Source organism: Hippoglossus hippoglossus, chromosome 19, assembly GCF_009819705.1.
Source record: "Hippoglossus hippoglossus isolate fHipHip1 chromosome 19, fHipHip1.pri, whole genome shotgun sequence".
In the NCBI taxonomy this organism is placed as follows: Eukaryota; Metazoa; Chordata; class Actinopteri; order Pleuronectiformes; family Pleuronectidae; genus Hippoglossus; species Hippoglossus hippoglossus.
The window spans coordinates 3016080-3077417 of record NC_047169.1 but is presented as its reverse complement, the minus strand read 5'-3'; the positions used below and the strand labels follow the sequence as shown (position 1 = coordinate 3077417).

At 45.6% G+C, this 61338-nt stretch overlaps 2 protein-coding genes across 5 annotated transcripts; one reads left to right on the top strand and one right to left on the bottom strand.

Annotated features, from left to right (window-relative positions):
• Positions 1-1614: 1614 nt before the first annotated feature.
• dhx8 (DEAH (Asp-Glu-Ala-His) box polypeptide 8) lies at positions 1615-19512 on the top strand. Of its 4 annotated transcripts, none has more exons than XM_034570717.1 (23): positions 1615-1812; positions 11656-11741; positions 11840-11906; positions 11994-12073; positions 12491-12597; positions 12712-13077; positions 13265-13409; positions 13717-13908; positions 13993-14080; positions 14168-14265; positions 14675-14822; positions 15328-15509; positions 15651-15845; positions 15937-16122; positions 16288-16498; positions 16630-16811; positions 16976-17116; positions 17264-17419; positions 17517-17654; positions 17840-17968; positions 18094-18290; positions 18442-18621; positions 18997-19512. In XM_034570717.1, exons 1-23 carry the CDS (start codon positions 1704-1706, stop codon positions 19214-19216), a joined length of 3603 nt encoding a protein of 1200 aa, XP_034426608.1. In that variant the 5' UTR covers positions 1615-1703; the 3' UTR covers positions 19217-19512. The 4 variants fall into 4 exon arrangements, with proteins under 4 accessions (XP_034426608.1, XP_034426607.1, XP_034426606.1 ...); XM_034570716.1 differs by lacking the exons at positions 11656-11741; positions 11840-11906; positions 11994-12073; ... (17 more) ...; positions 18442-18621; positions 18997-19512 and adding exons at positions 2009-2094; positions 2198-2270; positions 2541-2632; ... (17 more) ...; positions 9486-9665; positions 9750-10467 and having other exon boundaries at positions 1616-1812; XM_034570715.1 differs by lacking the exons at positions 11656-11741; positions 11840-11906; positions 11994-12073; ... (17 more) ...; positions 18442-18621; positions 18997-19512 and adding exons at positions 2009-2094; positions 2198-2270; positions 2541-2632; ... (17 more) ...; positions 9486-9665; positions 9750-10467 and having other exon boundaries at positions 1617-1812.
• Positions 19513-19760: 248 nt separating this feature from the next.
• Positions 19761-49666, bottom strand: etv4 (ETS variant transcription factor 4). The gene is made up of 12 exons (XM_034570719.1): positions 49458-49666; positions 48737-48827; positions 48540-48587; positions 43270-43323; positions 29152-29281; positions 28490-28672; positions 27696-28075; positions 24920-24988; positions 24334-24381; positions 23208-23380; positions 21057-21158; positions 19761-20259 (listed from the first exon to the last, which is right to left on the bottom strand). Exons 1-12 carry the CDS (start codon positions 49512-49514, stop codon positions 20032-20034), a joined length of 1563 nt encoding a protein of 520 aa, XP_034426610.1. The 5' UTR covers positions 49515-49666; the 3' UTR covers positions 19761-20031.
• Between the last annotated feature and the right edge of the window lie 11672 nt (positions 49667-61338).

The following is a 61338-nucleotide window of genomic DNA, read 5'->3' as shown; positions in this document are numbered from 1 at the left end:
GAACCGAACTGCAGCCTCTGTATGTGGGGCACCTGCGCTACCAGACCAACCAGACCAACCAGACCTGTGCCCTAGATTTCTGAGTATTTTACCTTTGTGTGTGTTTCTTTTTTATCATCTTGTTCTTAAAATGCTGCAGCACCTGCTTCCATTCTTGCAGAAAAAGTCCGTCCACTGTCAATAAGCTGTCAAAAGAATAATATTGATATTTTTTGTTCCCCAAACCTGCACATGTCCACATATTCACTTTATTCCACATCTGAGCACAACTGGAGCGAGCAACATACTTTTTTTATACGTCTAAAACCCATCAGAGTTCATGCATTATTTATCGCGCTGTAACAAATTATTTAGGCAACAAGGCAAGTGTGGACATAATGTACTTCTTGCTGTGCATCCCTGGGGCCATAGTTAGATCTGCACTGTGGGCCCACAGAACATAAAGCATAAAGCATTAAATTAAACTTCTCTCTGTACGCTGCAAAAAAATGTGCAGTGAATGTTTAAACAAAGCCTCGTTCAGTTCATAAAACAAGGAGCCTAACAAGGAGAGACGTATGGGGGGGGGGTGTACGTTTTCACTGTGTGGTAAACTGATATCAGGTGAGCTCAGGTAAAGTGGGACAGCGACTGTAAGAGTGTGTCCAGTCCAACTAAAGTGATTCTCATCAACATGCCAACGGGGAAATCAATATCAAAACAAGCTCCGTTTACATGAACTCCATCTGTGACCCTCTTCTGAAGAAGCGGATCTTTGTGTGTTTTTTACGGGAACTCGTAGTTTTGATTTAAAACCGGTGATGTGATAAAAGAATATTTATGTCTCTACATTCTTCTGCTTCCCTCAAGGTGAATAATATAAATTATGAACTACCGTCATACATTTGTGCAAAGTTATATGTGTATGTAACTTACTGTCAAACAAAAGTCTTTGCTGTTTAGCTTTTTTTTATTGTTTTTATGCTTGAAAGTGCCACACGATCTTAAAATCCTGGCCCACGTTAACAGTCTGTGTAATGCATTACATCCAAGTATCATTTACTTAGGGGAGTATGTACAGTTTTTAGTACATTTAATGTGTATTGCAATATATCAATCAATCAATCAATCAATCAATCAATCAATCAATCTATCTATCTATCTATCTATCTATCTATCTATCTATCTTTCTATCTATCTAATTGCCTTAAAATCTGCATACAAAACTAATTAAAGTGTTTTGGTGCATTTTACGACATTGATTGACTAAAGTAATAATTAGTTTATGGTTTAGTAATTATTTTAAAACAAGTCTCATCAGTTCTGGGTGAGGGGATTTGAACCGTGACCCTAACGACCCCGACTTTGACCTTCCACTCATCAAACCCTGAGTTTATTGGTGTTTTAAATATATTCTAACCCATTTAAACTTGTGCATTTCTTCTCCCACAGTCAAAACAAGTTGATATTTGACAGTAAACATCACAGACTGAGTTTCCTCTTCCTCCAGTTTGTGGTAAACACGCAAACACGTGGACAAACACTGAGGCCACGCTGAAACAGTAACGTTTTAGCGCCATCGTGCGGTGGGGAGGGGCAAAAGAAAACAAAACCCACAGGCCACCCTGACGCACTTCCGTCTAATTTGCGGAAGTGGACGCTCGCCGCATCCAACATGTCTGTCGTCGTTTAGCCGCGCTGAACGACAACAAGCCGCGTGGAGGATGGCGGACGGATCCGTGGACGAGCTCTCGCAGCTCGAGTATTTGTCTCTGGTGTCCAAAGTGTGCACGGAGCTCGACAACCATCTTGGAATCAGCGACAAAGACTTAGGTTCGTGTCCAAGCGAGAAATCTCTAGCTAACTAGCTAGCCCGTGCTAACTAGCCTCCGCTGCTAGCTAGCTTAAAAATCTGTTTATCTGTGTTTTCTCAACAAACCTCGTAACTTCTCAGTCGTTGTTTCCGGTTGTTTTTCCTCAACCTTCAATCTGAACCACTTGTTTAACCCGCGTCCTTCTCTCTTCGCAGCTGAATTTGTCATCAGCCTCGCGGAGAAAGAGCCGAGCTTCGATGGATTCAAAGCTATTCTGCTCCAAAACGGAGCCGAGTTCATGGTAAGTGTGAATATGCACCTTATGTTAGCCAACAGCTAGTATCCGGCTAACTCCACCTGGTAACTAAACCCTGCATCTGCCTCTTCTGATTTGTTTATCTCAGGATTCTCTCATCGGCAACTTGCTCAGGCTCATTCAGACAATGCGACCTCCGACCAAGGCGCCGGCCAGTAAAGGTGAGTTAAAGCTACAGCTGAGTAGAGTTCATGTAGTTCACTATTAAACCTGTTATCAAGGGAAAGAGTCAAAAGTCCCTCTGCTAATTAGAGATGCACTTTATTAAACTGTGATTGAAATGGGTCACGACTTATTTCCACCAAGATACTGAGTAATATCTCTGTTGTTGTTGTTAATCCCATTGCTTCACATCTGTCTTTCTTCTGTTAAATGTTGAGCTGTTGCTTCCTCGTCTAAACTCCTAATTGTGAATTTTCATCCATCTTTAGTCTCTGAGGCGTCGGTCAAGCCGAATACAGAAAAGGATCGAATGAAGGAGTTGTTTCCTGCACTTTGTCGAGCGAACGATCCGGGGCCGAAGGTACGTGGCTCAAGCTCGGCATTTATATGTTATTAATAAGGCACAAACATGTATAAACATGTATGTATTTAAAAAGAGACACTGACTGTTCCCTTGTTGCAAACTTGTGCTGCAGTATATTAATTATAAAACACTTTATTTCATGGCCCCTTTTCAAAACACCCAAGGACACTTACAGTTCATCATATTTAAAGACGAGAATAAGTAAAGTAAAACCAAACGCCAGCATCAATTCAGAGTCACAGACGTCTTACATTACTTTGTATCTTCAGAAAACAATAGATCAATATTCATCTTATATAAACATGTGTGAATTGGCACAAGGGATCCCTACCCCTCCTGTACCAGTGTCATCTTCTCTTGGGTAAAGCTTCTTCAGACTCGTTCTACTCAACTGTCAGAATCTCCCTCAGGTAAGACAACGGGAAGATGGTGGATGAAAGCTGCTTTGTTCCTGATGTTTGTTCTTACTCCTTCAGAAGATTGGAGATGAAGATGATGTGAAAGTGGCAGCTGATGCCATGAAAGAGCTGGAGATGTTTATGCCCAGTGTCAGCGGGGAAGACTCAAAAAGCAGCAAGAGCCGGTAAGATGACTGAAGACATGTGTCATGTCTATATTTTCCAACCCAACCAATATATCCTCTGCCCTTAAGATAATTGTAAGTTCAACAGTTTTCTTTTATGTACTTTGCTCACTTGTTCCATTAGGTCCGAGAAGAGCAGACGCCACAGCCGGAGTCGCAGCAGAGACAGAGACCGACACAGAGATAGGGACAGAGACCGAGATCGGGATAGAGACAGAGACAGAGACAGGAAGAGAAGACATCGTTCTCGATCAAGTTCCAGGTCCAGGTCTCAGTCCAGAGATCACGATCGTCACAGAGAGAGAGACAGGGATAGAGATCAAGGTAAAAGAAAAGACAAATCCACCCGCTGGACTGAGCGTTCACCGAGTCCCAAGAAAGACCAAGACTCTGATCGCTGGAAAGACAAGCACGTGGACCGCCCTCCACCTGAAGAGCCTTCAGTCGGGGACATTTACAACGGCAAAATCACCAGCATCATGCAGTTTGGATGCTTTGTTCAGCTCGAGGGTTTAAGGTCAGTATAATACAACTTTAACCAAACTTCAGTGTTACACCACTGTTATTTTATATATTGTTTTTCTTTGTACAAACAAAAACTTCAGTTCTGGTCTGCGTCATGTCACATTTCCTTGACTATGATTGTAAGGCCGGCACATGGAGCTTTTAAGTAACAGGAGTCTGTTTAATTTGTGATGACGTCAACTGTGTTGTGTGCTTCTCGTGTAGGAAACGATGGGAGGGATTGGTCCACATCTCAGAGCTGCGTCGAGAGGGACGTGTGGCCAACGTGGCTGATGTCGTCAGCAAAGGCCAACGAGTTAAAATCAAGGTGCTCTCGTTCACTGGCTCCAAGACCAGCCTCAGTATGAAGGTAAGAAAAAACATTCAGTAATAATATACAAAGAGAGTTATTCCTTCCATGGTGAGCGTTCCAATTTACTCAATATTTCCTCCTTTCTTTGTCAGGATGTGGATCAGGAGACAGGAGAAGACCTGAACCCCAACAGGAGAAGGAACGTGGGACCAGACGGAAGTGACGAGATCTCCATGAGGAACCCAGACCGGCCGGTCAACGTGAACTTGGGCCACGTCCCTGAACTGGAGCAGGACGACACCCTGGAGCGCAAGAGGCTCACTAAAATCTCTGACCCAGAGAAGTGGGAAATCAAACAGGTCGGGCATCAAACTGTATAGATCTCAGTTAAGAAGCTGCTTAGTTCTTGGTGAAAAACGTTGACTCATCCTCGTTGTCTGCTCTCAGATGATCGCTGCCAATGTGCTGTCCAAAGAAGAGTTCCCTGATTTTGACGACGAGACAGGGATCCTTCCTAAAGTTGATGATGAGGAGGGTAAGAGACGATTATTGAAACATGAATTCAGATGAACTGCGACTGAGTGGGCCGCGTACTGATTAGTTGTGATTGCTCTCATTCAGACGAAGACTTGGAAATTGAGCTGGTTGAAGAAGAACCTCCATTCCTGCGGGGACACACCAAACAAAGCATGGACATGAGCCCAGTCAAGATCGTCAAGGTATATTTCACATCCATGTAGTGTGAATATCAACATATGCTGTGTGTTGCTAAATAAACAAATGATTTATTGAACATTTTAGTGTTTCAACCTTTGGCAAATTAGTCAGTGTTTACTTTATAATTTGAGCAGATGGACATAGTGAGCAACATAACCTGGATGCGGCACAAACACAGAATGACATAAAAAGCATTTATGTAATACTTAATATTTATATTTATTTATGATGTGTTGAAACACGCTCTCAAAGTGACCCCCGTCCTTTTCCTCCGCTGTCCACAGAATCCAGATGGCTCTCTGTCCCAGGCCGCCATGATGCAGAGCGCTCTGGCTAAGGAAAGACGAGAGCTGAAGCAGGCTGCGCGTGAGGCAGAGATGGACTCCATCCCCATGGGGCTGAATAAACACTGGGTGGACCCACTGCCAGACGGTGAGAAATCCATTAGATGTGCACATTAAGTCATTTCTGAGTCACAGATGTTGATGCTGTGGAAAGAACGATAAATCAAACCAATGTTTAGCCCTAAAATCATCTGCTGGCTTGAAATTAGCATGTTAATTATCAGATCTTTTTATCTAAATATCTAGAGTTTTATCTTTGCTTTTGACACTTGAGCGTCGAGTATCAGATTTAATTTAGTCAAGCACCCTCTGTAGGAGGTCTCCTTAATTAAAACCACAGCCCAGTCTGAGTCATGATGCTTCCTCCATGATGGGAGACAATGCCCCTCAGGCTCGCTGGTACTGGAGATGGTTATCTGGCTTCCTGCAGCCTGCTATCTGGCCGGATGGTGAAGTTTTGCCATGGATCAGTGTGCTTGTACGCCCCCCCCTTGGCCCCAGGTGGTCTAAACCAAGGGTGGGCAATATCCTGCCATAACCACGCAGAAATGGCCGTGAGTTTTTAGGTAGAGTTGTAAATATAAGCAGAGTTTTCTCATTATCAAGATCTCTTTTACTCCTCTTCACAGTCGACGGTAGGCAGATTGCAGCCAACATGAGAGGCATCGGCATGATGCCCAACGACATCCCAGAGTGGAAGAAACACGCCTTTGGGGGCAACAAGGCCTCTTATGGAAAGAAGACCGCACTCTCCATCCTGGAGCAGAGGGAAAGTCTGCCCATCTACAAGCTGAAGGAGCAGCTCATTCAGGTTCGTCACCGTTTAGAAACAGAAACCAAATGGAGACATTCGGATGTTATTTTAGTGATTCTGTTCCAGCTCTACCTTTAACCATCTCACTTTTATTCCAGTGTAAACAAAGATAAAACCGTTCTAGTACCATTTTGTAACTTCCTGTCTTCCTGTAAATCTGTTCAGGCTGTTCATGACAACCAGATCCTGATTGTGATCGGAGAGACGGGATCCGGTAAGACCACACAGATCACCCAGTACCTGGCAGAGGCCGGTTACACCACCCGCGGGAAGATTGGCTGCACGCAGCCCCGTCGTGTGGCCGCCATGTCGGTGGCAAAGAGAGTCTCAGAGGAATATGGTTGTTGTCTTGGACAAGAGGTGAGTGACCCACCCCCTGAGACCTTGTTCTTTCTATTGTTAATGTCATTTAAAGACAATCTGTGAATTCAAACAACACGATGCTGTGAACATGTGTTAAACCTTTCCATCTTGTTTTTCTAGGTGGGTTACACCATCCGGTTTGAGGACTGCACCAGCCCTGAGACGGTGATCAAGTACATGACGGACGGTATGCTGTTGAGAGAGTGTTTGATCGACTCCGAACTGGGGCAGTACGCCATTATCATGTTGGATGAAGCTCACGAGAGGACGATCCACACTGATGTTCTCTTCGGCCTCCTGAAGAAGGTGAGCAAGAAGAGCACAAGCTCACACATTCACCTTCTGAGGGAAACTGTGAGGAGATGCTGAGTGTCCTCGTTCTGTTTTCAGACTGTACAGAAACGCACGGACATGAAGCTGATCGTTACGTCAGCTACACTGGACGCTGTGAAGTTCTCTCAGTATTTCTATGAAGCTCCAATCTTCACCATCCCAGGCAGAACGTATCCAGTGGAGGTGCTTTACACCAAAGAGCCGGAGACAGACTACCTGGATGCCAGTCTCATCACCGTCATGCAGATCCATCTGACTGAACCTCCAGGTATGAATCTAAAATCTTGAAAGCACACAAATCTCTCTCTCTTTCTCTGTTGTGTTCTTACATCATCATCCTCTGTCTCCTTCGTCTGCGTCCAGGTGACGTCCTGGTGTTTCTGACGGGACAGGAGGAGATCGACACGGCCTGTGAGATCCTGTACGAGCGGATGAAGTCGCTGGGGCCGGATGTGCCTGAGCTGATTATTCTGCCCGTTTACTCGGCCCTGCCCAGCGAGATGCAGACCAGGATCTTTGACCCGGCACCACCAGGCAGCAGAAAGGTTCCTTCATTCAATGCTTCTTTCAAACATATGGAAAATATATCCGATATGTTCCTGTTACAAATTTGTACTTCACATAAACTGGCACAATTCAGTATCTGCATTCAATTATGGTTTTGACGTTTGAAGCATGCTGGTTCAAAAACATACTGGGTTTAGATCTTATGTTATTCTCTGCTTTGTATTCAATCCATGTTCTTTGATTATGGTTTATCCTTTTATTGCATTAGATCTTCAGCTGACCTAAGATTTAATGTTTTTGGGGTCGTTGACTTTGCTTTTTCTTTAGTTTTTACAAAATCCACTTTATTCAGAACTACCTGGTCAAATGTAACAAGAGAAACTTCAGTCTGAGTTTGATCAGAATCAGAATCAGAAGTATTTATTGCCAAGTAGGTTTACACCTACCTGGAATTTGCCTTGGTATAGGTGATCGACAGTGATGTTGACACAGATGACATCTAACTTTGTGTATTTGTTTCACTTTACTTTCTGTAGGTGGTCATTGCCACAAACATCGCAGAGACGTCTCTGACCATCGATGGGATTTACTATGTGGTCGACCCCGGCTTTGTCAAGCAAAAAGTCTACAACTCCAAGACTGGTATCGACCAGCTTGTGGTGACTCCCATCTCACAGGTACAACATCTCAAAAGATGACCACGATACTGCAAATATTTAATATTAAACAATTAATACAATAAAGTAGCGAGGTCTGGTTGATTTATATTTGTTTTGTCTTGTCACCGTTAGGCCCAGGCCAAGCAGAGGGCGGGTCGAGCCGGCAGAACGGGCCCAGGGAAAACGTACAGGCTCTACACAGAGAGAGCCTACAGAGATGAGATGCTGACGACCAACGTGCCTGAGATCCAGAGAACCAACTTGGCCAGCACGGTGCTGTCTCTGAAGGTGAACCAACATGCTGGGCTCCTGTCTTATCCTGCACATAGTCAACATGATGCAACCTTTATACCCTTTTACCTTAAAATAGCAGCTTCAGAGATAGTTGAGCTTGAATGGTGATGTTTCAGAGACTGTGAACATGGAGGATGTTTCCTCTTTCACTCCCTGAACGTCTGTTCTCTGTAACTTTGGTGAGTGGGTTCGATCTCCTGTGAGAAGAACTGACAGAGTCACAGCTTCAACTGTCACAATCAGCTCCAGTGGGTTGAAGACTAAAGCTGAACTGTAGATCAGTCACAAAGAATTAGAAGTTATTAAAAACCAGAGTTTATCTCCAAGAATGAATCGCCTTGTGTGGCTGCAGGGGGCGCTGTTACTCTGTACAGGCAGTGTTGCTGTAAAAGGAAACAAGTGGTTAGTCTGTATTTGTAGATCACAGTGTTCACGACCACTTGGTGTCCTTCTGTCCCATATTTTAGAAAGATTCTACATGAGATGCATTTAAATGAAAGTGTATGTATTTAATGTTAAAGTTTATGTATTAGAAATATGCAACTTCCTAGACCTTGAAGGTAAATATCTTTAATTTAAATCCATTGGTATCTCCTCTGTTTGTGTCTCCTCCACCAGGCCATGGGCATCAATGACCTCCTGTCCTTCGACTTCATGGACGCTCCCCCCATGGAGACTCTGATCACAGCCATGGAGCAGCTCTACACTCTGGGAGCTCTGGACGATGAAGGTTTACTCACCAGACTCGGCAGAAGGGTGAGGAGTGAAATCATTAGTTTTTTCACCTCAGGATAAAATATGAAGTGGTTGATTTACATCAGATCACGTTTATAGTCAGTATGTGGTAATGTCTCGTCCTCTCACGTTACTCCAATTATATTTATGTCATTTTCTCCGCCTGTCCTCTAGATGGCTGAGTTTCCTCTGGAGCCGATGCTGTGTAAGATGTTGATCATGTCTGTGCATCTGGGCTGCAGTGAGGAGATGCTCACCATCGTGTCCATGCTGTCTGTGCAGAATGTCTTCTATCGGCCAAAGGTACGCTCAGCACTAAACTTAGAGATTTGAAATGACTGGATACAGATAGAGAACTAATTTAGGACCAGGTCAAAAATGTATGATTGATTTTTTTTTTTTTAAAGGACAAACAAGCCCTGGCCGACCAGAAGAAGGCAAAGTTCCACCAACCTGAGGGAGACCACCTGACTCTGCTCGCTGTCTACAACTCCTGGAAGAACAACAAGTTCTCCAACCCCTGGTGTTACGAGAACTTCATCCAGGCCCGCTCCCTGCGCCGAGCCCAGGACATCCGCAAACAGATGCTGGGTATCATGGACAGGTAGGATGGCGTCCTTATAGAACATAACAATTTGAATACAACCTTGTGGATTTCTCATGAACACGCTCTCCTCTCCTCAGGCATAAGCTTGATGTGGTGTCTTGTGGAAAAGCCACGGTCCGAGTCCAGAAAGCCATCTGCAGTGGTTTCTTCAGGAACGCGGCCAAAAAGGATCCTCAGGAGGGCTACAGAACGCTGATAGACCAGCAAGTCGTGTACATTCACCCCTCCAGTGCTCTGTTCAACCGCCAGCCTGAGTGGTACGACAGCACCTCACTGATATCAGTCTTTTCTTCTTATTGTGTAAAATAGGTCTTCTAACTTCCTCTCATTGTTCCCCGCAGGGTCGTCTACCACGAGTTGGTGTTGACCACCAAGGAGTACATGCGAGAGGTGACCACCATCGACCCCCGCTGGCTGGTGGAGTTCTCTCCGGCCTTCTTCAAAGTGTCCGACCCCACGCGCCTCAGCAAGCAGAAGAAACAGCAACGTCTGGAGCCGCTGTACAATCGCTACGAGGAGCCCAACGCCTGGAGGATCTCCCGCGCCTTCAGACGCCGTTGATGCGTTTGTGATGTCACGAATACTGACGACCTGTACTTTGTCCTGCGTCATGTGATCAGAGCCTGTAGATTGAAGTCTGCGTCATCACCACTTTAAACAGTGTAGTCACTCCTCCTTTTTGAATTTGTACAAACGGCGGTTTCTAACATGTCAGAGTTTGTGTCATTATCTTAGAAAAGCCATAGCTCTTTACTTGTTCTAGCTCTAATCTAGAAAAGCAGGAATACGGTGAATCTTCTTGGAGGAGATTCTCCCAAACAATGGACTATTTATTTTAACGCTGTACGTGATTGGACGTTAAGTATAAACCAGGACCTGATCAAATCTTAATGGGTCCTTAATGTTTCAGGACTGGAGTCAGACCAAAAGGACGGAACGTATATATTTGATAGATTTTGTTATTACAGGGACGACTGTCCACTCACTTGTCTGTGTATCAGAGATACTCACCAGTGAAACTGTGAACATGTGTCCTCATTAAACACCTTTTTTAAATCACTTGGATTGTCTTGTGAACTTTAATAAATGGAAATGTATTTACAGAAAGATTTCACTGTTTGATTTTTTTTTTTGGCTGTTATTTACCCAAACGTGTACTTACAAAAACACAGCTGCTCAGAATCCTCTTTATCTGGTGGTAATAGATTTGAAGGTCTTTGTGAACATAGTAAAATATTAAATGTGCCTTATTGGCCATAACAAATCAGAAATCTGAATCAGAAATACTTTATTGGTCCCAGGGGGAATTTGTGTTTGTTATAGTAGCTCCATGCAAGAGTAGAAATATAAGATTACAGAGATTTAAAAATTATAAATATATAAAATATGTGTAACGGAAACCTGTTAAACCTGTTTTACTCATGACTGGTCCAAAAGATGATGGAGGGAAAACCGGGACTTTGATTTTCACCAATTCAGTGAAATCATAACTTTTCCACTTGAACTTCACTCAATTCAATGACCCGCCGATTAAGTAAAAGTAATAATACAACGTTCTTAAACTACCATGTTGCTCATAAGAGCATCTAAGTTTTATAAAAGTACAGTAAAGAAGGTGCTAAAGTATCAAAACCAAAACATTTGAACATGTTCTTGTCACTTAAAGTCTCTTCTCTTGGTTGAATTACATTTGTACTTGTTTTTATTTTTATATTGTATGAAAGGTGCCATACAAAGTTTATTATTATTAGATTATAGAAAAGAGTGAAATAAAAAAACAGATTAATGTGAAGTTAAAGTTTTTTAAATGACAGTTTTGTTGTAATGTGTAAACTATCCCCTTGTTGTCTGCCTGTGGACCGGGAGGGGGCAGCAGCAGCAGCAGCAGCAATGAAACCCGTCGCTGTAAGCACAAACTTCAGAAGGAGAAGAAGAAGCGCTTCCGGTTGTAGTCAAAACAAGCAGGGAAAAAAAAAATGTCCGCTTCAGACGAAATCAAACGTCTGGAATATTTGTCTCTGGTGTCGAAGGTCTGCACGGAGCTGGAGAATCACCTGGAGATAAGCGAGAAGGATTTAGGTAAAGTTACGATGCGTGACACCGTTTGCCCCCCCCCCCCCCTCCCCCTCTGCTGCGCTAGCTAGCTCCCCGATGCTAACAGAAACAGGTGATGGGGGGGAGGTTAGCATCACCTGTGTGTAGCATTAGCTTTGTGTAAGCTGAGCACCAGTTGCTGTGTTTTCGCAGCTGAATTCGTCATCAGCCTCGCGGAGACGCACCCGACGTTCGAGGCGTTCAAAGCGGTTCTGACACAAAATGGAGCCGATTTCACGGTGAGTGTCCAACGAACCCCACGAGGACACGGTTTGTTGACATTGTGCACATGTTGTTGTTGTTGTTGTCCCCTTAACTCACGTGACGTCTCTTGCAGGACACACTCATTGGAAATGTCCTGCGACTTATCAACACTATGCGTCCCTCGCCTTCTACAAGCAAAGGTACAAACACCTTGTCACACGCTGGTAGTTAAAAGTGTGAGTTTGTCATGTGTTGATCTGCTGTGACATGATGTTCTCTGCCCCCAGACGTGAAGCCACCGAGTGAGCAGGACAAGCTGAAGGATAAATATCCTGCTTTGTGTCAACCTGATGATCCCATGTGGATGGTAAGGAAAGTTATTCTGCTCTGGTTCTCATGTGGATCTTTGTATCTCATAAAGTAAAGCAGTGTCAGGAGTGTTGGGGCCTTTGCATGTGTCTCTGTGGGTTTTCTCTCGGTGCTACTCCGTCCTTCCACAGGCCAAAGACGTGCAGATTGAGTTTTTGGTTAATTGGCCCCGTTCAGACCTGATATAGTAACATACCTTCAGGTCTGAATGCACTGAAATGCATCTGCAGTGTTTCCCTGAGATCCGATCAATCAAAACCACGTTCGCAGGGGGTCTGGGACGCTTGTGACCACGTTCGTTTCTCTGTGTGATTGAAATGCATCCTGAGTATGAATAGAATAGAGAGGCTACTGTAGTTTGTATTGTTTCTGTAAGTCATTGTGCTGCTGTCACTAACTTTCACTTTTCCACTAGCCCCCCACTGCTCACGTCCATAGAGATGATGAGCAGGTGGCCGCAGCAGCCATGAAGGAGCTGGAGATGCTTATGCCTAATGTTTGTGGGACGAGCTCTGACAGCAGGTAATTTAAACAAGAGACCAATTGATGATCTAGGTTATGTATTGTTTATAACCACTGTCAACATTTAGAATATAAACTGTTCCTTTTCTTTTCTCATTTGCCCTCCTGCGACAGAGGTCGAGATGCAGACAGAGAAAGCGGACGCAAGCGAAGTCGATCTCGCTCCAGATCAAGAGATCGTGTCGAAGAAACAAACCACAAGCGGAAAAGGAAACGTCCGTCTCGCTGGAGCGACCATCCGCCGACCCCGGAGAGAGACAAAGACAACAACAACACTAACAAGAAAGAAGTGGAGCAGCAGCAGCAGCAGCAGCAGCAGCAGCAGGAGAAGGAGGAGAAGGAGAAGGAGAAGGAGGAACGCTGGAACAATAGACCCGTGGACAAGCCTCTGTCAGACGAGCCTGTGGTGGGAGACATCTACAACGGCAAAATTAGCAGCCTGTTGCAGTTTGGTTGTTTTGTGCAGCTGGAGGGTCTCAGGTCAGTCGTGGCCTCTTCACAGAAAACCTTTCTTTTTTGTTCACTGTTCAGAATTATCACTTTTTCCTGACCCTTGTTGATTTAATTTAATCTTTATTTAAAATGTATTTCTGTGTGACACTGCTGTTAGACCACTCACGCCGAAGACGAATCCCCCTTATTGTACTGTCCCTTTTATCGTCTGCAGGAAACGCTGGGAGGGTCTCGTGCACATCTCAGAGTTGCGTAAAGAAGGACGTATTGCAAACGTGGCCGATGTGGTCACCAGAGCCCAAAAGGTGAAGGTGAAGGTTCTATCCTTCACAGGAAGCAAAACCAGCCTGAGCATGAAGGTGAGACCACTGCATCATCTTTTAATCTCCAACTAGCGACAAAGTTTCCAGTTGATTTTAAAGTTTAGAAGATGGTACTCATTTTCTGGAAAAAGGAAAATATATATATGTGTGTGTGTGTGTGTAGTTGTTTTAATTCATGCATTATACTTAGGTCACATTTTAATTCTCTGTAATTCAGCTAAAGACAACTTGTCTCACATTGTGTATATTTGTCTGATAAAACAACTTGTTCATCTTTTAAAAACCATTATGTCAAACAGATGCAAACATTTATTATAAGCTGTATCATGGTTATTGTGTCCAGGATGTTGACCAGGAGACGGGGGAGGACCTGAATCCCAACAGAAGACGGAACCTGGACACTGGAGTGAGTAACGAAACCATGAGGAATCCCGATCGCCCCACAGAGGCCAATCTGATCGAAATCGAGGACAAGCCAACGGAACACAAGCGGCTCGCCAAGATAACTGACCTGGAAAAGTGGGAGATTAAACAGGTGCTCATCAAACTCACTCAATACTTTTTTAATGGTGATATCTTCGGTTATTTAACCGTTTAGTAAATGTTCTCCTGTTCTCAGATGATTGCAGCCAATGTGCTTCCTAAAGAAGAGTTCCCAGAATTTGACGAGGAGACGGGAATCCTTCCCAAAATAGACGAGGATGAAGGTAAAATTCTACACTTTGTTCACAAGATTGTTCAAAATCAAAAGTTTCACTGCATAATAATAATAATAATAATGATTCCCATCACAGATCAAGATGTAGAGATCGACCTGGTTGAAGAGGAGCCACCGTTTCTAAAGGGACAGACAAAGTGGACCTTGAACATGAGCCCAGTCAAAATAGTGAAGGTAAATATCCAGACTCCGGGAAGTCGTGTGTGGTGTTGGTACATTTATGCTAATAATAATAATAATAATAAGACAGCTCTGCTCTCTTTTCTAACCTGACAACCATAACAATGCCACAATGATATCATCATTACTTCTATACATTGTTAGTAGCGTACAGCTGTTAAAATACATTTTATACGTTTTTATTTCTTTTAATGCGCTGGTATCAGTTTGGTGCTCGTTATTGGCAGATACACAAAGTCTGGGTACATTTCCATGATTTAGAGGTTTTGCATTAAACAAAGTAAAGTAAATTGGAAACCTGAAAGTATAATTGGACCTTTAAAGTCTTGCTGGAAATACTGATGCAGTTTGACAAATGTTTCTCTACATTCACACCAACATCTGGCCTCATTTTGTCCGTTAGAATCCGGACGGCTCCCTCTCCCAAGCAGCCATGATGCAGAGCGCTCTGTCTAAAGAGAGACGAGAGCTGAAGCAGGCGGCTCGAGCAGCCGAGATGGACTGTATCCCCACTGGTCTCCACAAGAACTGGATCGACCCCATGCCCGATTGTAAGAAACAAGACAACACGTTTTTTTTAAAGATCCAGCAGATACTGAAATAATCTGTAGATTTAAATATGACACGGACACTGACGGTGTGATTTCTTCAAACAGAAAATTATTATGAAACCAAATCAATCAATGTCGTGTCAGCGATTTTGAAATTGGAGGAACAAAATGAGTCTGTCCAGGCCCATTACACTGTTACACTGTTACCATGCCGCGGCTGGAGATGCTTATCTAGCTTCCCTATGAGTTTATTCTTGCACACTCACAGACCTAATGCACTGGGACTCTGTCTCCCATGAGCCTGAGGGGATATCGGAGGCTTTCCAAGTTCCTTCCAGCTGGTCACTTCTACCTCTGACTCATAGTTTAATACACAAAGATCCAGTTGGGAAGTTGATTATCGTGGCAGTTCATCTTAATTCAGCCAAATGGTAGATTGCAGGAGGTTGAGATGGATCTTGCCGGAACTCGACGTCTCCCGACTCACTGTTTCTCTCCTGTGAAGATGAAGGAAGGCAGATCGCCGCCAACATGAGGGGCATCGGCGTGATGCCTGTTGACGTCCCGGCGTGGAAACGATACGCCTGCGGGGGGAACCAGGTTTCTTACGGCAAGAAGACGGAGCTCTCCATCCTGCAGCAGAGAGAGAGTTTACCTATTTTCAAACTCAAGGAACAGCTCATTCAGGTGAGAGTGTATTCAGTGATTTATTTGGAGAATTTCAATTGGGAAATGATTGTGAAACCAATAAAAGTTATACATCTACCCAGTGGCACCATTATCAACAATACCTCTAACGCCTCATTCATTCATTCCTTCTCTTGACAGGCTGTCCACGACAACCAGATGTTGATTGTTGTTGGAGAAACTGGGTCCGGTAAGACCACACAGATCACCCAGTACCTGGCAGAGGTCGGCTACACCACTCGGGGGAAGATTGGTTGTACGCAGCCCCGTCGAGTAGCCGCCATGTCGGTGGCCAAGAGAGTCTCTGAGGAGTACGGCTGCCGTTTAGGCCAAGAGGTCCGTGATCGTAGACTTTATCCTCTGTAGCATCTGTTTCAAATTAGAGTTCAATCAGCTTGCCTCACATTTCTTTTTACCATCATGTTAGGTTGGTTACACCATTCGTTTCGAGGACTGCACCAGCACAGAGACGGTGATCAAGTACATGACCCACGGGATGCTGCAGAGGGAGTGTCTGGTGGACCCGGACATGAGCCAGTATTCCCTCATCATGCTTGACGAGGCCCACGAGAGAACAATCCACACCGACGTCTTATTTGGCCTCCTCAAGAAGGTGATTTACCACTGTTACAAACCATGTACTATATATTTATAAGGAGACATATACTTCTGCGGTATTGTGATGATTATGAGGCTAGTGAACATTGGAGCATTTTCAAGTAATAACCCAAATAAAAATCATAAACCTGAACGTCCTCTCTCTCTCTTTCTCTTCTAGACGATGCAGAAACGCAAAGACCTGAAGCTTATCGTCTCCTCTGCAACACTGGACGCCGTCAAATTCTCCCAGTATTTCTTTGAAGCTCCCATCTTCACCATCCCGGGAAGAGCTTTCCCAGTGGAGGTTCTCTACACCAAAGAGCCTGAGACCGACTACCTGGATGCCAGTCTCATCACCGTCATGCAGATCCATTTAACTGAGCCTCCAGGTGTGTTTGCTGAAAACTGGATTCCCTAAACCACGTTGAATTTAAGTTCACTGTTGTCCCGGAGACATATTTTGAGGTATTTGAACCATCGTGATGTTTAGAACAACCTTTCTTCCTCTTCTGTCGCTCAGGTGACGTCCTGGTGTTTCTGACGGGACAGGAGGAGATCGACACGGCCTGTGAGATCCTGTACGATCGGATGAAGTCGCTGGGGCCAAATGTTCCTGAGCTGATTATTCTGCCGGTTTATTCGGCCCTGCCCAGCGAGATGCAGACCAGAATCTTTGACCCGGCACCAGCAGGCAGCAGAAAGGTATCGGGCTGGATCAAATTCTTTAAATCCAGTTTATTAAGTGCTAAAATTACACTTATCTACTTTATATATAATAATAAGTGAGACTTATCACTACAACTTTCTTTTTTCAAATGTAGCTGACTAAAAACTCTCTCACTTGTATTTCTTTTGGCTACAACCAGGTCATCATTGCCACTAATATCGCCGAGACGTCTCTGACTATCGATGGAATCTACTACGTGGTGGATCCTGGTTTCGTCAAGCAGATCGTGTATAACTCAAAGACCGGCATCGACCAACTGCTGGTGACTCCCATATCACAGGTCATTGAATTTAACGCAGTCCTCATCGTTAGGAAGTTGAGCATTTCATACTTGGTAACCTTAGTGGTTTATATTCTACGCTGAACATCTGAAAAAGCAGCATTGGAAGTGAACCTGATGTGTGGATGAACTTTCTTCTTGTTCTAGGCCCAGGCCAAGCAGCGGGCGGGTCGAGCCGGCAGAACGGGCCCAGGGAAGTGTTACAGGCTCTACACAGAGAGAGCCTACAGAGATGAGATGCTGACGACCAACGTGCCTGAGATCCAGAGAACCAGTCTGGCCAGCACGGTGCTGTCTCTGAAGGTGATGTAGATTAGGTAACGCCGCCATGAATCAGTCTTTCACGAAGCTGCTAGAGAAATGTAATCATGTTTTCTTTCCTCCTCACTCACCGCCACAGGCCATGGGTATAAACGACCTTCTGGCCTTCGACTTCATGGACGCTCCCCCCATGGAGACTCTGATCATAGCCATGGAGCAGCTCTACACTCTGGGCGCTCTGGACGATGAAGGTTTACTCACCCGGCTCGGTAGAAGGGTGAGGAGTGATTTTTATTCTGTGGTTTCCTGCAGGAGGAAATATGAAGTGGATAAATATTTATCAGATGAAAAAACATGATTCAGGACTAAGGCGGACGCTGTGATTCTTCAACACTTCAAAAGGAAATATATGGTTTTGATTAAATGTTAAACGCGTCACACGCTCTTGTGTCTGTGCTTCAGATGGCCGAGTTCCCTCTGGAGCCGATGCTGTGTAAGATGTTGATCATGTCCGTGCATCTGGCGTGCAGCGAAGAGATGCTCACCATCGTGTCCATGCTGTCTGTTCAGAACATCTTCTACAGACCAAAGGTTTGTAGAATCAGTCCTCGTCACATCAGATTTACTTCTACAGCATTCATGTGCGTGTGGTTGTTTTATGACTCTGTTAAACAAACGTCAGACTCAAAAACTAAACTCCATCCTTCCGTCTGTAGGACAAACAGGCGCAGGCCGACCAGAGGAAGACGAAGTTCTTCCAGGCGGAGGGAGACCACCTCACGCTGCTGTCTGTCTACAACTCCTGGAAGAACAACAAGTTCTCCAACCCTTGGTGTTTCGAGAACTTCATCCAGGCCCGCTCTTTGAAGAGAGCTCAGGACATTCGGAAGCAGATGCTGAGCATCATGGACAGGTAGTGTAAATCCTTTAATTAGATTTACTCACTGTGTATTTCAGTGTTTGTTAAACTGACGTATTTTAACCTCAATCAAACATCCTCTGTGCATGAATTCTTATTTATATGTGTAGTTGAAAATGTGTAAATAAGATGAAATATTTCCCAGGCACATGCTGGACGTGGTGTCTTGTGGGAAAAGCACCATGCGGGTCCAGAAAGCTATTTGCAGTGGTTACTTCAGGAACTCGGCCCGGAAGCACCCGCAGGACGGCTACCGCACCCTGATTGACCAGCAGGTGGTGTACCTCCACCCCTCCAGCACTCTGTTCAACCGCCAACCCGAGTGGTGAGTCCTCGCTGGACACTGCACGGGACATTCTCATCTGACTCTGTTGAAATGTTGTCATTTTGGAAAATGATTTAAAACCTGTAAAACTTACATTTGCATGGTTTTATGTTTCTTTCATTATTATTAATTAATTAACTCACGAGTCTTCAGGCAAAAGTGTAAAATACTGTTATTTGCTGCAGTATAGGTCATAAACCCTCCTCCTCCTCCATGTTAGCAGATTGGAAACTAAAATGTCAAAGTGCACTTTGAATAAACTTATGTTGAAGATATATTTTTGTTAAGTTTGGTTTGAATTAATTAGTTGATGCTGTTAAAACCCGTCATGATTGATCTCTAACTGTATTTCTTGTCCTCTCTCTCTTTCCTCAGGCTGGTGTATCATGAGTTGGTGCTGACCACTAAGGAGTACATGCGGGAGGTGACCACCATCGACCCGCGCTGGCTGGTGGAGTTCGCCCCGGCGTTCTTCAGAGTCGCCGACCCAACGCGCCTCAGTCGACAGAAGCGGCTGCAAAAGCTGGAGCCTCTGTACAACCGCTACGAGGAGCCCAACGCCTGGAGGATCTCCCGCGCCTTCAGACGCCGCTGAGGACTGTCGGTCTAAGACCGGGCGGACGTGCTGTGAACAGACTGAGCCAGTTAAAGGCTGAAAAAGACACTTTAACTTCATGTTTTAATTTTGCTTTGTCGAGACTAAACCATGGTTATTGACTTGTATAATACTTTTTACAGTATGTGGTCCTAACTGTCTCATCATCGGGTGTTGACACGTGACCTGGTCGACATTTTCTACGTTGTTTTCTATTGATTTAATTTTCTTTTTATCAATTTGTAATCTCATGTAGGTTTCTCCATCATCACAGATAAACACTGGATGCACTTTTATCTGCTGCCACGTCTCATTTTACTCCGAGTTACTGAAAGGATTGTCATGAAGTTGTGTAGAGGGGGCGGGGCATCACACAGGGAAGAACTTGGCGGCGGTCAAAATGGATTCAATACGATTTACGGTAACTTAATTCTTAAAACAGCCTGAGCAGCTGATTCGTGTAATGATTGTGAAACGTAAACACATGTGACTCGCAGCAGAAACAGAAGAATAGTCCGGAGCTCCGTTTGGATATTATCATGGGTATTTATTAAGCAATCTCTTCGACCACAGTCATGTTTATGGATTGAATAGGCCTCAGATGTGAGAGGAATGCAGCTCTTTAAAAACAAAAACAAAACAAAAAAATCCCTAATGAGATTAATTTAAAACAAAAACACCATAGCCTTATATACAAGTGGATGGGGTGGGCATGTGCAAGAGGTGCATGGGGGTTTCGGGGTCGTGTATGATGATGGGTCGGTACAACAGGAAGATTTCTGAAGGCGGGGGGGACAAAGGAGAGGTGGCTGGCTTTAGTACATGTAGCCTTTGGAGTAGGGCTGGGCGCCCATGTTTTGGGGGGGTTGATCGGGGGTGTAGGGCACCGCCTCGTCCAGGTGGGACAGCGGCACCGTGTCCTCCTCGTTGACGTAGCGCTCGAACTCGGCCTTCAGGCTGGGCCGCTGATTGTCGGGGAAGGCCAGAGAGATGAGGGCCTCGGGCTCGCACACAAACTTGTAAACATAGCGCTCCCCCGCCACCTGGAGAGAGAGAGAGAGAGGAGGGGCGTGAGTCATAGAGGAATGCATATAAAAAATTACCCTTTTTGTTCAGGTGTGGAAAACACTGATCTGAGTGCCGGGTTCCAGTAACAGATCAGATCTGCGTCACTGAAGTAAAGTGACCCAGTTATCAGTTATCAGACTGGGAGCGTTTTATTTGACTCGCATGCTGAACGTCATCACACACAAATATGTATATAAGTATGGCCACTGTCCATCTGGTGAACTTCTCCTCATACAGATACTTTATACGTGGATATTAATGATGAAAATATCAGCAGACTCAAATAAGTATAACCTTTCTAAATAATCAACCCTAAATTCTGGGGATTTTAAGTTTGTACTTATTATAACTTTAATATATATATATTAACTGTAGGAAAAGTAGAACAGGTCCACTTATGTCACTTTCTAATACCTGTTTTACTCCAAAGTTATTGAGTAAAAAAAGGGGATTTTCCCATTGCAGACAAAATATTACTTAATAATTTCAAATATTTTCATGATCAGTTAGAATCCATTATAGGAAAATCTGTTTATCTTCCTTTGGTAAACTCAAGCATTTGTCTTTTAAAGTCAAGACTCCTCCAATGAGCCGGTCAACAAATAATTTTCTAGTAAAGTTACACAAAGCATCTGGATCTCTGTCCATTTATGTGCAGCTGAATAGAGACATTATTTAAAAGAAACTTGAGCAAACATTCAGGCTAGATTAGATCTATAAAATGAGGACAATGTGAAAATGACAAATATGAAAAGTGGTGTTTTCTTTGTACCTTCTGCATGATTCCCTTCTCGTAGTAATAGCGCAGAGAGCGACTGAGCTTGTCGTAGTTCATGGCCGGACGGTTCTTCTGCATGCCCCACAGCCGGGCGACCTGCGGAGAGGACACAAGAGGAGGAGGAAATGGCTGTGGTTAGATTTTTAGTTTTATTCCGTCCTCGGTGAGGTTCATGTGTAGGTGACTGGTTATTTGCATGATTTGAAAGGGCTGAGGAGTAAAGGCCTCTCTCACATGACACGTCAACAGTCGAGTTGTTTGCGTCAGCGTTTCTCCCCCCCCTTCAAGTTCATATTCCCAAAATAATTAGCACTTCACAGTTGTGTGTGTGATTCCCGGCTGCAAACACTAGGGGTCCTTGCTGACGAGTCAAAGTCCTCTGCTTTTCCAACATGGCCAAGAGCAGGGCGAGTCTCCACATGTGGATTCACTTCCTTTTTATGTAACCCATTACCACTTGAATGCAACCAGAGTCCCACAGTGTTCGCAGTGAAACGAGAGTCGAGCTCGTCAGAGGCTCGGCCGCGAAACGCAGCCCAGAAGTGAACCCTCGGCTGACGAGGGAGCGACAGCCGAAGATTAGTGTCTCACAACAACCCCACACAGGCAAAGGGAAGTAAATCAAATCCTTTTTTACAACAGGGAACCGTTTTAATGTTGACAAACACCTCGGACACTGGAGGAAAGTGTAAAGCTCGGTGTGGGGGGGGGGGGTTGGCGCTGAGATTCATGACTCAGGAGGAGACAGGTTGAATCCCACAGCGGCCATCCAGCCTGCAGCTCTGTCTGATCTCTGAGTGCGCTCTCAGCCCTAATTGCTCTTGTAAAACTCTTACCCCCCATCCATTTTTAATGTACAGTAAAAAGATAATGGAAAACGCAGCGCAGCCCCCCCCCTCCGTATTAGGATCCACCCTAAGTGGACGCTGTCTGATGCGTCCAATCAAATTGCAGACTTAAACATCGCAAAAAATGTCTGGACTAAAGAAACGTGAGGAGGGCGAATCGGGGGGGGGGGGGGGGGGGGGGGGGGGTGTTGGATGATTCTGTGATAGCGCTCGTCCTTCGTTTATCAATCCGACGTTTCATGTGCTGAATAATGAATGGGGAACTAATGGAGGATAGATCAGAGAAAAGACCTGCGAGGAGAAAAAGGCCTCGCGTCTAATCGCTCCGATCGAGGTAACGCCTTAAAAACCCTGCTAACGTAAATTCATTCCGAGAATAACTCCTCTGCCGTCTTTATCAGATTCACATCAACGTCGTGATCTCTATCAACACTTGTTGCCATAAAATAAACTAACAATAGCACTGATGCATTTTTAAATCAGGATATTGCCTCAGAGTTTATTCTGTTATACAAAAATATATTGTTTCGTATAAACACCATAAATGGCTGCTGGAGGTTTGCACCCCAAAAAAAATCTCAGTATGAAGATAGTGACTCTTATGGGGCAACTGCGACAGTCCACGAAATGTCCACTGAAAGATCTTTTCAAATAGTTTTTCTCTTTGCCAAGAGTCTGGCGTCTCGCTCTCAGGTCTCGTGGAACGTAGCAAAGACCCAGAATAACAATTAGAGCCTTTTATTGGTGGAAAGAAGCAGTTGAAGTGGACATTCCACGGACTGTCGCAGTTGCCCCATAAGATTACACTGTAGCCGCGCGGCTGCCAGCGGAGACAGTCTACTGGTTTTGCAGGTACCAATTTATTTACACGCCCACATTTATGTATAGAGAGCCCAGGTTGGAAAAATACAGGAATTCCCCCTTTAACAGGAGCTCATCAGTCTGGATCTGCTGGTTTCAATAAACACGCAGACGTTTGAGCAGCGAACACAAACATTCGGAGACGTGTCAAAGCCTCTGCATCATATGGTCGTTACATATTACTCATGATACACTGAAGCATCTGCTCAGGAAAGATTAGAAGAACCCGTAAAACTGGTGCAGATCAGGATCATCAGGCTGATCAAGGAAGTTTCCTTCACTTAATTTAAATTTGCGAGATTTTTCATGAATCTTTATGAAAAGCATCAGGCTCATTGAGGGAACTGATTTCTATGAGTGTGTGAAATTTGGTGCAGCTTGATTGATGTTAGGAGGAGTTATGGTAAAAGGTGAGTAGGTCTCAGATCCACTTTACCTCTTCGGGTTCAATGAGTTTGAACTCCATGCCGCGGCCGGTCCAGGCGATGAAGTGGGCATTGCCCGGGTCGTCCAGCAGGGCCACCAGGAACTGCCAGAGCTGCAAAGAGCCGCGGCGCTGGTAAGGCGTGCCCTCACGGAAAACACCGCCGCCCTCCTGCTTCACTTCACCTGCAACGAGGAGAGAAAACGACCAGAGATCAGCACATTCATGGGCTCTGACTTTAGAAAGGGGGCCGTGCATCACAGAAAAACTACTGAACAGCTCAGGATGCAATTCAAACACGGAGCCGCTCGGTGGTTTAGAAAAGTTCATTTGATATTGGATATATTTTCGGCACATTAATCTACACCAGACTAAGATTCAATCGTTACATCAAGGTCTAAAATCTTATGTTACATGTGAAAAGACGAGTTTGACTCACACCAGCTGCAGTGCATCTGAATCATAGAGTCATCGGCAGGTCATCTAATCTGGATGTTTCATGTTTGCACACTGACGTAAACTGAGCAAAGTGCTTACTAACAAGGGCTTATCACTAACAAGGCCGCGGCGTGCAGAGCTGGGACGGAAAGAACGGACCAAGATCAACAAGAGCAGCTCGAGGAACTAAGAACAATCGTGGGTGAAGGAACGTGTCGGTAAACAGACCCTGATTCGTGTTTGCCTCTGTGTTGTTTACCGGTTACTGGATATGTCGTACACAAGTGTGGGAACACGAGAGGCTCGGCTAAGTTACTGCCGTTCCCTCGCAGAGAACCTGCCCACTTCAGTGGTTCAACCAGTGCTGGCAGCCGTGGGCTCTCCACTCAATCTCCTTTAGTGTCAATCAGCGACTAACACCAGGGGAGAGCGGCCGTCTCTGTTCCCACAGTGACAGGGGAGCCCTGCACCCTGTGTGCGGAGAAACCGAACCCACTCAGCGAGTTAGTGAGCGCACAAAGACCCATGTAGGATCTCTGACGTCGGCATAAGGTGATAGTCGGGGGTTTGGAGATGGGAGCTGGTGACTGTACGGCTCGGGTTGCTCTCCTGTACCTGCCGTCATCTAACTAACGCCTCCCACTGGACTCGTGCATGTGAAACTGTGTGTGCAGAGGGTTGATGGGGACAGTGCTCTCACCTTCGAACTTCTCTGGAACCACACGGGAGTCATTTTCGAACAGGTAGCCTGGAAGAGGAGGGGAGAATCGGGTTAAAGTTTCACGAGACACAACCAGTGCTTCAACAACAAACAGGATTTCATAGTGGAAACATTTATTTTCAGGGCCAATTAACTTGAAACCAACATCTTGTGAGAGTCACTTTAAATGGTTTGGGATCGATCCATCAGAATTTGAATGTGCGACAAACAATGGGAATAAGGGGAAGGATTGTTTTTCTTTTTTCGCCGGGGAAACTGTGTTTTTTTATTTTCCTGGACTTGTGTTTATTCGGGGATTCTTGAGGCAGGGGTGAGGCGAGAGCTTCTGCCAATGGAAACACACACACACACCGCTGGTCAGCCAATGAAAACACGGGACAATCTATGCTGGTTAGCCAATGACCGCAGAGCTCTGACCAATGAGGGGTCGGTGGAGATAAAGCAGTGGAGGAGGAGATCGGACGCATATTTGTGTAATAAACTCACATCACTATGATTCTTCTTTCTTCTAAAGGGTGAAAATATGAAGGTTATTATAAGAGGAACTTGAAAAGTTAAAGGTTACCTTCATTGCTGTGCTGGGGGTTTGGGTAGCCCTCGTTGTGGTGGTACATGGAGGGACATCCAGGCACATCTGCAACACAAACACAGACACACATCAGTGAAACTCATCGTTAACGTGTTTTCAAACTTCGATTTTTTTACCCTTTTTGGCCCAAACTACATAGAAACCACTCAGAGGCAGAATGATTAATAATGTGATCATACAAAGAAACACAACCAGACCGACTGCTTACTACAGCAGCATGAAAGAGAGAGTGTGTGTGTCTGTGTGTATTGTGTAGATAAGTGTGTGTTCACCTCGAGCGTCACAAGGACAAATGCTACATTTATCATATCGCGTCTCTTGTCTCTTGCTGGTATTTTTAGGCCATGAGCAAGCACCTTCACCAGACCAGAGAAGTGGTACAGTATTCAGTGTCTGCACTTTGTCTGGGGCTCATCATTGACTCAAATAGATTATGTTCCTCCTCAGAAACCTACCGGGCAAACTCCTGTGCTCTCTGAAAGCTTCCTAAAGAACATTTCACGTTTGTCCTGCAAGAGAACCGTGCTCAATTTCCTGCGAACGCTCTTCTCACCTGTGTTTGTTTTACTCGTGAAAAATAGTGAGTCACACACTATTATTCTATTTGTGTTTTTCAGTCAGCGGCATGAATGGGACAGAGGAGAGAATGAAAAACTGAAAGGTGCAGCTCTTTGCCTCTGGCTCTGGCCGTGACTCACTCCCGGGGAATGCAGCTGCAGCGCTGCGACCGTGATAAGATGCCAGCGAGGAAAATCAAACCCTCCATTCCGGGGCAGCAGCACTCGATCGCACTGTAAATAATACGTCTGCCCACGAAATGGCAGGCTGCCACCGGGGAATGATGGGTAGATTGGGTGTGGGGGGGGGGTTAATTGTGTTGAGAGTGGTGTGACCATTTTGCGTCTTTCATGCGACACAATAGCAGCAATGCATTTCGGCTATTTGCAACATCTTGCATTTTGATTTAACCAGACAGGGTTTTCAATCTAAATGGGGAACAGGTTGTGGGGAAATGGGTAAAGCACAGACTTTCACCCAGAGGCCTCGGTTCAACTCTTTATTTTCAATTTCCTGATTATTACTTTTGGTTTCAGTCCCCGTTTGTCCCTGTTTAGGAAAAGGATCATAGTTTGGGTTAAAATAAGACTCCACCACGTTAACCATGTTTTAAAAAAGCTTTTATACCAAACCATCTTCCATGTGACTTGAGGAGAACCCGGGTGTAAAAAGCAATGTTCACATTTTCAGCCCCTGCAACCCGTCACTAGCTGTCGAGCTCTGCAACACAACTCAGATAAACTCTGATCTTTTGTGTCTGATCGGCCGCTGCACTCGGTCACACTCCTATCAGGGGCAGGAAGCTCCACCAGATTCAGCTTTCTCCTCCTCCCAGCTGATTATCCACAGACAAACATCCCTTTTATACTTCCCCGCTGCGTTTCTCAAGGTTGTGTGATTCTTTGTCGGCGCTATCCGCCCTTCCTATCAGAGGTGAGAGTATCAAAACATAGGGGAAGAGAATGAGGTCGCTTCATGGCGTCTCTCTGTGATGCAGTCAGTCTGCTGGTGTCTACGCCGGGAGGCACGTTTAGTAGCTGTGTGCACGTTTAGTAGCTGTGTGCACGTTTAGTAGCTGTGTGCACGTCGGACGAGGGGGAATCTGTACAGAGGCATTGACCTGCAGCTTCAGCACAGGTGAACGAGGACAGAACGTGTGCAGGGGAGTGTTGTGTTTCTGTTTCTCTTCCAGTGGTAGAGCTTGTTGTTAAAGCCCCAGAGCTGCCTACTCCACCCCATCAACTCCCCCCCCCCCCCCGCCCCCCATCGCCCCACCACCACCACCTCCCTCCCTCCCTCCCCTCACCCCCGCTCCAAGTCCAGCCAGTGAGAGGTTCGGGTTACTGCGGCCACGCTCATTTTTCCATTATGAGTTCATCTGCCTGCAGAAAAAGGAAGCCGCTGGTGCAACCTGAAACCCTGGAGCACTCCACCAGGGACTCTAGTCTTTCCAGTGCCCTCCATTTTCTCAATGAAATTCCTCTGCCTCTCTCTCTCTCACAGCGAGGGAGGGAGGGAGGGGGGGAGGGAGGAGGAGTGTAGCCGCAGCAGAAAAAAAAAAAGTTTTTTTCTCGTCTCTTTGCAAAGTGTCAGAGAGTTGAAAGGAGGAGTTCTGGAGGCAGAGAGGGAGTCGACATACAGTGAAGAAGTTTGTTTGCCATTTGGACATTTTGTTCTTGAGTGAGTTGTGCAGACGGGGGAGGGAGGGTTTGTTTTTAAAAGGACCTTTTATTTGAGTCGGAGAGAAACTCAAACATCCCCCGAGAGACACACTGTAAAAGGTTTCAGTTTGTTTTCACAGGTAGATGCTGTGGTTGCTTCAGTTTATTGCTCAGATTTGGTTTTACACATATTTCCATGAAACTTCAGGAGAGGATCCAGATCAGTGGGCAGATCTAGGTTTTCAGTCATGGATATTGATGAAAAAAATAGTGTTTTTAATTTGATTGAATTTAATGGAACAATACGTTGATAAATGAGCTTTTGATTTTATGGAATCAATGATTTATTGATTGATCAGAAAAAATACCAATAGTTCCCTGGTGACATATTTTTGGAGAATTGGGGCCAAGTATGAGAAACACATTCAAAGAGGAGGTTTTAATCCATTTTTCATTTCAAGAATAAACCCTCTGTTCAAATATCACCCAGTGGATGTGAAGCCACGTCTCCCACACATCCCAGTATCACTCACCAGGCTCGTAGGTGTAGTCTGTGGGCTCCTGCTTGACGATCATGTGGGCGGGTGGGAACCTGTGTGGATGTGGATGTGGGTGGGGGTGGGGGTGAGATCCGTGGCCGTGCCCGGCCATGTGAGCCGCTCGCTCGTACAGCGGGTCCACGTACTCTTGCTTAAAGCTCTGCTGCAGGTAGGGCATGCAGGGGTCGGAGTGCTGCCGGTGGTAACCCCCGCCGCCGCCGCCACCGCCTCCGCCACCCGGCCCTCCACCCCCGCCTCCACCAGCTCCACTGCCGCCATGTCCTGATGGTGCAGAGCTCATGCGCTGAAAGGCCTGTCCTGGTTGGGGGAACTGGGGGCACATGGGGTCTCCTGAGGGGCCCTGAAACCTGGAACTGAAAAATAGCTCATGTTAGGATCTCGCATATGAATTGATTCAGTCAATGTAATTTTGAAATATTCTTCTTGTGTCTAAATTGAGCTTTTGAACTCACGTTTTTTTCTAAATTCAATTTTTTTTCTGCAGCTCGATGGAGTTTTAATTAAATGAAATTAGACTTTTACTTGGTGAGAAAAGCTGAAATACAGGAAGACTTTGATGAAATCTTCATCACAATATTGATTTTGTGATAAAAGTGTATAAATTGTACAATAAAACTGTATAAAATGGTTTAGTATGGAAAAGAAATGACCTGCTTACAGTTTAATTATGCAAAAAACCTAATAATTGACCATGTAATCATCATGTGTACAGTTAAAATGTCATCAACAGCAAATCTCCGTCCACTATTCTATCTGTGCTGCGTCACCTGGTGTTGATGGGGTAACTGTTGCTGGGCAGCGGCTGCGAGGCGGCAGCCGGGTTCATGTAGCCAGCGTCGGGCCGTCCGGCTGTGGCAGGTTTCGGGGAGTAATGCTGCTGCATGGGGGACATGGGGGTCCCCGGGCAGGAGCTCTTGGCTCCGGCTGCGGCCCTCTTCTGCTCATAGGCACTGTAACACACACAGGGACACGCTCAGATGGTCGTGCATCCACGCACAGGTCAACACTAGGGTCGCACCGGGGAGGGGTGCTAGTTTTACAACACACAGCTAATGGGAGTTGTTCAGTGGTCAATAGCATGTGATCAGTGTTTTGGCTGTGCTGACTTATTCATGAGAGCTGACCAGTGCTGGGTTATTGTCGGAGGAGGGCCGGCGTGGAGACGAGGAAAACAAAGAAAGTGTTTCTTTATGTTTATTTTTCCCCCCTCGATAACAATGGAGTTCAGAAAGAAAGCAGAGAGACAATGAATCTAAGTTTGGACAATTTTCCAATTAAGATCTGAGAAAAGGCTTCAAAGACGCCTGGAACTTGACACGTCTTTACTTTGCTTTTCTAAAGGAAACCAAAAGACTTTCCACTGAATCCTCAGAAAACCTGAACCAATGTGTCACGAGGATGTTACGTGGGTGAGGAGCAGTGGAGCTACCTGGCATAAAGGCACTGCTCTCCATTGGGGTAGCTGAAGCTCTGCTTGTGGCTACAGGACTGGCTGGGGTCGGAGCCCGGGCTCTGCGGCTCCTTCTTGATAGTGACCGGAGGGCTGTGAAATGCCACCGCTGCAAGAGACAGAGAACAGAGATGAGGGTTGGCACGCACACACACACACACACACACACACACACACACACACACACACATACACACACATACACACACACACACACACACACACACACACACACACACACACACACACACACACACACACACACACACACACACACACACACACACACAAGGACACAGACACACACAGTGGGATTTGTATATTCTTTTCAGTTCAGCCCTGCCCCGATACTACTGTCGTCAGGCTCAATGGCAAAGGCAAATAGTTCAGTCGGCACAGGAATCTCCTTTACGTGCCAGCCAAAATGCTTAAGTGACTGTCATGTGCAAAACACAGGGCGGCAGACAGACGCGTATAAACACACACTTACACTTGAGACACACAGTGACGAGCAGGCGCACAAAACACACACACACACACGCTCACACACGACTGCATTCCAGCAGTTGTTGGGAAGTGTCCTCGCCCACTTTTCTTCCCCGTTCCAGACACAACAGCAGCCAGAACTTCCCGTGTCAAAGTCAAGCTCAGAGCTAAACAAGTGTACGGGCCAGAGAGATGTCTGTGCACGGATCAGAGCTAATGTCACACCTCTGTAAGAACAGCATATACACTGGTTGTGTGTCCTCTGCATTCTTTCCTATTTGTATCCAGATGTTTGCCCTCGCGTGTGCGCTTTGGGTCTTTTGCATTTGAGTAACACAAAATCAGAGGCTGTCAGCCACGTGTTTTACCCTGGACGTCCAGCACACTGAGCTGTCCGTCAAGCCGGACTGCTGCAGGGGACCTTTTGCCTCGACGGCCACAGAAACCACCCAAAGTGGAGCTTCAAGCTGGGCCGAGGGCTCGTGTTTATTATGTGAGGGGAGGTTTTCACCCGGAGAACTGTACAGGATGTTTTTCTGGTCCCGACAGGGTAAACAGCAGCAGCTGTGCACTTCCAGCTGGGGAGGCCTGTAGTTACGCGTGCATGTGTGTGTGTGTGTGTGTGTGTGTGTGTGTGTGTGCACGAGTGTGTATCAGTGAGTCTGTATCTGTCTGAGCGTGTGTGACTGTTAAAAAAGTGTGTGTGTCTGCTTGTGTGTGTCTGCAGTGGGTGTGGAGCTGACGGAGCAGGGCCACACTGAAAGATCAGCCCAGGTAATTACATGCTGTCGTCCATTCACAAAAAAGGAGGTGGAAAAAAAAAGCAGGTCTGGTTGAGTGAATGAGGCCAAAGACGACTTTTCCACCGAGGAGATAGAAAGTGAAAAAACAACGGAGGAGAAATAAGAAACGATTAAAGTGTCGAGACTCGAGCTTCGGCTGTTGTGTTGGATTTTTCCTTCAACTCTCAACATTCATGAAGTTTGTTAAAACTGGAGTAAAACACTAAGATATAAATGGGTTTTTATTTAGTGTCGAAACTCAAGTCGATCGACAAAACGTTAATAAAAATGATGATAATCCATTAATTGATTAGTAATGAGAATAATAAACTTTATAACTTCAAAACAAAGTTACAAGGTGCTTTACAAAGTTAAAACTATGGGATCTAGCAAATTTCTTTTGTTTAATTTAAAGTTTAACCTCCGCCACCTTACACAAAAACTACTCTACGGATTAACACGAAACTTAATGGAAGAATGTGGGATGGTTCCTGGAAGAAGCTGTGCAGTTTTGTTGTGGATCCGGATCAGGGGGCAGATATAGGAAATGTTTCTTTCCCTTTCCTTAAACTTGCGATTATTTCTCAGAGAATAATGAACAGATCTTTAAAAAAGAAAATCCGGCATGTTTCAGGGACTGATATTTAATTTAAACGTGGTTTCTGAAGGAGAGTGTTGGGCCTCGGTGCAGGTTGTGAGCTCTCCGAGTGCTATTCTAGTTTTTAAATATATCACAAGTACATTGTTCTTAATTAAAAAAGAGAGTAAGTAGTAACGACTGATCAAACAGCTTTGTTGGCTTCTTGCTCGTGAACGTAATCTTGAGCGTTCAAACAAAAAAAAAAAAAGCCTTGAAGGAACCTTTTGTGCTTTGAACGGCTGAAATTCCTTCCTGATACTCATCAGATGTTTATTCGACCTGAACCTGTTTGCTCCGACGGGAGAATTCAATCACGCAGGAGACGAGGAGCCGAGTGGAACAATGAAGCGGCGCTGCTCATCATCACAGCCGTTCCTATTTTTGGTCTGCACTCACTCTCCCATGGCAGCCAGGCAGGTGAGGAAGTGTTGGCTTTAGCAGGGGATCAACGGGATTAAAGAGCATTTACCCAGATTTCCCAGACAGACGTGATGGGATTCCAGCCTCCTGTAAGTCTCCGACAGCTCGTCTGCCAGCGCACACAGGGTGGCACATGACTGCCGCTCCAATAATACCAGTGTGTGTGTTGTCTGTTGACTTTGCCCCCCCCGTTTCTCTGCCGTGGTCATGAACTGCAAACAATCCTCAGAGAGGAGAGTGTACACAAGTGCAGTCACAAAGTAGATCCACTAGTGTCAATGGCAGCGATATTGGCCTTGATGTGGTGCTTGGTTTATGAGGTCGTTCCATCTCAAACAGTCCGGCCAGGGAACGGCGTCAGCTGTTCACATAGGGGGGGGTCTGTGCGTGCGTGTGTGTGTGTGTGTGTGTGTGTGTGTGTGTGAGAGACCTTTTCTGGATATTAATTAATTTGGTAAATGAGCATCAGGCAGATTTTTGTGTCAGTGCCTGTGATTGTGATTGCAGGTACACACGTAAATATAGTTAGTTGATGTTCTGGTTAACAAATGATGGAAGAGTGAAAACACATCAATTCCAGCAGTAAACACTTAATTCAAAGTATGAGACGAATTTAGACATGAGTAGTGGAGCAGGAGAAAAGTCGCCAAATCTATCCTGAGGAGGGAACGAGTGGCTCGACTAAATTTCCTGGCAAACCATCCAACAATTGGCAAGATGCACAAACTGGTGATGGTTAAAGCTTTCGCCTGTTGGTGGCGCTAGATGAAAAGTCAGAGAATCACCTGATTCATTGGAGCTGCTTTGTTGACGATGTTTCTAACACGAGACGGACGTGAAACTGGAAAAATACGAATATCTCGGAAAGAGGAGCCATTTACGTGGAAGACGTCAACTTGGAAAGACGAAGAGATTCAAGAGCTTTTGGCGATAAAACCCGACGTCTGTCGTTGATAACGCGTCTGACCCGGAAACTCCAGAAAATGTCCAGACCCAATTGTCCTGCAAATTATAACAACAATCACTCCAGTTTTAGTTGAGACGTGTCAATATGGACCACAGCTATGGAGCAACCCTGCTTTTTCTAGAGTCACTCTGCTAATGTGGTTGAAAAAACATAACTTTAGGAATAAATGACACGTCCCGTTCCATGAATAGTCCTTAAAATAAAACAAACTCTGGTTCCCCACTGACTTTAACAAACTCTCTGGCGTGTTACAGTAAATCTCTCTGTCCAAATGATGTCAAATTTTCTGCTAAAGTTTACACGGCAGTGGCAGTTTTGTAAACGGATCCAGGGAGAGTTATGTTCTTGGGGTTTCCTTCTCTTCCTGCTTTTATTTCTGGGGCAACACGACCTCCTCTAACTGCTTTGTTAAACGTTACATCACACTCCCACAGCGATCCTCATGCTCCACAGCTTCGCTTCGTGAACTCAAACACGGAGCGTGAGGAACCTGGAAGGTGTTTAAACGCGAGGAGACAGATGCAGTACACAGTAGCCGTTGCCTCTCGTGATTTTGAGCCAATGCAGAAGTGTGTACGGTGAAGTACACGTGAGTCCCAGCGCCTCCGCAGGTCAAACTGTTCTTCCTCGCTCCAAACTTATCTTATCTCCTCCTTCCTCATCTTGGGGGTCTTCCTCACCCTCTCCCTTTGACCCCCGGCTGAAGGCGGGGTGGGGCCGGACTTTTACATATGCAAATGTTGGCTCTTAGAGGAGGATGCAGGGTGAAAGGTGATGGTCATGGTTGAGTGCTTTAGGAAGTAGAGGGATCATTACGCAGGGGGGGGTCCCATTCAGTGGACACCCACCACAAACAAATCGCAGGGGCAGGGATGGCCACCCCCTCCCCCCAAACACACACACACACACTCTACTCTACACTGTGGGCCCCTCAGCGGAGCCACGCGGACGCAGTGTGAACATATCGGAAATAATATTCCAAAAAATACGAAAGATTTGGCTATAGCACAACAATAAGGGTGAAAGAGAGAATTACAAATTTGAGGATTATACTTTAACCCATTACTAAAGAGCAGCTCAGGTCTTAATAGGTTAAAGGTTCAACAAATTTTAAGACTCCAGAGATCGTCACTGATCAACAGGAATCAATTTAATATCACTTGAGAACGAGCGGCTCTGAGCAACTGACGAGGCCTCGCTGTGAACCCTCCTATCTTATTATAGACGGAGTATTTCCTACCATTAAAGGTCCTGGTGTAGGGAAATCCAACCTGAGGACAGGAGTGGATCTGGAGAGTCTTACCGTGGATGTTTATGTGCGACTTGGCCGAGTCTCCGGGCTCTGGAAGTCTGCAGCGAGCGACAGCCTCGCTCACAATAACTCATTGGACATCAGCCCCGGTGTCAAACAGGGTGACTGGATCGCGCCAAACCCGAAGAACATGTGAGCGGTAACGTAAATACGCACTTCACCGGGGTCCAGTCGTGCCGTGTCGGTGCGATCTGGAGGATCTGGATCTTATCTCAGCTGATATGTATTGTACATGTGCAGCACGTGGCCTCGGTGGGCCGCACAAACACGCCAATAACACGCCGGGAACGTGCGATAGGCCACACCTGCTTCTCCCACTCGTGCCAATTGATCTCCTATGCTGTGATGGATCAATAAAAACAAGGAGGCCAATTATGCCACAGTGGTTTTTAAAGGTTAAAAAGGAAGCTATTGATTCACGTGAGTTGCAAATGACATTAGTTGTTTAGCTGAACACACGGCTCCGTCGTGGTGAGAGGGAGGCGAAGGAGCATCTGTATAATCTGAAAGTATTCGACTGTGGACACACACATCGGAAGTTGGACCTAACCTACACTTTAATGGTCATTTTAAGTCTTGCACGCACTGGTAAGTTTTTGCTTTTTCAGACCAGACCAGTTTGGTTTTATTTCTACGTTTCCAGCCTGGTTTTTTTATGGCCATGAAACCAAAAGGCTGAAAGCAGAGTATTATTTTCTGAGGTTAACAGTTGGAGCATGAAACTGCACAGAGAAGTTGAGAAAACGAGTTTTCAGTAGCAGATATGTTTTAATGCCTCTAAAGGTGTTTTTAGGCAAATTATTTTGTCCTAAACTGTAATTTGTTTGGGGTAAATAGCAGCAAATTGTGTCTGACCTTTTTTCTGAGGAACGAAGGTTTGAGGAAGTAAAAGAAAGTTTCCATCTGAACCAAAGTTCAAACCTCAACAATATCAGTTCCCTCGAATTAATCTCTGAGAAATAGATATTGAGCCCCGCCCCTCCACAAAATGTCATTGAAACAGTTGTGTTGTTTTCGTGTAAACTCGCAAACAAACACACAACCAAGGCAGGGGTTAAACAATCACTCCCTCACCACACTCAACATCCAGATGAAGATAGTTTCATGGTTTCTCACATGTTTTGAGGTTTTCTTTGCAGTAACAAGTTACCAAACACACAGATTAGATTTAGAATCGTGATTTTTGCTACATTTCGACACGACACAGTTTTATCTTTGTTTGTCTCGTTAATTCCTATTTGTTTGTCGTTGTGTTAGCTTGTTTGCTGCATCACTGCTACTTCCTGGTTTGGCCAAAAGGGGTGGGGCCTGTACAAATACAGACGCCCAGTAAATGGACCAGACCAATACCTGCACCAGCACGGGGGAGGGGGGGCGGGGGGGGGGGTTTCTTTGTGTTGTTTCCAAATGGTTTAATCAGCCAGTATATATTATACATGTCCCTCTTTTCTCATTTGTTCGGCCCTGTTCAGATAATAAAGTTCTGTTTTGATGAACCTAGTTTCTACTTGATTTGGTATTTTTTAATTGTTTGAAATATAATTGTTGTTTGTGACAAACCTCAACACTAAAACATTGCTGTAAGTTTATTCACCACAATAACCTAACTTTAGAACTTAAGTTACTTGGTGGTAAGGTTTTATTTACACATTGGTGTAAAACAATGATCGTGGTATGATCATAATGTGGTCAATAAAATGTTAAAATAGGTTTTGTTTGTTTTGACATGTATTTATTTACTCATTCAGCTTCTGTTAGTTTAAAGGGCAGTGGAAAAGTAAAGAGAGAAAGAGAAAGAGAGAGAGAGAGAGAGAGAGAGAGAGAGAGAGAGAGAGAGAGAGAGAGAGAGAGGGAGAGGGAGAGGGAAGGGAAGTGATACAATATGATCCAGACCGTTTCAACTGCACGGTCTATCCACTCAATCCACTGGTGCATGGAAACATGTGCTGTACATGTGTGTGTGCTTCTCAGGTCACTGCACAATCAGGAGAGAGAGAGGGAGAGAGAGAGAGAGAGAGAGGGAGACAGAGAGAGAGAGAGAGAGAGAGAGAGAGAGAGAGAGAGAGAGAGAGAGAGAGAGAGAGAGAGAGAGAGAGAGAGAGAGAGAGCGAGTGACTGACTGACTAACTCATCCTCCTCTCTGAGAGCCAACAGGCCCGTGAGTGGCTGCAGTATCTGTGTGCTCAGGGAGCCCCGGAGTGTTGGATCCATTAGCGTCGGCTCTATCTGATTTACAGGTTGTCCTCTCTCATCTGATAATGGTTCAGGCTCCTTGAATATTTAAAGAATGGTTGTCAGATACCTGCCAAACAAGCCTAACAACATTGATGGAAGGTACAACGGTATCAGCGAGCCGGAGGATTGGCCCGAGGGCACAGCCCGCTGGCCCCCTTATACACGAGTAGATTTCTGTTTGTTGGCCGTTACGAATGTTTATTCGGTGCGTGGTATTGCGTTGGCTGACAGGATGTAGATCTGAATGACACCCACCATGGGAAAGTCAGTGGAATGGTACATTTTTTTGCCAACATCAAAGTTTCACTTCCCTTTTGTCAACTGGAAATAGATTGCAGTGTTTGTCTGAAGTGGTGGGAATGTTCTTGTCTCAACAAGTATTTACTGCTTCTAATGATCCCGGCCCGTAGCTTTGAATCTTCTCCTTGAACTGAGTATCAATGGACATGTATCAGTCATTGTCTGAATCTAGTTTCCTAATTGAGAGGGATGTAAATAATTGCTCTGTGCTATCCAGAAGTGACGGATATACAGCTTTAGCATCGACAGGCCCATACGTTTTTCGTAGTTTTACAACATCTTGTCCTCCTCGGCTAGTTTCCCTTCATGCGCCTGCTTCCAGAGGGTGAACTGTTGATTCTGGCAACTATCTCGGATATTTCTTTGATAGGTTTTTTGTGTTATCACCTCGTCTCTCCTCACACCGACAGACGGCTCCACCTCAATCTGAATGGAAACGCTCTATCAACTGCGAGCCTCGTGTGAGCTCTTCTGTGCGTGAGCGTCCCGCAGCTGCCAGACGAACATTCAGCAGTGTCCAATTACTTGTAATCCCCCTGAAATTCAAAAGGGGCTGTATCTCTGGTGTATTCAAATTAAATCTGACATTTGTAGGATACTGTATTTTACTCACAAGAAATCTGTAACTGTCCAAATACAAATGAGAGTTAACAGTATTCTAACAGAAAAAGGAAACATCCAAATTGAATAAGAAATGTATGTAAATGTCAAGTCTTCAGCGTGAAGGGATCAATATTTTAATTGGTAAATGTTCGGACATCTCACGTTTTTTTTCCTCCCCATTGTCCACTTCACTTTCAATTGTGCCGCGTAGGCTTTTTATAAATGGCCATTGACCAGTCATAAATCTCACCGGCCCTTTGCTGTTTAGTGGAGCTGACACAATACATCCCCGTCCCGGGACGTGTGCAGCGAGAGGGACGTCCCGTCACAGGCGAGGGATGGATGTAATTAATCTGGCACAATATTGACTCCTCACTCTCCGATCCCTCAGCCCCCAATATAGCTGTCCTCTCTTAATGTTTAATGTGGTGATCGATACACCCCCACACTGTTACTGAAATGATATAATGAGCTCCCCGCTGCCCACCACAGTTTCCTGGGTGTGCGTGTGCAGCGTTGGAGAAGCCCCGATTGGTCGTGTGCTTGAGCAGGAGGTGTCGTCAGAGGGGAGATAACACGGAGAAAGTCCGGGACACCTTGCTTTAAATTATCAGTGCACATGCCACATCTACAGGCAATCCCCCCCCCCCCCCCCCCCACACTATCCCTCCACCTCTGGATTGGGATCTCTACCGTAACGCTTCATGGCCCGTTTGACCCGCTCTTACCCCTCTCCTTCCCCTATCTGCCTCCACGTTGATTTATCTTGACTTTATCTTTATCAAGTCATCTATCAAGCCTCTCCATCTCCTGCTCCTCCTCCCCGGGATCAGTGAGGATCGATACCGGTCGTATGCCGGCTCTCAGCTGCCTCCACACACCTCCTGCTCTGTGTCAGCATGTTGCTCAGAGGTCCAGCCCTGCAGCTGCCTCCTCCACTCATGTGCACTGTGTGTTTTCTGGGCTGATTTACAGTATGCATGCGTGTAGAGAGCGACATGTGAGTTTGAATCTAAGCCAACAAAGGAGACAAGAAGTAGCTCCTAGAAAATCGTATTGTTTTGTTACAGCTTGTCATAACTTTGGTGCTGAGAGAAATATCAAGATCTGGGAATATGGTAGAATAAAGTAAGTTTAGGAAAGAAACACAAGGACTGAGACCAAGTGAAGGAACTAGTCCTCCAACCGTTACCACGTTTACACCAAAATGAGCGGGTATATGAAAGCATTTAAATCTGCAAGCATCTAGACGGCCAAAATACAGAAGAAGAAGAAATTAGCACAGTCACCCGGGTGTCACGTTTCGGCCTATCGAAGCCAGAGCCGTTAAAAACCTGTGTCTACTGCCGAGTCATTTGATCCGGCAGCGAATGCCGATTGATTCCATTCCCACAGCAGACAAAAGCCAGATGTTGGTGGGTGTTAGTGGGTTTTTTTTGGGGACCAATGGAAAAGGGGCAAATGTCGCGAAATGTCAAAAGGCCGCGAGAAAAGCAACATGGAATTAATCTTACAAACATAAATCAGAAATTCTTGGCCAAAAGGAATTCATTGTGTGGCACTAGACTGGAAAGTGGCAGAGGTCAAGATGTAAGAATAATAAAAGAGAAGTTTAGCTAAGTACTATTCAATTTATGTGTAGAAGTCTAATTCTGACTTGTTATTGGTCGCCACTGCGTTTCCAGATCTCAGCAAATAACTTGGTGAGTCGAGTCTTATTATTAACAACAGGAGCCAAAACTTGACTGAGGCCAAAGCTGCAATAAACTGGAATCATCCTTCAACAGGCAAAATCAGACATAATCCCAGTATTGTTAGTGACTGTTTCAAGTTTAACGACTGTTGTTTTTCACAGCCTCGCCCCTTCTTCCTCTTCTTCTTCTTCTTCTTCTTCTTCTTCTTCTCCTTCACGGCATCTGTTCCCCTCTCTGCTCGCTTTCCAAAGAGAAAACATTCCAGCTGCAGAAAGCTCAACCGTCTTCCTGGAGCAAACTCACTGCTGCCGACATAGAAATGCACAGACACGCATGTGAGCGTTGCAGGGATGCACCAGCACACACACACAACCCCTCTTTTCCTCCACACACACACACCCACACCCACCCACCCACCCACCCACCCACACACACACACACACACACACACACACACACACACACACACACACACACACACACACACACACACACACACACACACACACACACACACACACACACACACACACACACACACACACACACACTCCCCTCACTCTCCAGTAATAAAACACACACTGCCGTCCATTCACAAAGCTCTGCTGCTGACATTCGAGGCTGCGCTGCCTGGCTCAAATCCCTGCGGCCCCCCTGGCTTTGACAGGGCTGTTCTGAATCAACACGGAGGACTTCAGCCTTTACTTCCCGACTGAAAGCTATAAAACACCTATTACGATGCACGCCTGGCTTTTACAAAACCATTTTTTTATTGGATTTGATTGACTGAATATGACTAAATAACGTCGTAAACTAGCGAGAACTTGTGGATTTAAGAAATTAAGCAAACACAAAGTCGGGATCTGGATAAAACTGGAGTTGCAAGTCGTAAAAAAACCTGAGATCTTAAAAACTTGTTGTAGTCGGATGACAAAAAAACAGGTCTGCACCTCTCATAGGTGTTGTTACTGTTGGAATAATAGCCCCCCAATGTCATGAATGAATGTTCACTCCCCTTAACTCAATGTGCTGCCTCAGCCAGTCTTTCACAACCGACCCATTCATAAAAGAGCAGGGCTGAACTTTGCATGTGTGTGTGTGTGTGTAGCTCAGGCCCAGTGCATGTGCATGTGTGTGTGTGTGTGCACGAGTGAGTGGATGAGAGGCCGTCAAAAGAAACCGTCCGTCCAAGTTGGAGAAAATCAACCATTTTACTCAGAAGCAAAAAACACAACACTGCTGCAACAGACACACAACTCATTGAGGAGCGAGCTGGCCTCCCCGGAGCGAGCGAGCGGGCTGCGTCCGCACATATCTGGCAGGCACCTGGATGTTTTTGCTCGCTTTGTTGCATAGCAGCTGTATTTTGGAAAGTGGAGAACACAGAGGTGCATGTTTTCTCTTTTGGGGGAGAGAGAGGGAGGGAGGGAAGGAGGGAGGGAGGGAGGGAGGGAGGGAGGGAAGGAGGGAGGGAAGGAGGGAGGGGCTCCATTCAGCCGTAGTCCAATGCTCCAAAAAAAACATTTAAGTTCTGATCCAGAAAAACAACACAAACAAGAGGAAGGCTGTGAATTCATGACAAAGCAGAACACACAGAGACGCTGGGTCTGAGCTTTCTACACTTTTATTTATTTCTGGCTCCGTGTAGTTAATCAACACATTATAAATTGGGCTTTTTGATGATGAAGTGATTTTTTTTATCTTTCCATTTGGCCAAAGCGAGCTACTTCCAGATTTTCTTTGTTGTACTTGAATAGTAAAAACTGTCGGATGCACAAAAACAATCCGAAAATTCTCACATTTTATCCACCACAAGAAATTGATGTTGTGTATTATACCATGAAAGAAAAAGAATCATGAAAACAAGAGTGAAATGGGAAACAGTGAGAAAGGAGCAAAACAACAAATCCGATTTGTGAGGCAGATTCTCGTTTATGAGTTTGTTTATTGAGTTTATATCTTTCCTTCCTTTTCTTCTCCCTCCTTCCTCTTAAAAGTCTCCCCCCCCCCCCCCTTTTTTTTCATCTCGCGTTCTCTCCTCTAACTAAAACTTGCTCCATGAAAAGCACTGTCACAGCATTCTATAGCCACAACTTCCTATATAATTACTGCGAGCAACAAAACTAAACAATCGTCCCACACAGCCCCAAAATCACTGGATTAGTTCACATCTTGGAACACTCAATGAGTGTGTGTGTGTAGAGAGAGAGAGAGAGAGGGAGAGAGAGATGTAAAAAAGGGAAAGGGGGGAGGGGGTGTCCAGATTTTTTAAATTCGACTAACTTTGTACAGACACAGGAAGGGAGGGAGGGGTTTGGAGTATCCACTTGGACGGGAGGGGGTGTCGGAGAGAGGGATCTGTAGTACTGTAGGGCTTTTTTATGAATGAAGACTGAAGGAGAGAGCAGCCGAGGACTGGGTGGGGGGGGAGGGGAGGGGGTGGTGCACACACACACACACACACACACACACACACACACACACACACACACACACACACACACACACACTTCCTCTTACGCACGCAGGGAAGAAAATTTATGAATGGGTCACATCTCTCGAGCTGCTCCGAGTGTAAACAACATGCTTGGACAAAGAAGAACGAGCTCTCGGCCTCGCTGAGCGCTCCCGACGTGGCCCTTTTGCTTTTCTTCACGCAGAATAAGTAACATGTTCATGAGACACTTTTAATTAACTATGCGCAATACATGTTTCTTCACCCCCCCCCCCCCCCCCCCCCACAGACAAAAGGAATCTGTCCGACAGCGTCAGACGGGGACAAACCCCCGAAGGTGCTGTCAGCTCCCAAAACCAATCATCAATCCTCCTCTGCTCCTGATGAGCACGAGATAAAAATCACTTCCTTCTTTTAAAAACTACCACAAAGGGGCCAAATCACATTAGTTCAATGGTGGGGCGGAAAAACAATATGTGTGTGTTTGTGCTGTTATCACCAACGGCTCATTTACCTTTGAACACACACACAGGCCGGTCAGCAAGTACATAAAAGTTGCATGTTTGCATAACCTTCCCTCGATGGCCGCCCGCAGACAGAGCACGCTTGTTAGCTGCGGACGAGAATGGACCAGATGAGATAGATTTTCCAGATGTGCAGGTATTACACAATCGCTGCTTCGCTCCCTCCTCTTCTCTGGCCTTCCAGCATGTCCCCCCCTGTTTTCGCGTCTCGTCTTCTCGCCGTTTCCTTCTTGCCCCCCTCTGTCTCTCTGTCAACACCGCACCCATGCAGGTAACAACCTGACTCAGTAAACAACAATGTTTAATTTTACCCGGGTGCCATTTTTCAATGCAAGCCTCAATTATACTCCAGTCACCTGGGATTAGAGCTCTGCTTTATGCTCCTTCTTTCATAGGCTCGAGTTTCCAAAACAGGTGAGTCACCTGTTTTTAAAAGCACCAGACAGTGTGAAGCCTTTTTGTGTTTTTAACTCACAAATGAATGTATTTATAGTCGCTTGTCAACTTCAGTTTTCCGTCAATCAAAGCTGAATAGAGACGCTCCACTCAGATGCGCTGGCTATTGACTGTGACCAGCAGGGACACTGTCAACGCCGGAGTGTCTGTGCAGCGTATAAGTGAACTGCCCGTCAAACTGAAGCCCCCCGTGACCCTGCAAATCATACCCAGGTCAACCGTTAGCAGAGCCCTGACAGCTGATTGGCTGACAGGCCAGGAGGTTAAGTAGACATGACCTCCGGGTGCCCCGGGGTTCATCTCCACTTCCTCCGCGGCATTGTTGGCCAACAGACGGTGACAATGTTGCACAGGCCATGTGTCACAGAGCGGCCGACCGGTTGCGAGCCGGTTCGATCACATGATGTTTACACACAAAGGACACACGGGTCTCAATGAGAGGAGGAACCTTTGACTGCGACTGAAAGCTGTCAGTTTTGCTTTTGGGATGAGATTACTCTGGAGGCGTCTCGAGGTCTCTTTAAGGAACCCTGTCAGTGTCATTGCTAAAGACGGAGAACCCCGCACCGAGTTGAATGGGACAGAAAAGAAAAAAACTGTGTTTGTGGAGCGACACACACTCCCACCCAGATCCTGAAGCGCTATTGTTAGGACGCACAACAAAAAGAGGGAAACCCATTCAAATAGCCTCTCAGTTGTGCGGCCCAGGAATTTGCTTCTCCATTTTACACCTTCCGATGTGCACAAAGGGCCGACTCTGTACCTGCGCCCTCAATCATTTTTTCTTACTGGTTTCCTGGGCTGTTCCCCATTCAGCTTTTCAAAGGCATGCAAATGGATGACAGCAGCACATAGACGCCGGCATCCAAATTCACGCCGTGCCCGGCTCATTAGGCCTTCTGTTTCTGCACAGCTCTGTCTGCCAGAGAGATTACTGTATCATCAGCGGGTTACAGTATCCCCCACGTAAGCCTCTGGCGGTCTCGCAGCCCGAGTGTGACCGCTGGGTTCGTCCTCGCTGCAGCTCGACTTGCACGGTCAACTGACCAAATCTGAAATGTGGGTTAAACTGTCCGTGCACAGCTGTGTCCGTGTGACACATCGATACATGACAGAGTAAACGACATATTGTTAGCAAATCAGATTTGTCGTTCAAATCCACTTAGCGACATGAGCACATACATGTACACACTGACAGATCTCATAAATAATAAAGTACTCACAGTTCTCAGAATGGAAATCAGGAACAAACTGCTCGTCACTGTCCGGAACCTGAGCTGAAATGAGAAGACAAAAATCAGCAACCATAACTTTAACATTATTATTATATTTATGACAAAGCCCCGACCCCCCCCCCCGCCCCTAACTCAATCTGTCTTTCTCTCTTCCTTCAAATCTGAGTCACAGCCTCGTTGGACTCGAGGCGACCTTCACTTCATGATTTCTGATGCCAGCGCTTCGATCAATACACGAGAACACGGAGCTCATGAATGGCAACGCAGATGTTCTCATAGACCCCGACGTGGTTTTGTGTGTAGTCAGTGGCTCTAGATATTTTTTGGAACTTTTCCTGCCAGCCCCCGAAGTAAAATCTTTTTTTAAAATGTCCGAGTGAGTAATTACAACAGGAAAGTGTCACAGAGAACAAGTTGATGATGATTCAGACACACAATTACGACACAACATTACAAATATATCAAGATGGACATGTTTGCGCCATGTCCTGCCTCCTGCATGCCCCTCCCACAAATGTTCTAGAAATGTTCCTGATCTGTATCCATGTCCAGAAAATATCCAGACCCAATTTTACGGATATTTTCCAGAGTCCATGTCTGACATTGACTGTTTAATACGCAAACAGCCAAGTTGATCCCCAGCTTCAGGACAGTCATTTCCCTTTATTAGTACATATTCTATTCAAGCCATATAATGTAAATATCCATCTCGTCCTCTCAAACCAACGAGGCTTCGTCTTCGTGCTAACGGTCAAGTTTGCACCACTCGCTCTGAACCAGTTTCTGTTTCCACCGCAGACGTGTGAACAGCCTGAACTGGCTGTTCTGGCTAAACGAGTGTGGAAATCTGTCAAGTGGTGTGACGAAGTAGAAACACCATCACAAAGCGTCGGGGACTCTGTCTAACATCGATAAATAGTCTGGATTTCATCTGACCGCATGTGATGATTGTCAAACTGGAAGGGAACAGAGAACATCAGCAAGGAGGGAAGTGAGATAGAGGAAGAAAAAGTGAAGGTAAAAGTGTTCCCTGGAAAACGGCTTCTATCTGCTATGATTTAACGTTTCACTTACATCACAGATTTGAAAACGGTACTTTCCTTCTAAGATGTTAAAACTGGTCATTTATGAGGCTGTGATTCCTAAATGTACACGACTGAAGTTCTTCTCAGACATAATCTCTGGAAAATATCCGGACAATAGGCTACGAACATTGTATGTATAAAGAAATATGAAGAACGCAAAGAAAACATTTCTGAAAGGTTGAAGTGAGGAGTGGTGCCTGGGTGGAGCAGCAGGAGGCAGGACGGGACTATTCTACCACAGAAATCACATGTGTGATCTTTGTACGCAAATAAGTAAGAAGCCCAAAACAACGGATGGCTAATTCCTTTACTAAGAGGTGAGAAGGTCGGATTCACCCCCCGAGGCAGGAGCTTGGAGGCATCACTTTTTTTCTGTCCCTGATTTAAAGACCTGAGCAGAACCAGGGCGAGCAACCGTTTGAATCTGGAGTTTTTTTCCACTGCCTGAAAGTCACACTTGCATCATGGTACAATCAGACTCAAAGGGAAAAGAGGGGGGGCTATCATTAAATCAACAGCATGGCACCACATTGTGCAGAACCTCAGCACCTTTCACTCACAAAAAAATGGACGAACATCTTGTTTTTAAAAACACACAACAACGTGGACTCTGCACTTGAGGCCCTTTGACTGTAACCTCACCCAAAAGCCCAAATCTGACCCAGAGTTCAACCTCACTGGCCTCTCACTTCATCTATTACTACGATTTCCAGACACACAACACAGAAACCAACACACACCCCCCCCCCCCCACACACACACACCCACAGAGGCAGAGGACAAAAAGAGGAAATAAGAAATTCAAATCCACTTTCTTGTCGTCACGCTCGTCCTTCCTGTGCGGAGGAAACCGGACGACGGCGTTTTGGAGCATGTTCAGATAAATGACATCGATTTCTTTTTTTACGTAACGCCGCATCCTGTCGGCTACTATACCGTAATAATATTAACCCCCTTTTAACTTTTCAGCCTCTCAGCCTCAGGGGGGGGGGGGGCAGAAATAAAACTGCAGCATGAGACAGAGCAGGGGCCGACGTTGAGCTGAGCAGATCCACTAATCAATCACTTCCACTAGTTTCAACATGTCCAGGATGGAACACGCCGGACCTCATGAAGACGCAGGAGAGAAGAAACATGGATGACGACCACCAGACATTAGCCCGAACCCCGGTGTGTGTGTGTGTCTGTCTGTGTGTGTGTCTGTGTGTGTGTCTTTGCGTCTGTGCACTTTCCGCTTGCATGTGTATCTGATTTGTTTCCAGGAACACCTCGTCAGGGGCTTTGAGATGCAAGTCAGCACAAGAAGGAAAGTGGCTTTATACGAGCACAGGCGCATGTTCTCCTGATGCTTCCAGGCACCTTGAATGACTTTTTTTTTTTTCTCCTGGTAGGAGATCCTGGGAGGAGCCAAGCCGCCTCAGTCATATAAACCTAAAGGCCAAAATGAGACAAGATGTGACAAGCTCCTGAACTCTTGCCATTCAGCGCTTCACCCTGTCTCTCTCTCTCTCTCTCTCTCTCGCTTCCGCTCTCCTGTGGCAACAAAAAACTAAAAAAACTCCCTCCAGCAGACCAGGTTTTACAATCTGGGTGAATCCCTCACAACTGCAATCAGTCATGATAAGGTCTTTAATTAATGCAGCAGGAAAGGAGAGGTCTTAGCCGGGGAAGCTGAAAACAAGCCCGTACTTAGGGTTAGAGAACACTTTGATAACGTTACACTTCCATCTTTCTGGCCGGCCTTTTTTTTTTGTGTGTGTGCTGTGTTCACTGTGAGTCGACAATAAGCTACCGGTCGGATTTCAAAGTCAGAACATGATGTTTTCTTCTAAAGAGCTGGTTCATAAAACCCCCCCAAAAACAAATAACACATGTATTGTATTTACTTTCTTAACTATTTTTCGGAAGTTTTACTTTCATTTGTCCAGGATTTGACTGGATAGGCTACTTCTGCCTCCAAAACACAATAGAGGCATCGTTGCCATATAGGAAATCTTGATTTATCGTACCAGAAGCTTCAAATGATCATATTTTGAGTAGAATTATCGTACGCAAACAGAGTAGGGATGGGACGGTCAATACCGCTGGAAAGACGTCATGTGAGAAAAGATGCGTAAACACATACGTGATCCATATTTTACTATCCAGATTACCACCGTCAATACTAAGTGTCGCAAAATGATCAAATTATCATTCAGACGGTAAAATTATATAACGAATTCGATACTTGTCAAACATCTGGCAACACTGAATAGAGGTGAATGGACACAACTATAAAAAAAGAACAAATTTCAACAGTAAACTAACCACAAAAGTGTCCACGCTGCTGTGAGTAATCCCCAAAACACGCCGTCATCAAGTTTTCTTTTTTATTAAGAACCTCCATATAAAACTGACTTCTGTGAATTCTATGGATCATTCAGATTAATCAATTTACTGGGAAAAAGACACATTCATAACTCGTTTGATTCAAATTCACTGTCGTGGGCCGGCAGCAGAAATCTCACAGGCCGATACACCTTCAGCAAATAAAACCAAAAGCATCCGGATTATTAAATTCCCCTCCCAGGGTAAGTGAGAAGCTTTTTTGTTTCCGTGCTCTGACCCTTTGAGGCTGCCGTTTACAGCCAAACCTGTGAATACGAAAAGCCTCCAACTTTGAAGCGACACCCATTGTTGTGGTTTTATTGGCTCCGTGGCTCTCTTGCCCTTTTTTTGTCTGCGTGAGACGCTGGTGTGAAGTGAACTTGCCGGGTTTTTTGACGCCGCATGAGAAGAGGGGGGAGAAGGCTAACATGCATACAGTATTGTTTGGTCATAGACAGGAGCTGGCTGAGGAGTGGGCTCTATTTAAATGTCTGTCTGGCCTTAAGACAAATGCAACTGCCCCGACTTCCCTATAGTTTCGCTGGCCTGCGTGACTCAAAGTCAACACTGGGCCTCGTTGTGCTGTTCTTAAAAAAAAAAAAAAAAAGGTGACACAAGCAATTTTCATGATTAGAAATGTTATGAAATTCCACAGTGGCAATATGAAAAGAGCACCGCCCATATGCACTTCATTAAAACGCCATTTCCAAAGAATTGGAAAGTTTCGGTCATGATTTTGAAATCCCCTCCAAACATGCAACCTGTATCTGATGTTTTTACCACAAAGTTCAATTTAAAACGGTCCCAAATGCTTCTACACCTTCTTCTCACTAATTTTCTAAAAAGTTTTTAATGTCAAAAGTTTCATTTCGCACGTCCACATGTTTCCTTTCTACATCTTGAGCCACAACTGGATCCAAACCAGTCCCGATGTCACAACTTTGCTTTTACATCCCCACTTTAAACCAGATCAATGTGAAAAACATCCTCATGACTTCCTTCTGCTCACTGAGGGTCAGATGAACACATTTTGAGCTGAGGGGGATTTTTAAACAGGATCAATCGGGGGGGGGGAGTTTTCATGTGAGTCACGTTACAATATAAATGTCAAATTTTCCCTTTAAAGCTCCACATCAAAGCAGCCCACACAACAGAGTTCACACCTCCTGGTGCAATTCTCAGTTTATACCCACTGTCCTGCCGCTGCTGTGCTCCAGGTCAGCCCCACAAACAGGCGTCATGACTCACGACTGGTGTTGTTCTCTCCCCCCCCCTCTCTCGACATACAGTATAATTACTCCATTAGAGCTCATGTCATCATTGCACTTATCAAGTCTACAAGCTGACAATTGCCTCAGACAGGGCCTCATTTCATCGCTATGTGCCTTTTGAGTGACACAAGGCAAATAGGCTGTTTGTTTGCCTTGGCCCCGCCGACTGGCAAGCACACTACATGCCAACATGGCCAAAATAGGACATGCTCAACTCATACTGTCCCGTCTGTGTTCTCTCTCTGGCCCTCTTCATCTTCTGTGTTGCACACGTCAGAAAGTTTGAGCTGCAGGAAAAACTCACATATCATCTTTATTCTTCGAGGACAGCACCTCACTGACAAAGGGAAACTTTGTGGAGACTGACATGAAAACCCAGAGGCTGTATTCTTTTTTGTGACTTTCCGTGTCCACCAATCTTTCCCCAGACAGACGGACACATCATCAACCTTCTGGTGACAGTAATAAATAAACGGTGCATCATCCCAGCAAAGCACAGATTAAGAGGAGAATCAGCCTGAGGGCCAGCGCTCACCTTCTGTGAGCCATGTCTCCTGGAGTTGGCTTAAATCCTGGAAGAGGTCTGAACAGGGAAGGAGAAAGAGAAAGATCAATACACAGCTGACAGATCAGAACCTGGTTATTAGATATTCAAATGCAGAAATGAGACTTTAGGGGTTCATAAACCCATGATGTAAACATGTAATGAGACCAGACTTCCACTTCTTTTACCTTCAGATTCCTGAGGGGGTAATTCTGTGTCCATGTATTTCCTCTTCGCTGCCATCAACAGTCTATTCAGGGGCCCATTTCCCTGCGACTTCTGCAAAAAGCCACAGAGGAAAAGTGAGAAACAAGACTCCAGCAGGGAATTAACGATGAAAACAGACAATGCCATGTTTACTGTGCCACGGAGAACAGGCTGCACTGATGCGGGATTAATCACTTGGACGCGTCTGGGGAGAGTGATGGTGATAATAATAATAATAATAATAATAATAATAATAATAATAATAATAATAATAATTTGTACTGGGTCACAACTGGGAGCCCATAGGTGCACGGCAGGGCTCCTCGGACAACAACACATTTCCCAGTTGCGTGGAGGCGATCGGTGGAAAAACAAACGCGCAGCCCGAAGTAAAGTGGCCGCTTGGCACGAACACGGACGCGCTCCTCAACCCCCCAGAAACAAAACCCGCTCGCAAACATTATGACCCCGCACAACTCCGCGTGATTGACTTTTGTGGAGATGTTGCGGTGGGTTTAGACGCGCGTTGCGGGAGCGTTTTTCCCATCGCGCACGCAGCTGCTTTTTATTTTAACGCGTGAAAAAGAGAGAAAAAGGAAACAACTCGTGCAGACGCGAGACGGATAAAAGCCCGGGAGCCGCGCCGCTAGAAAAAACGCGCACGCATTTGAAAGTATAAGAGAAGAGTTCATCCATACGTACATTTGCTAAAGTGTAAGGCACTTGCTGGTCCAAATATCCATCCATCTTATAATCCATCCGTTAACCGTTTGTGGTCATTGAGGCTGAGCTGAGTGAGATCCACGCAGCCGTGCACGGCAGAGGAGGGAGCGCAGCTTGTGAATGGAGCTGCGTGGAGGCTGCATGCATAATGAGCTCCATTCACAAAAAATGCCGAGGGGAAGTGATGGCAAGTGATTACCCAGCGGGCTGCTGCCCTCTTTACAAATCCCTTTTGTGTGCGTGAGCGTGCGTGTGTAGGGAGAGAGAGAGAGAGAGACAGACAGCGCGTCAAATTCAACCTGCAAAAATCTCAGGTAAAGACACTTTTACGCACCAATTTACGCACTTTTTTTGGGGTGGTTTTTGCTCCTTTTGGGGTTTAATGCGCAGCAGAATTCGTCCCCAGCGTTAAAAACACAACACGCACCGGGAAGTTGTCGTGTGATTAATGTTATTTAACAGCTTTTTTCTCTGCTGCTCGGGCTTTTTGCCACGTCTGCCCACACTGCCAGGCTCCACTTTCCTTTAGGAAGCAGCTGAACGTGTGAGGGGAACCAGATGTTGGTCGAGTCCCTGCAGCCAAACCCAAAAGGTTATTGACTCTGTGCAGTTTGAATGAGTTGGTATTGAAAGTGTTGTGACTTTTTAATTCCCAGCTGTTCTGTCATTTCTCTATCAGATGTGATTTGGGGGGGGGGGGGATGTTTTCAGGGAGACTTGCTTTTCCAGCTCGGCCCGGAGGAGGCTCCTGATTGGCTGATTCCCTCTTTCAAGGGCTCAAATTTCTCGCCATTGTCCGCATGACTACACTGACTTATGAATGAAGTCTCGGTTCCACCCCAGGAGCCAATCAGAGGTCCGGGATTCCACATCCTAGCAACCGTGGGTGGAGCTTGCGGCCACAGCAGCCAATCACCTCCCCGGACACTGTGGTTCTTTTATACTGGATTTTCCAGTTGTTTTTCATTCACAAAAAAAGAGGGGGAGAGAGAGAGAGAGGGAGAGAGAGAGAGAGAGAGAGAGAGACAGACAGAGAGAGAGAGACAGAGAGAGATAGAGAGAGAGAGAGAGACAGAGAGAGATAGAGAGAGAGAGAGAGAGAGAGAGAGAGAGAGAGAGAGCGAGAGAGAGAGAGAGAGAGAGACAGAGAGAGAGAGAGAGAGAGAGAGAGAGAGAGAGAGAGAGAGAGAGGGAAAGTTAGCAGAGGAAGTAAAAAAAAAACTTCCATTCATAAAAAACCTGCCCTGGCATGAAAAGTCCTGACATGTTTTTCTTCTTTCTCCTGCTCGAACAAACTCACATAACCTCACGTTGTTTACTTCCCTGCACGTCTCTGCACCTCCTGGAGGAGAAAGGAGCAGTGGCACCAGCTCTGCGGGAGACTTGCACATTAAAACTGACGTGAATCTGCTCAGGAACATGCATTCTTACATTCTTGTGGTTTTTTAAGTCTACGCCGCACGAAAACCCCCCCCCCCCCACAGGACGTGAAGTTCTCCACCGAGCTCCGTGCACAAGAGCCGGACGGTGAGAGATGCTTGTTGCTTATTGAAATCCAGCCGAGCTGAAGCCACAGGGGGGGGTGTTTTCTTAAAGGAGGGAGACAGGAAACTGAAGTTGTGATGGGGTCTGAGTTTGGTTTCAGCAGGGAAGGTTCTTCTTCCTCCTCCTCCTCCTCCTCTTTCTGTCGATATCTGATTTAATCTCCAGAACAGGTGATGCTCTACATGTTGTTTCCTGCTTAATGATATTTAGATGCTCACAACAGGCTATAAATATGACATCAGCCCTGCTCGGTGCAGCAGTTTGGCTCGAGGATATCAACAAAAGTAGATCATGAGAGTTGTTTAGTAGTTGTTTTATTACATTTAAAGCACTATATAAACTCTGCTGTAACGTTAAAGGCTGACGCACAGGTTCCCAAACTGGGGTCAGGCACTTCTAAAAGGGTCTGACTGGGAATCTAAAGGGTCTCACTGGGAATCAAAGGGTCTCACTGGGAATCTAAAGGGTCTCACTGGGAATCTAAAGGGTCTCAAAAGGTTTACAAGACAAAAAAACTGGTTACTTAGTCCAGGAAGTGGACTAACCCTAAACCCTAACCCTAACCCTAACCCTAACCTTAACCATAGTTGCCTAACCTTAACCTAAACCTAAACTTTACCTAAACCTAACCTTAAGACATGTATTCACCTTAAAATTAAAAGATTTACATTATGCAAACTTGTGTTTTCTGAGGAAGACGAGTCTCCACCATGTGACGAGTCTCCACCATGTGATTGTGTAAACAGATTTACGTCCCCACAACATGGAGTAAAACCTGAACATAAACACACATTTTTTTAACATCTGAGAATTCAACATGAAGAAAGTGGACTTCTGAAACGTGCCACGTGTTCCAGAAGCACACGTGTTGTTAATTCACACGCGGTTGACACCTTCAAAAGAAGCAGGCCGTGTTTAATACCCACACGTTCGTACACCTACACACACATATACACTAATATGCTGACGCTGCGGCCTCTTCACATGATTTACAACTTCTTTAGATCCTTTAGGACGAATTGAAAAATGATAGAACATAGACAGAGGTTATAGATCAGCTCCGGTGTATTTCATTTACAGCACACGCACACACACACACACACACACACACACACACACACACACACACACACACACACACACACACACACACACACACACACAGCAGTGAAATGCATTGTGAAATCTATTGTAATAGTCATCCACCCCGAGCTGTAATGCAGCTTTGTCAGCAGAGAGATAAGTACTGACGGAGACAGAGGGGAGACATTTGAAGTTCAGTGCGATGCTGAGGAGTGGAGTCAGAGTGCTTATTGATCAACGCTGGCTCTGCTTGATGGATGGGTGAAATGTTATTATAGCTCCAGCTGCTCCGGGTTATGAAGAGCGAGAGGTGTGTCCGAAAACAGAGGTTTGGATGAAGAGGAACATGTTAAGAAAGAGTGGGGATTCTTTAGGAGACAGAAAGAGAGAACGAAGGAGGTAAAACAGGAAAATGAGGAGTGAATGATGACAGTGAGTGAGAGAAGGGGGGGGATTGGGAGGGTGAAGAGACAGAAGGAGCCCGAGGCCGAGGCGTCTGTGGGGGATGGTGTGGTGCGACAGGCTCGTCGACAGCAACCCCTCCGTCTTTCCTCTCTCCCTCTCTCCTCCTTCCTTCTCCTCACTCGCTCCTGATAAGGCCGATGGTGACTGATAAACACGTGAAGATCTTTGTTTAGAAACAAGGGGCATCGCACAGGGACTCACTGGAAGCAGCAGAACATCCAGTTACGACCCTTTTTCCCCCCACTTCAAATCCAGAGAACTCAGTTTCATGTAATGATTTTCTTTTTAAGAGCTTCAAACCCAAATTCAAGAGCCAAATTCACCGTATTCGCGTCGCATGCACCAGAACTATTGACAGAACACACACTGACTGACAACAACAAGCTCAGTCGAAGGTCCATTAGTCGTATTAGTGGTTGTGAAGCACATGACTCATCTTCCGCTGTGATTGAATTGGACATTTTCAATTTTCAAGACTCCATGTCCACATTTGAATTAACATGCATAAGTGTATTCCATGTCTTCTTCTCCATAAACTGTATCTCAATATGAATCTTCACTTCCTCCCACTGTTCGGAGAGGAAGCCAAAATATCCTGGATATGAACGCTGCTGTCGATGAGGTCATGTGGAGGCAGGGGGGGGGGGGGGGAGATGTCGCCGTGGTGGCGAGGTCGCAGTGATACACGCCCTCGACCAATCAGGTGTCAATCGTGACTTTTCACCTCGTTTTTTTACAGCATCAAGTAACTGATTAAAACCAAACTTATCAGAAACATGAAAACTTTGAACATCGGTGGGATAAGGAACTAAAATGACAGAAACCGTCTTTGAGGAACATTAATTACATTTTTACAGTTTAGTCCATATCTGCATTGAGGAGGTGGGGTTCATGAGCTGTACTGCAGCCAGCCATCAGGGGGCGATCAAGATGATTTGGCTTCACTTTTAGGTGGCTGTCATTTCGTGTATATTTTTATAAACAGTCCACGGTCTTGTCTGAAAGGAAGAATGAATTTAGAAAATATAAATTTCAAGATTTTAAATATCAGTTTGACTTTGCTCTCTATGATATGAATAAAGTGAACTTGATGTATGTTTGTTTTTTTTGTGTTTGTGTTTTTATCCACCTCTGCTTTTCACCACTTCTCCCCCATAGTGTGTGTGTGTGTGTGTGTGTGTGTGTGTGTGTGTGTGTGTGTGTGTGTGTGTGTTTAATGGCTCTGACCCTGCTGAGAACGTAACAGATTCCCATAACAAGTCTTGCTCTTGCCCAAAACCCAAACCAGACCATGTGTGTGCAAACCTATAAATTCCTCCCCACAACGAAAATGTAACGTTTATTTATTTGTTCATTCTTTCCAGTTACTCTCTTACACCAAATCCTGAGAGATGACTCAGACTCTTTAGCTGCTAAATGCAAATGTGTGTGTGTGCAGTTCGGTGCTGAGCAGGTCGAGAACTTTCTGGAAACAAGATGGATGAGAGCAGTGAGACCAGAAAACCAAAACAATGAGCTGAGAGAAGCTAAAGTGCTGAGGGGGGGGGGGGGGGGACTCTGGAGATGAGTAGTAAATGTCTCTGATCCCTGCGACCCCCTCTCGCAAACACATGTTCATGTGATATATAAATACCCACAGATCCAAGTTTAAACATAAACTCAAATGTCTCAACACGCAGATCAAACCGGAAACGACCATGTGACACCGAGTGCACATGCATGACACTGGTCCTGGTGGTGGACGCCGGGGCGTCACGCGACCATGAAAACAAACACGACTTACTCTCCGGCTGGAGGCCTGGTTTGTTTGGACTGTGCGACGAGCTGCGGAGGAAGAGCAGCTTCTCTCACGTGCCACGTCGACTGGAAACTGATTCCCAATGCAAACATTTATTGTGTGGAACGCGGCGCAGTCTGTGTGGATTTGTGCGATTGTCTCACACGCCCTTGTAACTCGCTTGCTCCAGTTCCAGTTTCTCCTCTAGAGTGATTTAAAATAATCTCAACTCCCACACACGACTTTTTCTCACATCCTCACCGCGCCACGCTGCCAAATCTGAACCCCCCGGGGTTTCCTGGTGTCCTGCCTGCGTTCCGAGCCGAGGTGCCCGAGGTGCGTCCAGGAGTTTATTTCCGCAGCCGAAACAATACGTACCTGAAAATAACTCCAGACACAGCAGAGACAGTTTTGTTTTTAAACGCAGAGAATACTTCCTCCAAAGGGTCAAGCTGGATTATGTAAAACTCGTGACCTTCCTGGAAAGAGACGATTGTTTGGGGCGTTAAAACACTTTGTAAAAACAGTTGTATCATTGTAAAATGCAGAATTTAACTGCACAACAGCTGTTAGCAAAGACAACAGGGTCAGCAACACCTGTTATTGATTATCCATGCTGCGTTTTACACGTTTGTTTTCGGCATCACGTGACAGAAGCCTGACGAACCAGCGAAGGCCACGATATGACTGAAAAGACCCAACCAGCAAGTGTCTACGTCATCGTTTCCCCAACATCTCTGCTTCTGCCCGTCCACAGTCAAATGCAGATAAACGGGACCAGCAGGGTTTCCACACTTCTACTCTTCAGCGAGTAGCGTGGACGTCAGGCATATCCGTGGCCGAGTTGATGTGTTTTTAAATGAAAACGTGGACGTGTGGACGCAGCACTTCTGTGCACGTGAATGCTTGTTAACCAGGAGAGTTCACACCTCCTGAGGCCGGTGCAGCGGACTGTCACTGCCTGCCTGGTTCAGACCGCACAGACACGTCGAGTGATTTCCCCGCCCGGGCACCGCCCATGAGGAATTCCTGGCACTGATGACCAGTCAGCGCCCCAGACAGGCTCTGCTCGCCTCGGTTGAACCCCCAACCCCCCCCCCCCCCCCCCCCCAGCCACAGACGAGCTTCAGTGGAGGTGTGTGTTTGTGTGTGACACAGAAAGAGATCTTTATTAGTGTGTTTATGAGAGAGTGTGTACGTTTCATGTTTAATGCATGCTCCCATACATCTCCCCCTTCTTTGACTGGGTGTGCTGTAACATCCGCCCAGGGCCTGTTCTTCATTCCCCCAGGACACTGCACCGTTGCTGGGATGCCTGCTTGTGTATAGCCATAGTCAGGAAATGTCACTGTTGGCATCTGACGACGGCGAGTGAGCCAACCCAAGCGTGCCTCCTAGCCACCTGCGGCCCAACCTCCTCCGCCACAGACACTGGCTCGCTTGTTTTTTCTCCGACCATTCCTCGCCGCTCCCCTCCGAAGCCGGGCCGTCTGGCCGGCCCTGGGCCTGTGAAAGATCAATCAGGTGAGCACAATAGCATTTATAGGGGTGTTTTTGACTGGCAGCGCTGTGGAGAAGTGGCTGCCATGCAGCTGCACCGGCACAGCTGAGCTGCCAGTTAAAACACAAAGCTGACTCTAAAGTCTCCCCCCAGACCGCCACACACACACACACACACACACACACACACACACACACACACACACACACACACACACACACACACACACACACACACACACACACCCTTAACACTCATTGAACAGTCTGACAATACTGTTGTTGAAAGTGTCGATATGTGTCATCGTAGATGTGAAAATTCACTTTTTATCACTTTAAATTGATCTTTTATCTGTTTCAATATTTTATTGAACTTTTCTAACTTGTATTCTTGTTTTTATTCCAATTTTATTCTCTCATCTCTGTCCTGTATATTGGAATGGATTATTGTTAACCTTCATCGTCGGTCACTCTGAACCATCAATAGAGAACAGTAGTTTAAGGCCGACATCATTCTATAGTTTTTATTTATTCTCAACAAATAAAACAACAACATATTCTTCCCACTAAAGATGGAAGAAGGCAAATCTAAACTTTTATTTAAAACAAAGTTCAAAATTATTTGAGTATCTTTCATCTTTATCTTCAGTAGTGATTTTGTTGGGGACTATTTTCAGCGGCGAATGAATAAATACATCTCTGGCTTGGCTGAAAATAAACTACATTTCCCATGTTCAGTGTGATGAAGCGACATGTTAGTGCACCAGTGTGACTCTGGTTTGGTTTGAAGACTCTTTGAACAACAACAGATGTCTTTGGCACGGAGGAATACGACTTGGATACTTGTCAGGCAGAGCAAATTTACTGATACAGCACATCATCACACACAGAGAGGTCATTCAGTGTCGTTCACAGCCTTGATGGAGCAGAAACGTACAGATCAGAAGCATCACAACATTAAATACTGAGTATAGACACAGGATAAAAGCACAAATTATAAACCAGGCAATGACTAATTAAAGTGCTGGATTCAGTGAAACAGGTTAAATGGGATCAATTGATTATCTGAGGTCTCTTTACGGGATTTGTTGCCTTAAAATGGCCCCGAATGGTTCATTCACATGGAGGTAACCTCGCCGAGACAAAATGCAGAAGTGCCTTCGTGTGTATTTACGCCATAAAAGTGTCCCTGTGTGAGTGGCCACAGGCGCATTGTGGAAACCAAAGCGTGTTGTGGCAGACATTGTTTTGTTCTAAAAGCAGGACGGCTTCAAGGAGACACAGAAGAGCCTTGTTGACGTCTCCCTCCCTCCCTCCCTCCCTCCCTCCCTCGCCCGCTCGCTGCCCACACAGCGCTGGTTTTGTGTAAATCCTCCTATTGTTGCCACCAGGCCCCTCTTCACCCACATTTCCATTTATATCCCATTTTCCACTTCATTACCATGCTAATTTGGGAGGGCGAAAGAAAAATCCCATGTTATGTCATTTATAGTGATGCAGCTGGTTTATCTGTCCATACAGAGGGGAAAGCAGAGGGGCTGGCCCCCGGGGCCCTCGCCTCCCCCTCATCAAAACTGCCTCTGTCCAATCAAAGGCAGGACGTATAGATGCTGCGCCTGTTTGGTACACAGACGATAAAGATGTCTATTATAAATCCAACATAATGGAACATCACTGAGTCGAAAATCAAACAAAAACTGGATTAATAGAAAGTTATTTTAGCTTCTCTGAGCTCTGCTCCACATTTTCTGCCGGGGGTTTCGTGGCTTCGCGGTCCTGCTTTCACGAGGGAGCCCGTTCTAATTCGGTCGGATTCCAGCTTGTAATGACTCGCGATGCTTGTAAACTCTGTGGCGTAAACAATGCCTCCAGATCCTTCCACCAAAAAACAACACACCAGTGTGTTTGGAGGCCTGGAACAGTGGGCGGTTGGTCGTGTTTGGTTTATCCGGTTCTGGGAGACCTGATAACACAAGGTCACTGAGCCTGACCGCGGCCGTCCCACCTGGACTCAGGCTCAATTCAATAAGACTCCATGGCTGAGGAGAAACCTAAACACAATGTTCTGACGGTTTCCATATGATCCTGTGTGGTATGTGGAGGAATGTTCTTTTAACCTCTTTTATAGCAATATCAGGATGGTAATACCTGATTTCTGATCTCAGGGAAGTAAGTACAGAAAAGCTGGTGGTAGAGTGTTGAGTAAGTCTGATGTTTAGCACAGCTAAGTGTGTAAACATGCTGAACTAAACAAGAGAGAGGCTGATGGATATTTCCGTCTTTTAGGTTTCACTCTCAGAGCCCATCGGCAACGGGCCATTATCGTGGGGCTCCTGGTTTGGACTGGGGATCTGGGGCCAAGACGCTGTCGTCTGTTCGCCGAACACCATTCACCCTCCGACAAGTTTCTTCTATCTCACCAACCAGCGGATGGAAGGTGACCTTTTGCCCCTGTAAGAAGCAGCTAATGCCCCACGTGTAGAAGTGCCTGGTATGTGGAGACTGACGCCGCTGCCATCCTGTGCCGCCTGGTCTCCACCAGCAGGAATGTGCCTGGCCGCCCTTGATGGAGGTGTGTGTGTGTGTGTGTGTGTGTGTTGTGTGTGTGCGTGTGTGTTGTGTGTGGAAGTGACAGCTCAGCGGCACAGAGGACGTGGTTTAAGGGCGATTACCATAAGCCGTGTGCTTGATGTGGTCCTAATGAACAGTGTCCTTTGACACACAACATCTAGGGTAATTACAGGCTGCTTTTAATAGAGGATGATACCTCGATATAAGCACGCACAATTTTGTGGACACACTTTATGAAGATATCTTTATGAAAGAATCTGTAGTAAAGTGCCAACATCTATTTTATGTGGATCTGGATGATGATCTGGAGTTTGTGAATCAAAATAAGTATAAGTGTATGCAATATGGTGATAAAGTGGCCAATCAGCCCTTGTATATTTTGTATTTTGTATGTTTTGTGTGTTTGTTTGTACTGTTGTGTTTCTTCGAATACAGAAAAAAACAAAACATTGAGTTTTTAAAGATCCGAATCGACCGCAGCTCTGTGTCACACCAGCGTGGTTCCAACTCAAAATAACTTTTCTCATTCGTGACTTTGGACTTTCCCAGTGACGCCTGTTTTTAGCCCCAGAACACAATGGAGCTATGGATCATGCGTAACGAGCCCAAAAAGAGGAGAACGTGTCAGTTTGACCACGGGACGGCCCCCGGACAGCGTCACGGACTTCACTGGAGGACTGTGAGTGGGGGCGGACGTTTTGGATCGTGGCCGAACTTTGAGACTTACGCTGTTCTCTCTCGATCTAAACAAAAAATCATTTGCTGTGTGTTCACTCCGTCTTTTTAATACAACACATGTCAGGAGAAGTTAAACAGTTTGTCCTCGGAGATCAGTGTCTTACTCATAAAGCAAATTTGCCGGGTTCCGACATTTCTCACAACATTTAGATCGGAAAAACCTTGACGCTCTCTTATCAACACATTCATCACCACGTGCAAACTGCTGGGATTGAGTTCCAGAGTCGATAGGTAAATACAGATACACACATATAGAGGTTAGTCAAACTGGTTTCGATACAGAAAATGAAAGCAAATGGGAAAAATGATTGAAAACATCTGTTGACCAACTTCCTGCTTGAGTTTTACCCTGTTGTGAATGTGAATAGACATTTTGGGGCCTGAAACCTCGTGTCCTTTCGTTTTCTAGTTTGACCAAACATGTCTGATCAGGCTTTGGTTGACCGCAGGTAATCAGTCTGTGTGGGGGGGGGAAATAATTTATCTGCAGATAGCTGTTAATAGAGATTAGCCAAACTGTCGCAAGCTGTGAAAAAATCTGCTCGCTCAACTCCAACTCACTTCTCGTGTCTCACGTTGATAACAGTGAACAGCGAATGGACAGAGTCTCAGTCACGATATTTGCTGTCCACACCGGAAGCCACCAAATATTGTCTGATTCCCCAAGTGGCTAATTCGCCGTTACACGATATCCGAGAGGGCTCCGAGCTGGACCTGCGAATAAAAGCGTTTCAGCTGATTATTCCTGTCTCTTGACCCAGTGGAACCTCTTTTCTCCCTATGTTGTTATTTTATTTTAGCAATAACAGCCGGAACTCAGAAATAAAGAGGAAATTGGAAATGGATTTATCCTTAAATAAAGAGAAGTGTGAGCAGGGTTGGACACGCCGTCTTGTTTCCTTCTCCCTCCGTCCATCACTACGCAGCGTGACCTAACACAAACAACGCTCCATTGAGAGAACTTGGGCCTGTACCGCGGGGGCAGCGCTAAGTGACCGCTCCCTTCTCGTGTCATGTTGTGTTTGCTCCGCTCAGGTAAAGCTGCGCTGATGTCACCGCGCTCAACATCAGGGGATGAAGTCAGTGGCGTTTGAAGGAGTGAGATCATTTTTCCATTGAGTGCAGAGTGTGTGTGGGGGGGGGGGGGGGGGGGGGGAGTGTAAGGGACACCTCATGTGGCAATCAGGGGAAATGTTGTTCGCCCGCCTGTCTCTCTGAGAGCAGATCCATTCCAGAGAGATGATGAACATGACGGAGGCAGGTCACGCTTCACTTTCTTCTCTTCTTCTAGTTACTTCTTTTCCCCACTTGTGATCCAGACCATGGAAGTTTCATTCCACACGCTGCACGGTCCAAACACAGACTCACTAACTAAACTCATCCGAACGAACTGAACAACAGGATCTGGAGTTGACACGGTCGGATGAAGGGAATCGATGGATGAAAGTCGACATCAAAACAAGATTGACAAGATAAATGAAGAGAGACACACGATAATGGGATTAAAGAAATTATCTGGTCTCAATGTTCAGTTTTTGTTGTTGTTATTGTTTGTCTTTATCTTTATTTGTTCACGGCTTCAATTGACAAAATACAACTTGTTAAAAAACAAATAAGTGGCTACAAAATCCGGATTATTAAATTTAGACAAAGTCTGTGTAGGACGTCCCAGTCTTTTGTTGATATAATAAACAACCAAGTTTCCAATGTTTTGCATGTGATGTCATGTTCTTCTCCCCCCCCCAGATGTTTGTGGTCTTCTGGTTTTGCAGGAGTTTCATAATGGGAACGTTATCTTCATCTTCATCATCATCATCACGCCCAGTCGCCACAGTGGCTTTGTACTGGATGAGCACACAGCTCCTCTGAGTTAACGTCTAGATAAGCTCAGGGTTTCAGTGCATGTGTGAGAGCAGGATATACACACTGTAACAAACAATAACACAAGAATCACACTGGTGACCTGACTACACACACACACACACACACACACACACACACACACACACACACACACACACACACACACACACACACACACACACACACACACACACACACACACACACACACACACACTTTTCACCAGTCCTGCCCGTCTTACATCATACGGTCCATGGGCACAGTTAGTCATCCTCATGTGACTTAACCTCATCTGTGGATCTTTGTGGGCATCACACA

Excerpts from the sequence above, each read along its gene's own strand:
- dhx8 (XM_034570715.1), top strand. The coding sequence starts at position 1,704 with ATGGCGGACGGATCCGTGGACGAGCTCTCGCAGCTCGAGTATTTGTCT. Across the intron at positions 1,813-2,008 it reads AATCAGCGACAAAGACTTAG|CTGAATTTGTCATCAGCCTC; the intron begins GTTCGTGTCCAA and ends CTCTCTTCGCAG. Across the intron at positions 4,755-5,036 it reads GCCCAGTCAAGATCGTCAAG|AATCCAGATGGCTCTCTGTC; the intron begins GTATATTTCACA and ends CGCTGTCCACAG.
- etv4 (XM_034570719.1), bottom strand. The coding sequence starts at position 49,514 with ATGGATTATAAGATGGATGGATATTTGGACCAGCAAGTGCCTTACACT. Across the intron at positions 43,324-48,539 it reads GGAGACATGGCTCACAGAAG|CTCAGGTTCCGGACAGTGAC; the intron begins GTGAGCGCTGGC and ends TTCTCATTTCAG. Across the intron at positions 28,673-29,151 it reads GAGCAGTGCCTTTATGCCAG|TGCCTATGAGCAGAAGAGGG; the intron begins GTAGCTCCACTG and ends TGTGTGTTACAG.